General features: G+C 43.0%; 3 protein-coding genes and 1 pseudogene across 10 annotated transcripts; 2 read left to right on the top strand and 2 right to left on the bottom strand.

The window, feature by feature from the left end:
* The first annotated feature begins 13,439 nt into the window (after nucleotides 1-13,439).
* CCL5 (C-C motif chemokine ligand 5) lies at nucleotides 13,440-20,081 on the top strand. The gene is made up of 3 exons (XM_042915343.1): nucleotides 13,440-13,592; nucleotides 14,799-14,910; nucleotides 19,909-20,081. The coding sequence occupies exons 1-3, from the start codon at nucleotides 13,517-13,519 to the stop codon at nucleotides 19,994-19,996; spliced, it is 276 nt and encodes a 91-aa protein (XP_042771277.1). The 5' UTR covers nucleotides 13,440-13,516; the 3' UTR covers nucleotides 19,997-20,081.
* Nucleotides 20,082-21,486: 1,405 nt separating this feature from the next.
* On the top strand, nucleotides 21,487-34,660 carry HEATR9 (HEAT repeat containing 9). Of its 5 annotated transcripts, none has more exons than XM_042916720.1 (15): nucleotides 21,487-21,711; nucleotides 22,847-22,896; nucleotides 24,606-24,787; nucleotides 25,047-25,173; nucleotides 25,381-25,437; nucleotides 25,630-25,686; nucleotides 26,352-26,409; nucleotides 26,755-26,885; nucleotides 30,320-30,502; nucleotides 31,133-31,225; nucleotides 31,335-31,454; nucleotides 32,526-32,599; nucleotides 33,290-33,341; nucleotides 33,784-33,870; nucleotides 34,114-34,660. In XM_042916720.1, the coding sequence occupies exons 1-15, from the start codon at nucleotides 21,624-21,626 to the stop codon at nucleotides 34,492-34,494; spliced, it is 1,740 nt and encodes a 579-aa protein (XP_042772654.1). In that variant the 5' UTR covers nucleotides 21,487-21,623; the 3' UTR covers nucleotides 34,495-34,660. The 5 variants fall into 5 exon arrangements, with proteins under 5 accessions (XP_042772654.1, XP_042772653.1, XP_042772655.1 ...); XM_042916719.1 differs by having other exon boundaries at nucleotides 26,755-26,918; XM_042916721.1 differs by lacking the exon at nucleotides 31,133-31,225 and having other exon boundaries at nucleotides 26,755-26,918.
* Nucleotides 34,661-41,672: 7,012 nt separating this feature from the next.
* On the bottom strand, nucleotides 41,673-70,262 carry TAF15 (TATA-box binding protein associated factor 15). 4 transcript variants are annotated; one of them, XM_042914967.1, is made up of 17 exons: nucleotides 70,152-70,262; nucleotides 63,930-63,969; nucleotides 62,382-62,433; nucleotides 62,211-62,295; nucleotides 62,026-62,128; nucleotides 59,680-59,873; nucleotides 58,548-58,668; nucleotides 57,261-57,305; nucleotides 51,199-51,233; nucleotides 50,547-50,579; nucleotides 49,221-49,330; nucleotides 48,075-48,204; nucleotides 45,319-45,411; nucleotides 44,119-44,200; nucleotides 43,914-44,002; nucleotides 43,289-43,805; nucleotides 41,673-42,002 (listed from the first exon to the last, which is right to left on the bottom strand). In XM_042914967.1, the coding sequence occupies exons 1-17, from the start codon at nucleotides 70,156-70,158 to the stop codon at nucleotides 41,963-41,965; spliced, it is 1,776 nt and encodes a 591-aa protein (XP_042770901.1). In that variant the 5' UTR covers nucleotides 70,159-70,262; the 3' UTR covers nucleotides 41,673-41,962. The 4 variants fall into 4 exon arrangements, with proteins under 4 accessions (XP_042770901.1, XP_042770903.1, XP_042770902.1 ...); XM_042914969.1 differs by having other exon boundaries at nucleotides 58,647-58,668; XM_042914968.1 differs by lacking the exon at nucleotides 57,261-57,305.
* Nucleotides 60,178-60,341, bottom strand: LOC122207510 (annotated as a pseudogene).
* Nucleotides 70,263-71,125: the final 863 nt, after the last annotated feature.

Raw genomic sequence — 71,125 nt, 5'->3', positions numbered from 1 at the left:
CTTTTCCTCTCCAGAAATCCCCCACTGAGTGACAAACTCTGAGCTTGTCTGCCTACAGCTCACAATGGCAGGGAACTCTCCTCTCAACCCTGCCTTGGACCCTGAAAGTGGAAGTTCTGAGTCATGAAAGGGCTTCCGCTTCCCCTTTTCTAGCTGGAGTTCTCCCTGTCACTTCCTGAGGAACATCTGTTCCCAAACTCATTTCTGACCCTGCAACCCTGTCACTGTCCAGCTCCAAGCAGCAAGAGGTGGGGGCAGATAGAAATGCCCCCTGTGTGAGGGGGAAAACACTCACTGGCTATATTTTATGTATCAGTGGCACTCTACACATGCCACCTTGATCCTACTTTCCACCTTGCAGGCCAGGTGCATCTTACAGCCATATGAGAAAACCACGCGGAGTTCAGGGAGTATAAGCAACTTGCTCTGGCTCACACAACTAGCAAGTGAACAAGCCAGAATCCAAATCTGTGTCTGAGTCCAGGCCCCCAGATGGGACCTGTCCGTGCCTGACCCAGCCCTCCCTGTGGGCCCTGTGGGCTATCTTTCTAAAATCTACACTCCGGGCTCAGCTTCTAGGGGTACCATGCCCCCCACTGCCCAGTCTCTCTGATTCCTGACTGCCAAGGCCCCAACAGAGGAATCTTACTGGCGCAGCTCATCTTTTTTAATCTAGGCCATGCAACACCTGGCCAACCCCTCTATTGCAAGCACGTGCCACTCTGCCTGAGAGTCCTCCCTGGCTATCATTTTTCCTACTGGAACTTCCTGGGATCACCTCCCAATAAAGTACGTGCACTAAAACCCTTATTTCATGGTCACTTCTGGGGAATCCTAACCTAAGAAAGGTGCAAGAGAAAGAAAAGTCAAGAGTGACTCCCAGGCTGCTGGCCTGACCAGTCAAGCTTCAATACTGATTTTAGCTGAAGCAGCTACACGTATTGAGCGCTTGCCATGTCCAGGCATTCTGCAGGGCCCATTACACAGAGCTTGCCAATTAATTATCCCAGCCACAGTTTGTAGTACAGAACCATCCCCATAATACCCACAAGGAAACAGGCTCAGAAAAGTTAAGCCATCTTCCCGGGATCAGAAAAGTTAAGCCATCTTCCCGGGATCAGACAGGTCGAGCTGGTTTCCAAGGAGCAGAGGAGGTGAGGGAGGTAGAAAGCCCACGATGCTTTGACTTGGCTGCCCCTGATGTGTTACTCACGAGGCTCTCTACCTCCAATACCAGCCCCTCACTTCCAACTGGAGAGTTCCCCTTTCCTCACAAACAGCACTCATAGAAAATGGCACTCATAGAGAAAGTGGAGGGCAGAGGGGAAAAGAATGGACCAAAAGGACAAAGGTGGGAGGGAATAATCAAAATAATCACAATAGTTGTATGGAGTGCTTCCAGTGTGCAGGGCACTGTTAAATTCTTTGTCAACTCACTTAAACCTCCCAAAGAGCCTTGTGGGAAGAATCATCTAATATTATGCCCACTTACCAGAAGTATAGAAGGACCAGTACTACAGAACAATAAAGAGCAAACGCCGGGCTCCAGCCCTTCCTCACTGCGACTCAGCCTCAGCCTCAGCCTCCATGTTTGCCATTTCTCTTCTTTCTCTTCTTGAGAAAACAGTTCCACACCCTACTTTCTGGGTATTTCCTGCCTGGTCCCTGGGGGGAAATCAAGTCTCCTCAAGGGGTTTGAGGCAACCTAAGGACAGCTGCAGGACACAAAAAGGAGAGTCCCCCTTGTTTTCAGAAGTGTTAACTGGGGCTTTGAAGAGAGACCCTAGTGGTCTGAATGTCTGCAGTGCTGAGGCTAGAAAGCAGCCAGAGCCTGTAAGATGAAAGAGTGGTTTCTCGCTGGGCGGTGTGGGTCTATGTGGCAGCAGGGGGTGCTTCTTCAGCATCAATCACATGGCCGTGTCAAAATGTGCGGGTTACAACTTACATACATTGAAGAAGCTGTTCTCTTTATTTTCAGTAAATGATCACACTGGAATGGTGGACGAAACCAACAATGACAATTAAGGGAAGCCATCTCCCCTGGAATAAAGCAGTGGCACTTCAGGGAAATATTCACAGCCAGTGTGGAGTAGCAGACTTCTCACCGGGGCTGTTGCTTACCTCCCAAGATGGCTTCAGAGTGCACTTAAGCTGCCTCGTGGCCCTGGCTGAGGGTGAGGAACGTGGTTCCCGTCCTGCCGGCTTCAGTTGATGTTGTGCTGAGGTATGGCTCATGTTGCCTTGCCCCTGAGCCCTCCTGACTGCCACAGTGCCACAGCTGGGGGAACCTGTGGTCTGTTCTCTGGGTGTGGCAGGGCCTGTGGCTCCTCCCTTGCTGCCTCGGCCCCATCTAGCCCACATGTGCCTGCATCCCAGCATGTCCTCCACCTTCTTGAAGCATCCATTTGGCAGCCTCTACTATGGGACCATCCGGAGCCTCACCAGAATATCAGAAACCTTTGTTCCATCCCCCACCTCAGATGCTGCAAGCAGTCATGAGTCAGACCCCATCCACACTCCAAGGAGAACCGAAGTCTCACGTTCTAACCTGGCACCCCTTTCTCCAACTTCCACCTCCACTGACCCTCCATTTCCTCACCTGCTGTTTCTCCCCACATGGGCCGGCGCCCTCATTCCTTCATTCTCCCAGAACAGCACTGATGTAAGGCTATTGGATATCAAAAGATGTTTACTGGACATTTGGAAATAGGATGGGTTCAAAATATGATGTAGCATGAATGTAGCACAGAATAATTTAGGTGAGAACTTGAACTAGGATATTAGCCATAAAGATCCCTGCCTTAAAATTCCTTGGCCATTCCCTGCCAGAAGGACTTCCTCTCCCCCGGCCTGATTTTTCTTCCCAAGGCTGGGGCCCTGCACATCTCCCCTCTTCTCCCTCAAAACCCCACAACGGCTCTCACACTGACCAGGAGCAACTCCCAATCCTATTTCCTTCTTGTGCAGAACAATTTAGCCCTCTCTAAGCAATGCAGGGGAGGGTGGGGTGAAGTAGGGGGTCTCCCGCATCTCTCCTTTTATAATGAAACATGCATCTGAACATTCTTCCCCCGAAGCCAAAGAGTCATACCCTCACTAAGATTTTTGCCCTCATTTTAGACCAGCCAGCTCTACTAAAACAGCATCGTTGTGACACCTCACGTTTCTTTGAATCCTCACAGTGAAGTGGGTAATATTATTATCCCCATTTCACAAACAAGGAAACCAAGGCCTAGCAAAGTTCAATAACAGTCACTGAGTGAATCAACAACCAGGCGAGAATTCAGCTCCCCACCACTGCTCATCCTGGGAGAAGGAACTGTGTTTCCATAGCTAAGGAGGCGAATCCATTTCTCGGACAACTCCTATGTGGCAGGAGAGAACGATCCCAACACTGTGAGGTCATCTCTGGAGACAGAAGATAAGAACCCCTGCTTCCAGGGTCCCTACTGGTCCCAGATCCCATCCTCCAGGACCTTTGCTCCTTCCCAAGTCGGCCTCTTCTCTGACAAGAGAGCCTCCACAGAGAACCCCAGTGCCAAATCCATCCTGCAAAACAGTCACCTTGGGGCTACCCTCACTGTCTCCAGACCACAGACCTGCAGAGAGGCTCGCTCTCTCTCATTCTCTCTCTCTCTCTCTCTCTCTCTCTCTCTAACTGCAAACTTGAGGCCCTCCCAGACCATCTGATTGACAGGCACCCCTGGCACAGTGCCTTTTCCACCATTACTGGGCAAGGGGCCAAGCCCAGAGGGGCCATCAGTGTTTGCCCAGCTGGGTGCGGTTCCAATCACTACTATTTCTTCCCTCCTTCATGGTAAGGGGCCCAGCTGGCTGAAATGACCTCAGTGACAGTGAGACACAACTGCTACCATTTCCTGAGCACTCATAACGTGCCAGACATTGTATACAATGACTTCATCTCATGGTGCCCCCTGCCCCACCTTGAGTTCAGTAGCAGAGGAGGGAACCATCTAGCAAGATCGTGGCAATCTCTTGAACTTTCACAGTGTAAGCAGCAGAAGCTAGAATTTGGACCGAAGCTTGAGCAACTCCAAGGCTCGTGAGTTTCCACTATGAAACACCCTCTGTCAGAGGAGATAATGATCAAATGTCACTCTTCTTTGGGGAAGGCACCTAAGTGTCAAAATGTGTGATTCTAAAACCCACTTCCCTGATGGGATGAAGGGTGTCATTAGGGGTGGGGTAAGAGAGGTGCCAAGATGAGCCCCTGGGTGAGTCAACCCATCTCAGAGAACCCCACGGACTGGTTCTCTCACTGGACTGAGGGATAAAAGAGACTACGACTGGGAAGGACACTCCATGGTAATTCTCCCCCAGACATCTGGGCACAGCCTGCCAGATGACTCTCTATAAATACATTAGAAATGAACGTGATATAAAATTCTAAAGATACAAAAAAATATACAATGAAAATAAGGTCTCCCTCCTACTCCTGTCCCTCCTCCCACTACCCTTCCTAGCCAGGAAGGAAAGTAACTGTTACCAATTTCTTAGGAGCCTCCAAAAGAGAATCTATGCATTTATAAGCATAGTTGACTCTATTTTTTTTTTTTATATGTGTAACACACTACACAAGCCATTCTGTCCCTTGTTTCTTAGTGTATCTTACAGATCATTCCATAGCTGCATGTAGGGACCAGCTTCACTCTTTTTAGTAGCTGCCTGATACTCCATTATACGGAAGTGCCAGGATTACTTAATCAGTCCCTTAAACATGTGAGTATATGTGTAAGATAAATTCCTAGATGTAGGATTGCTAGGGCTTATTAAATACAATATGTTTTTAGGTTTTTAATAGATTTTGCCAAACTGCCCTCCCTCCATTGAGGTTGCAGCAACGTGTCATCCACCACCAATGAAATGCAGCACAGGGAGTGCTTTTTAAATGAGGAAAGTTCTTTAGCTGGAGGAGATTGGCTGAGGGGCAGACAGGCAGGCCCGCCCAACAGGCGGCTCCCTGAGGGCAAGCCACCCATTTCACAGATGAGAAAACAGGCTCAGAGAGCTGACATGCCTCACCCAGGGTCACGGCCTGGAACCCTGTCAGTCTGGAGCCAATTCCCTCAGACCATGCATGCTTCACCCTCTGGTTTCAGCTGTAGCCTCCTGCACTGACTCCGCCACACTTGGAGAACCCAGTTCCTTCCTATTGTGGGCCGAAAATAATTGGGCCACCCACATGGTTTGGGCTTCCACTTGTCATTTCATTCCCACCCACAGGAAACCAGGACCTGTTCCCACACATACACACTCACCAGCTGCTCTTTCCAGCCTACTTGGGGCCCATGGAGCCTTGATCTTCCACTTCTCTGGGGTGGACATTCATCCACCAGCCTAAGGAACTGAAAACTCAACAGACCCTCTCCATGGTTACCGCTCGGTGGTGGACAGTGAGGGCGTGAACACAGTGAGGGTAACACATGAGCCGTGGGTGTTATCATCAGCCACTCTGGAAATAGAAGCAAGCATGGTGAAAACAGTTCTCTGTCTTTGTACTTAGAAAGTGCTTTCACATCCATTAATTCATTTTACCTCCACAGCAGTGCTCTGAGTTAGGCAAGGTAGGGACTCTTACATTAATTCCTCCCACTTCATAGATAAGGAAAGGGAGGTATGACTTGCCCACTGCTCCAGAGGAGCAAGGACTAGAGGTTGATCCAGGTTCTCTAGTGTCTAATCTGGCCACAGTCTGTTCTGCCCCCATGATAAGCAATCTCCTGGCAGGATGAGGCACCCACAAAAACCATCCCTTATCTGCCCACATCTAGACTGAGTCACCCTGTCCCTAGCAATGTTGTTTGGGACCCTGTGATACATGGATATACATAAATTCCTTTCCCTAGATCCTTAGCTTTGTTTCAGCTCCACAGAGAAGTCTTTTTAAGGAGACTCTTGGGGTGTTTCAGATGGGTGGCTTTGTAGTATATCTAAGTGCCTGGCATGACCTCAGGAATGCTCAATAAAGGTGGCTGAAAGGATGGATGGGTGGATGGATGGGGAGTTGGGAGAAGGGTGATGGATAGGTAGGTGGATGGATGAGTAGATGGATGAATGAATAGTGGGTGAATGGGTAGGTGGAGTATCGGTTTAGTTTGTTTCTTTGATTATTTGTTTTATGTTTTAATTTTTCTACACAGCATCCATTACGCCTTCCAAATATCACCTTTAGCAGAACTGCTTCTCCCCCACGGTATACAGTCTCAGTGGTACTGAAGACCAGGTGCCCTATCCTCCCCCAGCCAAAAAGCAAGCAAATGACACAAGCCTGGCTGGTCATCTGCCTCCCCAGGACTGTGAAGGTTGAGAAGTGGGTAGGAAGAATGGCTGGAGTACGATGATTTCAACAGTGGTACCCTGATGAGACTGGCAGGTATTACCTGCTGCCCCAACACCCAGAGCTTCTCTGGTTTCTTACCACTCTTGTTCTAAGTCAGGTTCTCCAATGTCTTATCCACTCCACAAGCTACTCAACTTCCCCCCCACCCGGTACATTACCTTCCTGCTTATGTTAGCCAAAGTTGTTTTCTGTATTTATAAACAATGAATCTTAAATGGCACAGACACCAAGATGAATGAGTGGATGAACAACAGATGGATGGTGGAGGAACGGTAGGGTGGAACAGAAGTGGATAAATGCAGCTCTGCCTCAGGAAGGACTTTATGAACTAAGTATTGAGTCCCGGGCCTTGGAAGGATGGGAGGGAGAGAAGGCACGATAACCCTTCAGCTTCACCGCAAGAGGAGTGATGTGAACTGAATTAGGGGCAACAGGACACCCACCCCCAAATCTCCTCCGGTACACTAGAATTCCTTTAGCCTTGTATCTTTTAACTGAGAAAGCCTTCCATTTCCTACATGAGGAAACCAAGGCCCACAAAGGGAAAATGATTCCCAAAAATCTCACTAGGTTTCAAGTGAGCTAGGACTAAAACTCGAGGTCCTAATTCCCAGTCCCTTCTGTTTTCACTGCTGAAAACTGCCTCTACAAGGAATGACTAAGGTGCAGAATTTCCAAATTCCATTTCAAGGAAATTCCCCAAGGGAACTTCCTCACCCAGGCTGGAGGTCCTCAAAAATGCCAATGCCTCAGGAAGTTCTCAGGTCCCTATGGTAACCTGAATGTTGTACAGGCATCTGTTCTGAGGGGGGCCGGTGGAGGGACTGAGGGAAGTGGCACTCAGGAGAAGCAAGAGACTGGGGACCCCCATCCCTGAGAATGGATGCAGCAGGCAAGAAGGGGCTTCCCAAGGCCAGCTCAAAAAAGGGGCAAAATTCAGACCACAACCACAAGAGTCCTGTAAGATTCTGAAACTTGTGTCACTTCCTTTGTAAGCCTGTCTGTGACATTCTTTGAAAAAAGGGTCTGCATGATGGCTGCGGACACAGCCAGCAAGGGAAAAGGAGGGGAGTGGGGCGTATCTCACTCCACAGCCAAGCCCGGCGCAAGACAGAGTTCCAGTGAGGGACAGACTGTGGAGGCGAAGTCTCTGAAGTCCAATGCACAGAAGGTGGGAAAGCTTAGGGCAGGCCTGAGTCATCACCGATTTCTACACGTTTTCTTCCTAATAAGTGAAATAATGCCTACAGTGTCCAGCACGGTGCCTAATGACTAACGGAAAACACCGCCAACTCCCCCTCACCCACCCCCATGTCCCTTAACGCTGAACTGAGCTGAACACCCCTACTGGGAGGGGGAGACGTGGAGGGGAGAAGCACTGGAGCCTGGACATTTGGAGGAAGAAACGGAAGGAACGGTTACCCCCGTTCTTCTTGTGCCAGGAACGGTGCTGGACAGTTAACTGATTGGCACGTTTAATCCTCTGAGGTGTCCCTGTAGCTGGGCATTCTTTGCCCCACTTCCAGAGAGGAAACCGAGGTTGTAGAACAGTTAATAGCTTGTCCAAAGCCATACAGAGAGGAGGTGATCTGTCTGACTTCTACCCCAGGTTTGTCCTTCTCCACCAGGCTTTCCCCTGGAGGTGGGGACAGTGGAAAGGAGGAGGCAGTTATACTCTGGGAGTAGGTGCAAAGAAAGGGGCCCCTTCTGACAAATGAGCAGAGGAAGACAAAAACAAAAAGCCGACTTGAAAGCATCAGGAGGATTAGGACTTGAGATCACCTGTCACTCAGCAACTCTGTAAGAACCAGTGTTTCTCCCTGGGCCCCACTCCCCGGGCTGCCCCATCCCCGAGGCATCTTGCGGTGGGCTCTTCCAGTGACCTGAGGTGATGAGCACATCAACGATCACACCACACGCGGTCTCCGGCTCGCAGAAAACAAGCGGGTGCACACAGACACTGTTCTGTGTGGTGGAGGTGAGAAGCATGGGGGGAGGCCAAGCTGCAGCCCTCCAGCCTGAATGTGGTTGAAACTATAAAACAGTTGTCACGGTTAGTACCCCTGACCTGGTGAAATGCACAGGAGGTGACGGGGAGAGGAGGGGGAGGTGTAGAATAGAATCACACAGAACCAACCAGAGCCAGACCCAAAGCAAGGGCAAGGTGCAGCAGAAAGAGTCCTGGATAGGGGCTGGAATCCAGCCTCCAGCTGGGCAGGTCCTCCATGTTGCCCTACAGACCCTCCAATAGCACTGCCGGAGCAGCTCCCCCAGGCAGCGCCCTGTGGAGACAGGGCTGAGGGAGCAGCTACCTGGCTCCTGTGAGGAAACTGGGATTTGTATTTGTAAACAAGGACACAGGAGGGATGCAGCCAGGGAGCAACTCTCCAATTTGCAGATGGAAATAATCAAAGGAAATGACTTGGCCTCAGGCTTCCCTGGGATTCCCTGCTTTGGACATTTTTTTTTTTTTTAAAGCAGCCAGAAAAACCAGAGCTGCGCCCCGCACCACCCCCCCCCCCCCACAAACACACACACATGGTTGTGTTGTGAGGGGAATTCCAGGTCTGAGAAAAACTTTGGAATCCAGAGGGAATGAGGTTTCACTTTCTTTGCCTGCCTTTGGTTTCCTAACGTCACCGTCACCGTCACCGTGTGAAGCTGGGCAAGCAGCCAGCTGAGCTCAGGGAAAGAGGGAATGAAAGAGGAAAAGGGAGACTGGGCCAGGAGGGGGAGGGAGGGCTGTGCTAGGCAGAAGACAGCGTGTGTCTAACTGTAGCGAGGAATGTGCTCACATGCAGGAGGAGTGGGGGCTGATGACAACCAGCTCCGTGGACTCGAGAGGCCCGTCAATGAGCCTGTTGGGTCTGTGAACCTCATTCATGCAAAATCAGGTGTGTGTGTCTGCGTAGGCCTCCACATGTTTATGGAAAGCATTCACAGCTCTCACCAGATTCTTTGAACATTTTTTTAAATGTTGATTCATTTTTTTTAAATGTTTGTTTATTTTTAAGAGAGAGACAGAGCGCGAGCTGGGGAGGGGCAGAGAGAGGGAGGGAGACAGAATCCAAAGCAGACTCCAGGCTCTGAGCTGTCAGCACAGAGCCCAATGCGGGGCTCAAACCCATGAACCGTGAGATCATGACCTGAGCCGAAGTCGGACACAACCGACTGAGCCACCCAGGCACCCCTAATGTTTATGTTTATTCATTTTTCAGAGAGAGAGAGAGAGAGCACCCGCACACACATACACACACATACACACGAGTGGGGGAGGGGCAGAGAGCGAGGGAAACAGAATATGAAGCAGGCTCCAGACTCTGAGCCGTCAGCACAGAGCCTGAGGCAGGGCTCCAACCCATGAACCATGAGATCATGACCTGAGCTGAAGTCGGACACTTAACCGACTGAGCCACCCCGGCGCCCCACTCACCAGATTCTTAAAGGGCCCCATCGCCCAACACAGGTTGGAACCAATCTTTCACTTCACACATGAAGAAACTGAGGCCCAGAGAAGGTAAGCAATCTGCTCGAGGTCGGCCCTGATTAGCAATAGCACTGTGTGTGAATCTAGCAATCCGACTCTAAAGAGCACAGGTACTCACTTAAGATGCTACAAGAGGTTATTAAGACTAAACCAGCATGAATTCAGCGTCTATCACGTCCTAGAGTTTGGTGGAAAGCAGGGGGAGAATACAAAAATGACTAGAAATCAAAAATCGTAAGATGTTACTGTGTCCAGGGAGTTAAGAAAAGACCAGTGCCAAGGTGACTTACAATAAAGGAGGATATTTTTACTTGTTATTTTCACACACAGACACACACACACACAGACACACACACACACACACACACACACTCCAGAAGGCAGGTGTTTGACTTGCTCACCATGCTGTCTGCAGCATCTACAACAGTGCCTGGCTCACAGCAGTTCACAGGAACAGTTTACAGGTGAAGAAGGACTGACTGAGCAGGTGTAGACCAGACATACCGGCGGAAGGTGGGGGAAGGGCAGAGAGGGCTTCGTGATGTTTGTATCTCACCTTACAGTCTCCTAAGCACGTCCACAGTCATTACTCTCCTTGATCCTCTCAACTACCCGTGTGTGGGTTACACAGACAGGCGTCCCTAGTTTTCAGGAACATAAAATGCTGGGTGAATCATAAGGATAGTTGCCATTCGTTGAATACGCACCCTGCACCAGGTAACACACCATTTACTTTCCGTAGGCACTTTGATTTCCTCATGGAATCAGTACCTCAGAACCAAAGAATATACTGATTCCATGAGTCCAGATGTGATTTTGCACAGGAGGTAGTGAGGGGTAGAAATAGAATTGTAATTAAGGTCTTCCCCCTCTCTGGTCCCCACAATCCACTGGAACCACCAAAAGGAAAGAAACATACTCCTGACATACACATTGCCTATTCCTGCTCAGCAACACAACACCCTACCCACCCACCCACCCATTCCCACTACCTTTTACACACAAACACACACACACACACACACACACACACACACACACACCACCAGAAAGGGTCATCAGGATATAAAGATGAGGATCATATTAGTCCATCTCTGGTTTCCCCTCACTTCTTACCTCAGCTAGTGTCCCAACTCAGCATATTTGGTATCCAGGAAAATACTTTGCTTTCTTCCTCAAAAAGGGAAACTGAGATCAGAAAAAGGAAACAGAAATGGAACTCACATGGAAAAACTGAACCTTAGCAGAAGTTTTAGGATTTCTCTAGAAATAGTGCAGTGTGATAGAAAGTCTAAGACTTGGGTTCAATGTCGAGTTCTACCACTTCAGACTATGTGACCTTAAGCACGTCACTTAACCTCTCTAAGCCTCCATTGACCCATCTGCTTCAAAATACACAGTTTCTGTGATAAAGCTCACTAATCATATCACTTGGGAGCCTGATCTACACTTTAAAAAGCCTGAAGTATAGAATATCCCAAAGGGACTGCCATTTTCTTACTCTTAATAATAACCTCATAATAATAGCTAATGTTATTAAGTACTTAATGTGTCAGGCATTGTACTAAGAGCTTTACAAGCATGAACACATTTATGGGAACTTAACTGTCTCAACAGCTGTGGAAGGGACCATAATTATCATCCCTGGTTTATAGATGAGGAAACTAAAACCAGAGAGATAACGTAATTTGCCAAAGACTGTCTAAAAAATGGGAAAAATACCAAAGCCCCTGCTCTTGGCCACCAGGCTACACAGCCCCCCCCCCCCCCCCACCACATGTTTGGTAACTAAGGGAACTATGTGAGGGGAACAATTAAAACAGGCAGACCAGGGGCGCCTGGGTGGCTTGGTCGGTTAAGCGTCCGACTTTGGCTCAGGTCATGATCTCACATGATCTCACGGTCCGTGAGTTCGAGCCCCGCGTCGGGCTCTGTGCTGACAGCTCAGAGCCTGGAGCCTGTTTCAGATTCTGTGTCTCCCTCTCTCTCTGCTCCTCCCCTGTTCATGCTCTCTCTCTGTCTCAAAAATAAATAAACATTAAAAAAATTTAAAAAAAACAAACAAACAAGCAGACCATTTGTATGTAGATAGATGAATGTTTCCAAAGTACTTGCAATGGGTTTCTTTAAATGAGATGGCCACATTTTTCAAAACTGTGTTTCTATTATAACCTAGTTCATGAGTCATGAGGAAGGAAGGAGAGGCTTCCTATGACAAGCTTAGAGTAGCACCTGGCACCAACTTGGGATGCAGTAACTGTTAGTGGCCTGATATGAGGCAGTGGAAAAGACTGGAGTCTGGTCATCAGAAGCACCCAGGTTCAATCCCACTAATCAGCCATGTGACTTTGAGGACCTTAATGACCTCTTCTATAAAATGAGAATAACCACCCTTCCTCAAAGTCACTGTGAGGAAGAAATGAGGTAAGGTCGTTCCCTTTTGGGTGATTCAGTCACCCTCAGATACCAAGTTACATATGTCACAAGAGCTAGCAAGAAAACATTCTAGAAGGTTGCATTTCTTAAGTTACACTTTTTTAAAATGTGTTTGCTTTTGTCATTGTTTATAGACAATTTTCTCTTAGATAATTCAGATGTCAACTTGTCACTATTCTGAATTATCCAAATTAGGAATTGATGAAGATTTGATCTACCCAAGTCTTTGGAATGGAGTAAGGACCCTATCTCTAATCAAGACCACTTCATGGATTCAGTTCAAGAATGCCCCCCCCCCCCCAACCACTAAGATTTTCACGTAAGCAGTACTGAGTAGGCAGAGCACTGACGCAGGAACCAGGGCACCCAGGTTCTGATCCCATCGTTCATTGGCTGTGTGTTCTTAGCAAGTTACTTCTCCTCCCCTCTGCAATTGAAGAACATGTTAGAAATAATCCCTAGGGTCCTCTGCAGCTTTCAAATTCTGTAACTTTTGTACCGAAGAAGACCTTAGGAACGAGATGGGATCCCAGAATTTACAGATGAATGTCTTCATCTGTAAAATGGGGGAAATGGGCACAATGAGAGTAAATGAATTGACACCTGTAAAGCCTTTAGAATAGTGGCTAGCTTCCTTTGGGGCTATATGTCAGAGAACCCTCCCCTTCCCAATCAAGCACTTTATAAATAACACCCTTCCATGGATGAGAGGGGAAATACAGATCTGTAATGCAAGAGCAATTAACTTTGAAAGCAACCAAATAAACACCCAGTTGTTTCAAATCCGTCCTAACTGCCCTCTTCTGACCCCAAGGAAGCAGTGTCCTGACCTCTGATGAGGATCCCTACCCTAGAAGAGGAAGCTGAGGATGCCATCAAAGAAAGAGGTTTTCCACCACAAATGCCTATACTAGCTCTTCTGGACAGCAAATGGAGGTTTGCCCTGGAGGGCGGTTCTGGAGGAACCGATGAGCTCACTCTGGATCAGAGACAGTGAGGAGAAGAGAGAGCGAGCCTCAAATTTCCGGAGCCTATTTCAGTTTTCTTTTCCGTTTTGTGCAATTTCACTTATGATATCAACCAGTGTGTGGCTACTGTTTTGGAAACTCCCCTTGGGGTGGTGCCCCCTCTACTGGCCTGACTATAAAGGGCCAGTCTGAGCTGCAGAGAATCCCTGCAGAGGATTCTGAGACAGCGGGTGGATCTCCCGCAGCCTCCACCCAGAAAGAACCATGAAGGTCTCCCCAGCTGCCTTTGCAGTCCTCCTCACTGCTGCCGCTTTCTGCGCTCCTGCCTCTGCATCCCCATGTAAGTCAAGTCCTGACCACTGCAGCCCCTGGGGCTAGACCTTTAGATTGGCCCAGACTTTGCCCTCTTTTCAACTGCAGTATTTATGCTGTCTGAACCCTATGATTTACATTCCTATATACTGCTTTACACAGTAAAGGATCTATTGTCCCTGATAGATCTCTAAGCCACTTCATGGCAGGGACCCTCTGCTCAACTTTTCCGTCCTCAAGGTCTACATCCAAGACCTTCGAGTGCTGAGTGTGGACTGATGCCAGAGGTATAAGCAGTCAGAGGTAGCCTAAACTGACCTCAAAACACAGCTAACTCATGCCTATCACCAGCAGGGTTTCTAAGAAACTTCTAAGCATTAGTAAAACCTTCCTGGGACAGTCATATTGTCCCCATTTCATAGATGGAAAAAGTGGGACTTGGGAGAGGATTTTTTAAAAATCTGGTACGGATCAATTATTAGGCTGATTGTTCTATATACCACATAATTTAATATTTGAGGCTACTATTTGAGTGGCTGAGCTTGACTTACAGATGGGGAAACAGAGGCCCAGAGGAGTTAAGTAACTTGACTGAGGTCACACAGCTACGAAGTGGGGAAACTGGTGTTCAAATCCAGTTCTACCTGGCCCTTAAACACTCCTACTCTACTGGGAAATGGCAACTGACCCTTTCCAGGGTCATCCTGAATTAACGGACCAAGAAAAAGTCCTCCTTCTCTGTTCAGAGCCCTTTTTACCATGCCTCAGCCAGAAGCTCCCAGGATGCAATACATATGTTCAGGCCCCTCTTAGGGGGTGAGGCTGAGCCATGAAGTGTGAGTTTTGGAAACCTCCCTCTACCCCACCGTAGCTCTCAAAGAAAGCAACTTGTGAATCCATTGAGGATCCCAGGAGGGCAAGAATAAGGGCAAAGTTCCCAAGACAAGCCAGGAGGAAGCCCAGCATGTCCGCAGAACTGAAGGCAGGGGGTTATGGTGCAGAGGGAGGGGTCCAAGCAAGACTCAAGGATTAGATAAGGGATTGCAGAGATCTTCTCAGTTCTCTGTTGGAATCCCCACTCTGCTACTATGTGCCCATGGCCAAGTGACCGTAGCTCTCCGAGCCTCAGTTTCAACCAAAGGAGGGTAAAAGTCTACCCAAGATAACGTACCCAGCACAATACCCCATGTGCAACAGCAATGAACACAAGGGTCTCCTTTCTTTCTCCTCCCAGATGCCTCGGACACCACCCCCTGTTGCTTTGCCTACCTCTCCCACCCACTGCCGCTCACCCACCTCCAGGAGTATTTCTACACCAGCAGCAAGTGTTCCATGCCAGCAGTCGTGTGAGTCTCAGCCCTGTAGACCCTTTGGGGGGGTGGGGGGTGAGGAAGGGACACCTTTTGTCCCACAGCCAGTCCCCCACAGGAGCCCTCTAAGAGGATGCCCTATCCACTCCCACCCATCCTCCAGCTGCCCAAATAGCCATAGCTCCTCCCTCTGAGGCTTCAGACCCCCCCTTGCTATCACACAGAATTAGACAAGGGGTCCCCAGGGGGTCCTCCCCACTCTGATGCCCTGGATCAGGTCTCTGATCCTTAGAGACGTGACTTTTACTTTAACGTGATCTACAATGTTCCTGCGTGGAGAAAAGATCAATGTGGCCATCCCTCTCCAATTAAGAACCCCACATTCCCCCATATCTCACACCCAATCAAGTCCACCTACAACCTCAGAGGATCTAGGGAGGAGAGGTCAGAGGTCAGGATCCTAGTTAGAGTGTATTTAAAAAAAAATTATCAGTTGGTGAAGAAATAATGACATGAGATTCTCCTTTTTTTTTTAATTTTTTTAAAAAAAATTTTTTTAATGTTTATTTATTTTTGAGACAGAGAGAGACAGAGCATGAACAGGGGAGGGTCAGAGAAAGAGGGAGACACAGAATCTGAAACAGGCTCTGGGCTCCGAGCTGTCAGCACAGAGCCCGATGCGGGGCTCGAACTCACGGACCGCGAGATCATGACCTGGGCTGAAGTCAGACGCTCAACTGACTGAGCCACCCAGGCGCCCCGAGATTTTCCTTTAAATGAAAACTAATACATTAAAAAAAAATTAATCCCTACTACCTAGAAGTGCCTGCTGTGTATCAAATGTCTTTGTGTGTTCTCTATTTCATGGTAACAACTCTGTTAGGTATGCATAATTTTCTCCATGTTTCAGACAATGAAACTGAGACCCAGGGAGGTTTGGGGACTTGCCCAAGGTTGCAAAGTAAGTGAGGGATAGAGACTGTCTTTGGAGCCTCCTCTTTCTACTATAGAAAGGTCAATAGTTGCTTTTGAAATTTAAGATGAGGGGCGCCTGGGTGGCTCAGTCAGTTAAGTGTCTGACTCTTGATTTCGGCTCCAGTTCGGCTCCAGTTCCAGTTATCACAGTTCGTAAGTTCGAGCCCCACATCAGGCTCTGTGCTGACCGTGCAAAGCCTGCTTGGGATTCTCTCTCTCCCTCTCTCTCTGCCCCTCCCCCACTTGTACCTTCTCTCTCTCTCTCTCAACATAAATACATAAAGTAAAAAAAAAAAGAGACTTAAGATAATAGAGACTTAAAGAACGCAAATGGGGCAATCATGAACTTTCCTATATAACGGTGAAGTTTTTTAATCCAAAAACTCCTGGGACACTTGCAAAACTATAGGTATTCAGCATTGCCTTTAGTTCTGGTGCATCCTTTGAAGTCAGTGGTAATATTTAGCACTACTAATTTTATTTCTGAAGGCAAATATTTTTCAAAAGAAAACAATCCTTCTTTGAGCACCTGTTATGGGCAGCTAGAGATTAATAAAGCATCATCGCTGCCCTCATGGGACTCAGTCTAATCCGAGGCAAAGACAGATGCAAAATGACTAGAGCAACCCTGAATAAAAACATTACAAAAGGAGAGCAGGAGCACATCCAACCTTGGGGTTGGAAGAAGGGACAAGTTTGCTGCAGAAGGTGCTGTTTGAGAAAAGCCTGAGGGACTGGGTACACTAGGCAGAGCGAATGTCGCCAAGACTCTCCTTTGGTTGACGCAGCATCCCTGTGTAGGAAAGCACTGGGACCTTGAGTGTCAGCACAATTATGCCAAAGCATCAGATCGAGTGTGAAGTGAGCTGGAAAGTCAGGTCCAGATAAGAAGCTGTTATGCTCATCCACACGAGCGGTACTGAGGCTGAACGGGACATGAAGGGAAGGGAAGGAGACAAGGGCTGAGTCGGCAAGCCCCGCCAGGTGATGTAAGGTCAGGAGCAAGGATGACGGGGGGTTAAGGGTGACATGAAGGTTTTGACCCAGATGGCTGGAGAAGTGTGGAGCCCCCTGAAGTCTCAAGGAAGAGCTGTTTAAAGAGGAAAGAGCCAAGGTGGCAGCACAAAAACCCTGTGGCGATGTCCAGCACGGAGTGTGAGAAGGGGGGTTGGGAGCTAGGAAACAGTGCTGGCGCTAGAGATAGGGCTTTTTTTTTTTTTAATGTTTATTTTTGAGAGAGAGAGACAGAGTGCAAGTGGGGGAGGGGCAGAGAAAGATGGAGACACATGGGGCCTGAACCCATGAACCTTGAAATCATGACCTGAGCTGAAGTCGGACACTCAACCGACTGAGCCACCCAGTCACCCCGGAATTTTTTTATATAGGAGGAAAGGGTCTCTTGATACTAGAGTGGCAATCTATAGCAGAGTCTTGGTGAGCACTGGCTCCAGAGCTAGTCAGTCTTTGTTAGAGTCCCAGCTCTGCCCCTAGGCAGTTGCAGGAGCTTGCATCCATCAGTTAACCTCTCTGAGCCTACATTTCTTCATCTGCAAAGTGGAGTGAAATAGGAGTTCTTCCCTCACTGGGTCAAAGTGAGAATAATGAAATGAAAAACGATATTAGAATATTCCCTGGCACACAGTTGTACCTGATATGTGTTAACTGCTCTTCCTCCTCCAAATATATGATTATATACATAGAAGTGACAAGTAAAACTTGATGAGTGAATGCAATTCGTTCACTAACTCATTCAATAAACATCCATTAAGCCCTAGGCCCAGCGACTTGGGGCAGAAAAAACATAGAGGGGCGCCAGGGTGGCTCAGTTGGTTAAGCGTCTGACTCTTGACTTCAACTCAGGTCATGATCTCAAGGTTTGTGGCGTTCAGGGCCCATATTGGACTCTGTGATGATGGTGCAGAGCCTGCTTTGGGATTCCCTCTCTCTCCCTCCCTCTCTGCCCCTCCCCTACTCATGTTTGCTCTCTCTCTCTCAAAATAAATAAACATTAAAAAAAAAAAACAACAGGGCACCTGGGTGGCTCAGTCAGTTAAGTGTCAGATGCCAGCTCAGGTCATGAGCTCACAGTTCATGAGTTTGAGCCCTGCATTGGGCTCTCCACTGTCAGCACAGAGACCACCTCAGATCCTCTGTCTCCCTCTCTCTCTGTCCTTCCCCCACTCTCTCTCAAAAATAAATAAAAACATTAAACACACACACAGAAAAGGGCAGCAATTTTGAGAACACCTGTTCTCAATGGGCAGGTGAAGGTGGTTGCTCCCAAGAGAACAAGCAGAAAGGCAGGAGGGAAATCAGGCAAGTAGGGGGTCCCCAAAATGGGGGCAGGGAGAGAAACTTGGCCAGGAGGAGTTGTTCTTCAGTCTCACATTCTTTAGGAGGAAACGGAGGCCTGAGAAACAAACCCTCACCCCAGATATTTGTTTCCTGCCCTTTTGATTTCCTGGCCACAGGCTAAGGGGGCTGAGGCCAGAGGATAGCAAGTCTACAGGATTTCCTGTCTGACTTCTGGCTGAACAACGGCAGGGTCTTGGTCTGGCTCCCTCAGCACCCAAATCAGAAAACAAACACTAGGAGGCACGAGAGCCCACAATATTCTGTTCCCCACCCCGCCTCTGCACACTAGAGCAGAAGAAAGAGAGATGGTCAAGGGGCTCTGAGTCTCAGAAAAGGAGAGGCAGCTTCCTTGAGAGCAAGCACTATCCAGGACAGAACCTAAAAAGAAACCAAGAAATCCTCGTTCCCACCAGACAACCTAAGCCTTCACTTTGAAAACATTTGGCCTCATAATGTTTGGAGAAAGGTCCAAGTAGACAGGGCTGGCCCAAAAGGAACATGTTAATTGGCACAGCACCGCTATCCAGGCCATGGTTTCCACCCCTGCACCCCTCCCCTGCTCCCCATAGAACCAGTATCCCAGCAAACAGATGAGACAGGCAGCTGGACCAAGCCCCAGCCCCACAGGCTTTGATACCTCCAACGCATGCTGTCAATACCTGTAGAGATAAGGCCTCTCACATGCTATCAACACCTGCAGAGATAAGGCCTCTCGCTCTCAGAGGCCTCTGCATTCTGGCCAGTTAACTGGTAGAAGTGCTTTGACTCTGGCAATATCTGGGGACCTTCAACCTCTGTGAGCACGATGCCCAGTACAAGGACCTTTGGTGTCATGTTGGTCTGATCCATCCTAAAGAAGAGGTCCCATAACATTCCAATAATAATACATGTGTGGTATTCCAAAACTCCCACACACTAAGTTTCATGACAACAGTGCAAAGTAGGAATTATCTCTACTTATATATTTTTAAGTTTATTTATTTATTTGGCGGCGGGGAGGGAGAGAGAGAATCCCAAGCAGGCTCTGCGCTATCAGCATAGAACCCAACTCAGGGTTCAATCTCATAAACTGTGAGATCATGACCTGAGCCAATATCAAGAGTCTGACGCTTAACTGACTGTGCCACCCAGGTGCCCCTCTCTATGTATTTTAGAGGTAAACAAATAGATTCAGAGGCCTTAAGTTATTTGCCAGGTTAAGTGGTAAAATCCAGACTCAGGTTCATGTCCTTTCATTCACCCCCACATGCGGAGATGTACTCATTTGTTGAGTATCTACCCTGTGCCACACACTGTGTTATCTAAAGAAAAATCACGTTTACCACTTCTTATGTCTCACCTACTCAACCGTCACTCAGTTCCTAGAAGACACCTCTTTGCTCTACATCTAGAGCACCCAGCACAGGGTCTGAGACAAAGAAGTTCAGAGAAAAGGCTAGTGGTTGACCAGCTCAACCCTGGACCCCTCAGACTCCATATCCCCTTAGCTCTCCAGGCTGCATATGTTTGTGTGGGAGTTAAAATGCACACAGATATGCTTCTGGCTTGGAGCCATATGACCCAAGAGAAAAGGAAACATCCTTTCCTTAAAAGCTACAAATCCAATCTCATGGAGCTTCAAGAATGTTCCACCCCAGTACCATTATCCCCAAACCTGGCTGTCCGGGTGCTGACCAGGTTTCATCCTGTTCTCTTCTCCCACAGCTTTGTCACCCGGAGGAAGCGCCAGGTGTGTGCCAACCCACAGAAGAAATGGGTGCGGGACTACATCAACTCTTTGGAGATGAACTAGGATGGAGGGCGCCAGAACCTGAACTTGTGCAAAGTTTCCTGCTGCTTCTTGTTTATGTCCTAACTAGCTTGGGAAAGTCCCCACCCACCCCTACTCCCACTCCCTCCTGGGAGGGTGCATACTCCACCACTAAGCAGCAATTATAAAAGCCTCCTCCATCTAAAGCTTCCAAGAGTTCCTGAGACTCTGCCTTATGCGCAGAAAGTCTCTTGGCTCTGAGCTTCAGGCTGCAGCTCTGCCATCAGAAAGGAAGTCAGCATGTCTCTGGAGGCAAAGAAGGGAGAAAGACTGGGCTTCCTGTGGCCAAATCTCCCCTCGCAGCCCCTTCGCTGCGAAGGGCTGACTGGCAAATGTGAGAAATCAGCTTTCCATTAAAATTCTCGTCGCAAGTTACCAAGCAGGCTCCTGGTTTGATTTTCAACATTTGACACTGAATTTAGTGGCCATGTCTTTTAGTGACTTTTAACACACTTTTTTTGTTTTCAAGTATTTCTTTCTTAGGAGTTCAGATCAAATCTTTGTAGAATATTTCATAGTTTGGATCTGCCTGATCGTTTCCTCATAATTAGATCCAGGTTAAATATTTTGAGCAGGGACACCGCATGGGTGCCGCTGTCTTAGTGCAGCACATCAGGGTACATGTCAGCTTACTGGTGGTCATGTGGAGTCTCATGGGCTTACTGGTGGTGATGTTGAGTCTGATGGCCTGGCGGCTCATGTTTTCTTGCCATAGCCAGCTCCCTGCTGTGTGCCAGGCACTATGCCAGGCATGGGGGGGGGGGGTTGCGGAGGGGTGGAGAGTGGAGAGGTGAATGAGCCACAAGCCACAATCTTTACCTTTAGGCAGATTAAATGTATGATACACACCTAAAAGGAAGCAATTGTTCAAAAGGCTGTGGTCACACTGGGGTGGCGGTGGTGGAGGGGAAGGATACCACTGAAGGAGGTGAGGAGGGGGGCCCAGGCAGACAAAAGAGACTTCAGAGATGAGATAACCTTTAAATGAAATGGGAAAGATTGGAGGAACAGTTTAGCAGGTAGGAAAGGAAAGGACTTGCAGGTAGAGCGAACAACATATGCAAAAGTAGGAGGTCTGGAAGGTAGCTCGTCATGACACAGACAAAAGCCCAGTCTCTTGCTGCCAAGGAGGGAGGTGCGTATATAAAAGGGGCTTTCCCGTTCCTGCCATTTTCCTGGTGACTAGTCCTAAGAACCACCCCTGCCCCTCACATGGGCTGATATGAGCTTGACAGTTCACCAAATGCTTTGACTCTCCTTCGCATTTATGCCTCACCTCAGCCCCTCTGACTCCCAGATAGACATGACTTTCCAGCTTTTCAGATGAGGAAACTGAAGCTCCTAGAGGTAAAGTGACTGGCTCAAGGCTACAGCCGTTAGATGCCAAGGGTTGGGGGTGGAGCTGGAGAATGGAACCGGAGTCTTCCATTTACCTAGGAGACCTGGTTGCTCAAAACATTCAGAAGCTTCTACCCACAGAAGCCCCGACTCCTCACCAATCCCTCTTGTGCCACAGAGGACAGGTCTCCCCCAGCTGTTCCCCCACATTCTCAACAGCCCTGTACTGCCCTGTCTGGGCTCCCTCTGGCCCCGCCAGGAGAAGAAGACGATGGCCTACGAAATATCAGCTGACATCCTTGACATCGCCACGTTGATGTTCAAGTACCCATGGCTGGAGTACCCAGAGAGGACCAAAGGTGAGGCTGGAATACAGACAGGAACAGAGTCAAGGTGGGGCCTGAAAAGAAAAGCTCTCTGGCTCCCTCTCCCAGACACAGGTCTGGTGAGTTCAACAAATCCACAGGAAGGGTCAGAGCAGGGCATTGGACACTTTGATGGCTCCCCACAGCCTTCAAAGTAAGTCACCAGGGCCCTCGAAGATGGGACATCTGTGTGTCCCCCCAGCTTCTGCTCACCTCTCTGTGCCCTGCTGTCTGCCCAGTTCCCCACCTCCCAGTCTTTGAAAGAATTTGTTCCCTGAACCGAACACTCTTCCCCCTTATCTATCTGGCTACCCCCTATGTGGATTAAAGACTGAGCCTGTGTATGATCGCCTCTGGAAAACCTTCCCTGATCCCCACAGCCAGAGTAGGGGGGCCTTCATCTGTACCACCTGTGCCTGTATCTTCACATTTTTCTCCCTTTGTTAGTTACTAGTAAACAGTTGTCTCACCAGCTAGACCAGTGATTCTCAAAGTGTGTTCCCAGGACAAACAGCATCAGTATCTTGTTAGAAATGCAAATTCCCAGCCCCCACTCCAGATCTACTGAATCTATACTCAGACTGAGTGCCAGAAATTGATTTTAACAAGCTCCCCAGATGATTCTATGGCACACTCAAGGTTGAGAACCACTGAACAAGACCGCTGTTTTTCACCATCAGCTGTACATTAGAATCCTCTGGGGAGGGGTACCTGGGTGGCTCAGTCGGTTAAGCTCCAACTCTTGGTTTCGGCTCAGTTCATGATCTCACAGTTCGTGAGTTTGAGCCCTGCATCAGGCTCTGCACTGTTGGGATTCTCTCTCTCTCTCTCTCTCTCTCTCTCTCTCTCTCCCTCCCTCCCTCCCTCCCTCCCTTTCTCTCTGCCCCTCTGCAACTTGTGCTCTCTCCCTCTCAAAATAAATAAATAAATATTAAAGGAAAAAACAATCCTCTGGGGAACTCTCTAAAATACCTAAGCCCTATCCCCAGAGAATCAAATTCAATTAGTCTAGCATAGGGCCGAAGCAGGTTAAAAGTTCCCCCCAATAATTCTAATACACAGTGTTCACTAAATGCTGAATAAGTGAATGCCTAAAAGGGTGATTCCTAGCCCACCATTTGTACCACAGAACTCAGAAAAGCCATGGCTCCTGTTCGCCTGCCCTTGTCCCGCTACCAGGTAAGACCCCTAACTTTTGCCACCCTGGGAACTTTGTTGAAGTAGGAGGGTCAGCAGATGGTCCCTTTTCATTAAGGCCAGTTCACAGAACCCTTACACACTCACCCCTGGGTCTTCCACTAACTCTGTGTGACATTGGACAAGTCACTTTCCTTCCCTGAGTCTCAGGAGCTTCCTCTGTCACAGGCTCCCTGTCCTGCTCCATTTGTAGAGTTGCTACAACATATTATCTGTAAGGCCTGGGCTATGCAGGCAGTGCTTAATAATGAGTCATCATTATTCATTAACACAGGGATCCTCATAGTTAGAGTTGCCAAATAAAATACAGGATGCCCAACTAAATTTGAATTTCAGATAAACAATGAATACTTTTTTAGTATAAATATGTCCCAAATAGGGTATCCAATACCTAAAATCTAAATTTAACTGGACGTCCTGTTTTTCATTTGCTTGGTTTTCACTAAATCTGACAACCCTGCTCATTGTGAATCAATACTACACTTTCTGAAAAAATGGCAAAGATTTGACAATCTTCACTATGATCTTCTCAATCACCAAACTGAAAACCACTGGCTGAAGCCCCTCTTCTTTGTTGCTCAAAGAACTGACTCTGAGGAAGACTGGAGAAGAAATAGGAATGAATCCAAGACAAATCTGCAGAGAAAGCCCCTGACCTACACACAACCCTTCACTACAATCAGAGCTACAGTTTCACAACCATTTAAGAGATAGATTTTTTTTTAAGTTTATTTATTTTGTGAGAGAACATGTGCATGAGTGGGGGAAGGGCATAGAGAGGGAGAAAGAGAGAGAATCCCAAGCAGGCTCCATGCTGTCAGCGTTGGAGTCCAACACGGGGCTCGATCTCATGAACCCTAACATCGTGACCTGAGCCAAAACTAAGAATCGGGCACTTAACTGAGCCACCCAGGTGCCCCTAAGAGATAGAGTATTTAAAGAAATTCTGCTTTTCCAATGACACTGTTAAATTCCATGAGAGCAGGGTAGCACCTGCTTCCCCAGCACCTAGGACAATGCTTGGCACTTAGCAGGTGCTCAGTAAGTACCTGCTGCATGCCTGAATGAAGGAGCAGTAGCCTGTCTTTTCCCCTCTTAACTCCACATCTGCCTCGCCCCTTGCCTTTCCCATCTCCTTGTCCTGATGGCCTTCTCAAAGTGCTCTGAGATCCTCAAATAACCAAACTGTGTACTAAGACTGGTTTACAGATCAACAATGGCTTCACAATCTTTATCCCATTTGTCCTTTGCAACAACGGGTACAGAGAGAACAAGGATTATTAGCTCCACTCTGCAGATGAGAAGACTGAGATCTTGGTGGGTGAAGTAACCTGCCCAAGTCACACAGGGTAGGGGTAGGAAGTCCCGGACTCTAGCTCAGATGAGAGACTGAAGGGTGTCTCTCTTACCTAGTCCCTTTTTTTTTAATGTTTATATATTTTAAGAGAACGAGAAGGGGAGGGGCAATGAGAGAGGGAGAGAATCCCAAGCAGACCCCTGACTGTCAGCACAGAGGCCTACATGCGGCTTGATCCCATGAACCATGAGATCATGACCTGAGCCGAAATCAAGAGTCGGGATGCTTAACTGACTGAGCCACCCAGGCATCCCACCTAGTCCCTTCTTATCCTGGTCCTTTTCCTGGCTGAGGAACATCCCCCTGCCACTGTTGTGCCACTCACACCCCCCAGATGCCAAAGGAGGAGTTTCCCCCTAGCCCAGAGTGCTGGAGGCAGCACCCAAGCAAGCCACTTTCAGTGCCTTACTGCTACTTCAAGAAGCCTGAGGTCTACACACACTGGCACACCCTATATGATAAGCGACAAGAACGGGAGGCCGAGAAGATGCTGCGGAAAATGAGAGATCACCCTAGGTGTGTTTTGACCTTTCCTATTCTCCACACCCTCCACACTTTCTGGAAAAGAGAAGAAGGAGAAGGTAGGAGTGGGAGAGGGGGTGGGGCAAGCCCAGCTTATAGATCCCAGAGAGGACCCTGGGATAGGAGGAGGCTCATCCGTCTTCCTCTGGTCCCATCTCTGAGCTGGGCTGAGGATCAAGGGCAGAGGAGAGTTTGTGAAGTAGGAGGGAGGGAACAAGGGGTCCAAGGCCAGCCTGTGCAATTTCTCACACAGGCAACTCAAAGAGGGCACCCCCATCCAAAAATTCCATCTCCCTATGAGCAAGCTGACTATACAATCTCAGATGGGATCCAAGCCCTCAGACCCTGCTGGGGACCCCCTGAAGTGGCAAAGATTAAAGGTCAGGGACCACGGTGGGAGGGAGAATGGGGAGACTCCCTTTGTGGGTGTCCTTACCTTGGGCTCACATTATCCTTCAGCCCTCAGTCCCTGCCTGCAAAATGGAGGGAGGAAAGGAAAAGGGACTGGATTGGATGAGCACCTGTTTGAAGTTCTACAACTATATTTATCCCTTTCTTCCTTTCCACTGGCTCCCTTGGATGGGCAGGAACTCACAAAAAGCCTGGAATCTCCCAGAGAGCCTGAGCAATTCTATGCAGCACAGGTGAGAGGTGGCAAGGGTGGTGGAGCATAGTCACAGGAGCTAGCTGAGCTGGGGAGGAGAAAGATGCTTGGGGGAAGAAGTGAGGGAGGGAGGAAGTATTCCAAGGCAAAACTCCAGCTGTATCCAAAGGACAGTAACTCATAGGGGTGCTGCCTGAGGGCTCTTCCCTTTTCTCCACCCCTGTTCCTGCAGGCTCTGGGGTGCCTGGGCGTCAGTGAGCAGTTTGTCATGGAGGCACTATGGCAGGTGGTGAGTCTGAGGACACATGAAGCTCATGAGAGGAGGAACAGGGTCTGAGGTGTGTAGAGCATGGGCACATGGGCACAGACAAGGCTTGCCAGGGTGCAACGATGCTGGGTCAGATGCAGTGAGGAGAGCTGCCAGTGCGCAGCATGCACTATCTCATGCCCTTGGCTTCTCTGAAGGACAGCTTGATGGGGATGGAAGAATGTGAAGGTCCCCTTTGTCTAACAGAAAGACCCTCAACTGAAAAGCCAGGAAAGAACTTGGACTGAGTTCATTCTCTACCTTAACTGATTTAATCCCCCGTGTTTATATGCCAATTTATAATGGGGAACATGCTTTCTTGTCCATATTCTCATTTAAATCTTACAAACTAGGAATAGGTGGTAGTATCTGCACTTTTCTAAAGATAAATGGAAGCTCTGAGAGTCCAGGTGACTTGCCCAAGGCCACATGGCTACTAGATACCGGATAGGGATTTGAACGAAAGTCTTACTCCCAAGTTGTGTTCCTTCCATTGCACCGCCCTGCCTGTACTCTATGTTTGAGCATAGACAGGTCACCCTCTAGACTTGGTCTCCTCATTTGTAAATGAAAAGTTGAGATGATTCTGAAAGCTCTGACATTCCATCAACTTATGGCATGTTTCCACCACCTGCCTCTTAAATCAGGCCCAAACCGGTTCAGAGAAAGTGAAGTCTGAGGCCTGTCGAAGCCTGGCCCTCCTGGGTGAGTATGTCCTCTCCCTGGGGCAGGTGAGGGGGGTGGGGAGAAGTAGGGAAAGGTGAGAAAGGAAGCAGAGGAGCTCCTTTCCCCTTTGAGTAAGGAAAGTCACTTCAGCCTAGCACTGTGGGCAGAGAGAGGAAAGCGGGGTGAAAAGAGAGAAGAGACTGGAGGGAGAGAGAGAGCCCCTGGAACTGCAGCCATGCATGAGTGTCCTGAGAAGATGGGTAACACCTCAGGACCTAGTACTTAGAACTTCTGTCTTGAGGGCACAGTCGAGTCAAATGAATCCTGGCAGAGAAGAACAGTCCCTGAGGCTCTGCCCTGACCTGAGGACCCTCCCTGTCCAAGGTTGCCTGAATAAGCACGTGATCCAGGTTCTCATCACACAGTTGAAGGGGCAAAATGAGGAGGAAAGGATGGATTCTCTGACACGGCTACGAGTGGCTCTCAACTCCCAGGCTGCTGTCCCCAAAGACAAGGTGACTGGGAGGAGAGTCAGTAACTGGGGCAAGGTAATTGATGGTGTTGGCTGGGGTTAGGTCAGGGAGAAGGTAACCCGGCTCCTAGCCTTGATGGGAGAAGACACTGTCTTTGTGGAGTTCCCTGTGGAATAGCTTCCCTGCACAGAAGCACTGGCATAGCCACTTCGTGGTCACACGAGCTCTGACAAGCCAGCTTTCAGAGCCGCAGTTTGTCCATTTCTAAACTCTTGACAGTAACTACACTCATCGTGGTGAGCACTGAGTAATGTACAGAATTGCTGAATCACTATATTGTACACCTGAAACCAACATAAAAATTAATGGATTAGGGGTGCCTGGGTGGCTCAGTCAGTTGAGCATCTGACTCTTGATTTTGGCTCAGATCATGATCCCGGGGTCGTGGGATGGAGACCTGTGTCCTGCGCTGTGCTGAGTGTGGAGCCTGCTTGGGATTCTCCCTCTCTCCCTCTGCCCCTCTCCCTAGCTTGCACTCTCACCCTCTTTCTAAAACTAAAAACCAATAATGGATTAAACCAATAAATAAAATGAAGATAGTAATTATAACAATGTTGGGAAGACTAAATGCAATGTAGGTGAAGCATCTAGTTCAACGCCTGTGCTTTTTAAGTGGTAATCATTATCCTTAAAAACCTACTAAAGAAAAAACCTCTCTCAAGAGGGGAAAGGGATCAAGAGTCTGCTGACACTAATCAAATTTTTTCCCCTTTTAGGATCCTCTTACTTTGATCCCATCACTGTTCCACGTGAAGTAGAATTCATCATCCATCCATTTACTCAACAAATATATATTAAACAGCTATCACATGCCAGGCACTGTCCTAGGCCCTTGAGATACATCAGTGAACTAAACAGGCTAAGATCCCCTGCTCTTGTGGAGCTTACCTTCTAGTCGAGGAGATATTTAATAACCAATAAACTTAATTATATAGTATGTTACAGGTAACCAGTGCAGTGGAAAAATTATATAGCAGGGTGAGGATGATCAGGAATGCCAAATGGGGACAGGAACAGGTCGTAGTTTTAAACCCAGAAGGGAGGGAAGGCCTCATTTAGAAGGGGTCATCTGAGCAAAGACATAAAGAGGGTCAAGGCGTTAGCCTTGCAGGTTATCTGAAAGAAGGCATTCCTGGCAGAAGGACCAATCAATCAATGCAGAGACCCTGAGGCAGGAGCATGCTCGGATGGTTAAGGGACAGCAAGCAGGCCAGTGTGGCTGAAGCGGAGTGGGAATAAAGAAAGCAGTAGGAAATGAAGATATGTCAAAGTAGTAAACAGGAGACTCAATTATACTAGATCTAGATCTACTAGATCCACTAGACTAGATCATACTAGGTCATTGCTTTCTGGACGACTTTAGTATTTCGGCTTTTTACTCTGAGTGCAGTAAGAAGCCATTACACATTTTGAGCAAAGCAGTGACATGATCTAGCTTACATTTCAAAAGGTTCACTATGACTGCTGTTCTGAGAAATATGGGGAGGTGGGGGTGGAGTGTCAGGTGTAAGCAGAAAGACCAATTAGGGGCTACTAAAGCAATCCTGGTGAGATATAATGGTGGCATGGACCACGGTGGTTGCAGTGGGGCTGGTAAAATTCTGACAGGTAGAATGTGAACTATAAAAGACAGTGAGGAAACAAGGATGAAGCCAAGGTTTTGGGCCTAGCAGCTGAAGGATGGAGTTGTTATCGACTAAGATGGAGAAAGCTGCAGGTGGAACAGGTTTGAAGGTAATATCGGAAGTCCTATTTTGGACAAGTTATGTTTGAGATGTCTATTGGACCTCCAAGGGAGACAGCAGGTAAACAGTTGTATGTACAATTTGGAGTTTAGAAGTCTGAACTAGAGAAAGGAATTTATAAGTTGTTGGCATACAGACAGCATTTAATGTCATTCAATTAGATGAGGTCAGTAGAACCAAGAATCAAGTCTAGGGGCATCCCAACATTAAGAGCTCAGGGAGAAGAGGAAGAACCAGCAAATAATGATAGGTGGCCAATAGGTAGGAAGACAACTCAAGAGTCTTGAGATTCTGAAAATCGAGTGAAAAACATATATCAAGGAAACAAATCAACTGTATCAAATAATATAAGGACTGAGAATCAATACACAGATTAACTATGCAGGAATCCTTGAATATCTAAACAAGAACAATTTTGGTGGGGGTGGGTATAGGTCTGACATAATGAGTTTAAGAGTGAACGGGAGGAAAGAAATTAGAGATGGCAAGAATGGACAATTTTCCAAGTGTTGTTGGAAAGGGCTGTAGTTGGTACTGGGGGTGGATTTTAGAAAAAAGAAAAATAACAGCATGTTTCTATTCTAAGGGATAATGATCCAGTAGTCAGAAAAATGATAATTTTGAAGGGAGAAGAAAGAGTTGTGCACAAATGTTCTTGATTTGGTGAGAAGAGATGAAATCTAACGCACAAGTAGAGAGACTGACTTTAGATAGATGGTCAGAGTACCCAGTAGTAAGAGAAAGGGAAGAACATATAGGTGCAGGTGTTGAAGGTTGGATAGAAATGGTGGTTAGGTGTCTTTGGAACTTCTTTTCTAGTTGCTTTTATTTGCTCAATAAAGAAGCAAGGTCATCAGCTGAGAATAAGAACAGAGGAAGAAGTGTTAGAGGTTCCAAAAGGACAGGGTGTGAATCAGGAGAGGGAAAAAGACTTGCCCAAGGAAAAACAGTATGGTTACTAGGTAGGACTAAGGGTCTACGTGAGGTTTGTGTTCATATGTTTAAAGCAAGATCAGCCATCATGACTGTGGGCTTTTCTCCAGAAAGTACAGGCACAAAGTGGGAAGTTGACTACAATGAAGCAAGAAGAGGTAAAGGAGTTGAGTGAGGCAGAGAAGTGACTATAATAGGACCATGAAGTTTAAGCTGGGTAGAGAGTGAAGAAAATGAGCAATAAAAAGGTGCTCAGTGAATTGTTAATCCTTGTGGAGTCCAACAATTACTGGCATCAGGAAGTTAGCTGGAAAGATAAGCGGTGATGGTCAGAGAATGGGATCCATAAAATGGAGATCATGGAGAAGCCGTAGTAATGGGTAATGATAAAAACCTGAGAATTAGGGGCTGACACAGAATGAAGGACAAGGTTATTGGATAGCAGGAGTAGGATTAATGGCATGTATATTTTTTAAATGTCAGGAATTAAGACAGCAGAAGTGTTAAAGAGAATGACATCCATCCATCCAGGATGGATGTCATAGAGAAATGAAGGGATATGACCTAGGAGCATGTGGATGACAGCAAAAATAAGGGGACATGGGTAAATTAATCTGATGACATGAGATTCATTTTAGAGGAAAAAGAATGCTCTGGAAGTAAGAGTGAACTGCCCTCTTAACAATGTCTGGATGAAGATATAGTTCCCCTGCCTATTTCACTTCTTGTCTCCCTCAGAGAACTCAAGTCGGGGATGAAGAGAAGTTGGTGCCTGTTCTGCAGATGCTGATAAAGAAGTCATCGAATGAAGCAGCTGTGGAGGCAGCCTTGTGCTTGGGTTTCCTGAGGCCCTGCAGCAAAATAGCCCAAGAGTTCTTGCTGCAATGCCTAAGCCAAGGGTCCAAAACCCAGCGGATGAAGGTATGAGGGGCAGAAGGCTGGACTCCCTGGGGAGTGCTGGGGAACCAAAGGCCAGTGCTGACTTTGGTACAGTTTGGACCCCGTCATACTCAACCAAAGAAGCTTCAGCAGGGAACACTGTGGGGTCCTCTGTGTGTCTGTGAATATGTATATACATGAGTATGGGGTCACGTAGACATGAGCATACATGCATATGTCTGTGTATGTTTGATTTGAAATAGTGTTCATTTTAAATGTGCACATATGTGGGGCTCCTGGGTGGCTCAGTCGGTTAAGCGTCCGACTTCGGCTCAGGTCATGATCTCACGGTTCATGAGTTCGAGCCCTGTGTCGGGCTCTGTGCTGACAGCTTGGAGCCTGGAGCCTGCTTCACATTCTGTGTCTCCCTCTCTCTCTGCCCCTTCCCTGCTCATGCTCTGTCTCTGTCTCAAAAATAAATAAAAACATTAAAAAAAAAAATGTGCACATATGTGCACACATGAACTCATGCTCTCATTCAAGAGGCCAAGAGGCAGGAAAATGGACCCCAACTGTTCCCTGTGAGTTTTAGGCTCAGCCCTCAAGCCTACCTGGCCATCCAGATGCCTCTTAGCCCCTGTACACCCCATCCCACCTGCCTGCCCCCCACAGGCACTTAGGATGCTGGTCAAGATGATGCATGTACACTCAGCCACAGTCATCAGGGCCATCCTAGACCAGCTGTGCTCTTCTAGTGTCCTGGAGGTAAGGTCTAAGGCTACCTAGCACCCTTCCTTCTCCAGCAATAGGATGGGAATGATGAAGAGGGATGATGAAGAGTCTATCCTTCATACTTCCCCACCTCTGCCCTTAGCACCGCTTTGAAGCCACCCAGATGCTCAAGACCATTGGACTGGAAAAGATCCAGGCACAAGGGCTGGAGGGATTCACATTTGACCTGCTCTGGAGGAAGACTTACAATGAACCTTTCCTTGTGAGACCAAAGCTCCCAAGCCCAGGCAACCCAAACCCGTCTCCTCTCCCTTCTCTGAAGACCTCCCTGACTTGGCTCCCATCACACTGCCCCAAAACGTATCACATTCACTCTAACGCATTCCCTGTTCCCCTAATGCAGCCCATGTTTTCAAGCCACCTTGCCTTTGCAAGGGAGGCAGTTCTCTCAGCACAATGACAAGTCAACCCTCCCTCCCTCCGCAAGGTGAAAACTATCTCATGCTATTATTCACTCCCTCCCTCCTCCTGCCTGTTATAATACCATTGCTGCTGCAAGGCCAGTCCAAACACCTCCTATGGAAAGCTTTCCCAAATCACCTCCACCAGAATCAACCCTGCATTCCTCTGTGTTCCTTTGCTTTTATCTCTATTGTACCTTGTTACAGAACCAGCCACAGAACTTCCAAAGCCATTTTTCTGAAATGTAAATCAGATTGTGTCTCACCTCTGCATAAAATTTTTCAGTAGCTCCCCAGTGCCCTCAGAATGGCTTACACTGCCCTTCACCACCCAAGGCCTGCTCACCTCTCTAGCTTCAGCTTTCCCCACTCCCACTCACGGCCACACACCAGCTATGCTTAAGATCACCCTGTCCTGGTTTATACCTGCTATCTCAGTGTAACTCCTCAGAGTGCCCCACTCTGAAGAGTCTCGGTGTGGTCACCTAGCTACGCTGAACTCCTTTTTGTTTCCTAACCTCTCTGTGCTCTCTTGCCTCTAAGCTTTTGTACATGCCTTCCTCTCTGCCCCAAAATCTCCCACCCCCACCCTTCTACTGGTTAACTCCCATCCACCTTTCAGGCTGCAGCTGAGGCATTGCTTCCTCCAGAACATCTTGCTGGTACCCAGACTGAGGAGGCCCTATTTTCACCCTATACTTAGCTCATTTGTAACACTTACCACAGTAGTGTACATGTCTACTCACCCGCATGCTTCCCCTACCAGACCTCAAGGCAAGGACCATACATAGCACAAGGTAAAGGTTTGTGAGCACTTAAAGGCACACTCCTGCATTCCTTTTCTCTACTGTCCCACCTTAATCCTTCTTCAGGCTATGAGAAAGGCTGTGGCTGAAACTGTGGAGGAGCTGAAGATGAAGCCTACGATGATGAACCTGGTGGAGGCGTGAGTGGCTCAGGCTGGCAGAAAGGGGCACAGGGTCAGAGAGAGCTGAGAATCTGATCCCAGTTCTCTTGCCTGTGCCCCTGGCCAAGTTACTTTGACCCCTGGGATTTTCATTGGCAAAAGGGTACTGCTAACACCTATCACTCAGGGCTGCTATAAAATATAAAACATAAAAGCTCGTATTAAGATGAGGACATGAAAGGGACCTGTAAAAGGTAGAGTTCTGGGGGCACCTGGGTGGCTCAGTCAGCTGAGCTTCCGACTTCGGCTCAGGTCATGATGTCATGGTCTGTGAGTTTGAGCCCTGCGTCGGGCTCTGTGCTGACAGCTCAGAGCCTGGAGCCTGCTTCAGATTCTGTGTCTCCCTCTCTCTCTGACCCTCCCCCACTCATGCTCTGTCTCTGTCTCAAAAATAAATAAACATTAAAAAATAAAAATAAAAAAAATAAAAAGGTAGAATTCTGGACAGATGCAAGTCCCAATTGTCATTTGGTACCTCTTGGCAAATTGTAGTATCTGCCTTTCCCTTCCCAGCCCCTTTCCTAACCCAAGAAACAAGAGGGAGAAATTGATGTAATCAGCATCACTCTCTCGCCTTGTGCTCGATTCACTCTGGGCTGTCAGAAGAAACAACCAGCCCTCCTCCTCCTACCCTCTAACTGGATAACACATTCACTTCCTTCCACACAGGCAACTAATGAACTCAAATGCCACTGCACGCCAGGAAGCAGTCATCTCTTTGGTAAGGCCAGCCCTGCTTCTCTGACCAGATGTATTGATGGCAAGGGGAGTAGGCAATTGAGGGCAATTACTTCAGGGAAGAAAGGACTGTAAAGTTTGGGGAGGTTTGGTGGTTTATATTAGAATTCCAGCCCTACCACGAATTCAGCAATGACCTTTTCTTCAGGATTGGAAGTAGGTGGGATAAGGGACAGGAGATGGGTATGAGAGGCATTGCTTAGGTATTGCAGAAATTGTCTTGACTCTTTCTGGTGAACAGTATGTACTGGAACCCAATGCGGTGGCCCCAAAAGGGAAGGAAAGGGATACACCTCAGCTGGGAAGCCACAGCTCCCACTCTCTCCAGGCCAGATGACAGGGTCATCATGGAGACTAGAATGGAAAAGAGCACAGATGGGGCATCTTCCTAGGCTGACTACTTAGGCACATTCTGCCTCTGCCAGGGCGTCCTGGGGATCCACAAACCACAAGTGTTCCACTTGCTGTTGGACATGCTAGATGCGGAAAAGAGCCAGGCTGTGAAGAACAGTGTAAGGCATTCCTGCCCACCTCTTCCTCTTCTCTACCCTTCCTCCAAGCCTCTCCCATCCATCCTTACCACTTGCTCTTTGTCAGGAGGGAGGAAAGGGAATAAGCCCTCACACACTATACCTTGACTTCATTCCGTGGGACCCCAGTGGCCTGTGGCCAGAGCACCCCCTCACTGGGACACCCCCTCCCCTCCCAGCCTTAGCCTGAAGTAAACCAGCCATAGGACCTTTGTTTCAATGCAGCTACAAGAAACATTAACTCTCCTGGCCTCAACTGATCCTTGGATCCAAAACAAGCTAAAGAACAAGGTTATCTTTGTATATGAAGCACCTAAGACCAATGAGGAGGCAGAGCCTACAAGGTTCCGGAAAGACCCTGAGAACCCAGAAGAGTTAAATATCCAAGACTTTCAACTAGCACAGCTGAACCCCTTGTTTATTGCAAAGTCCAGAGCCACATCAGACCAACAGAAAAAGCCGAGTGCCCAGAGAGAGTCTGCCTTCTATCTCACTTCTACCTTCCCAACATGTTTCTCTAAACCAAAACACAAGGCACAGGCCACAGGGCCCTGGGTGCCAGGGATCAAGAAGCAGCTCCAGATCCTTGCTAAAACCTCTAAATAGGTCAGTTCTTTGGGCCTAGCCCCCATTCTCTTCCTGAGGTTACTTCTCAGGTTCCCCTGGGAAAACAACCTATACTTATCTTCCATGAATAAATGAGTGTCACTCTACCTACCACTGCTGTTCCTTTTGTCAGAGGCTACACTGAAACTCCTGTCTCCACACTCTTGGTTATGTGTTATTTTTCATTTGTTTCAACCGCTTATTTATTTTTGAGACAGAGCATCAGCCGGGGAGGGGCAGAGAGAGGAGAGACAGAATCCAAAGCAGGCTCCAGGCTCTGAGCTGTCAGCACAGAGCCCGACCCAGAGCTCGAACCCATGAACCGTGAGATCATGATCTGAGCCAAATGATCTCAGATGCTCAACCGACTGAGCCACCCAGGCGCCCTGAGTATTAATTCACTCAGTCACATGTCCTTCTCAAAAAGGCAAAGAGAAGACAGAGACAGAGCTGTTCCAATGGCCAGTCTGCCTCTCTAAATCAAGCCCTTGTCTATACCCAGAATTTGATGAGCTTCTGCCCAGAATGGGCTGCAAACAGGAAAAATAGAAAATCTTGCAAAGCTGGACTCTTGGGCCATTTCCTCTTACTAAATTGCCCCTAACCATTTCCCAGTGGTTAGGAGATAATGAGGCTATAATCAAGACCAGCCATCTTCTCTGTCTCTTCTCTTACACTTGCTTTCTGCCTTCCTCAGAGCCATTCCCTGTGACAGACTCTCTCTACTCTTGAAAACTGCTTCAGTTTCTCCCTTATTTGTACTAAAGGCTTCAGTTTCCCTTTACCAAAAGGACCTGCCACACCAATCCCAACAACCTACAAAAGGAAAAGCCCAGGAGTGAGTGGGTGGCTCAGTTGGTTAAGCATCCGACTTGATTTCAGTTCACGTCATGATCCCGGGATCTGTCAGCGCAGAACCTGCTTGGGATTCTTTCTCCCTCTCCCTCAAAATAAATAAATTAACGTTAAAAAAAAAACAAAAAAAGGAAAAGTTCAGACTTTGGAGTCAGACAAATCTGAAATTGAATCCTAGGGTCCAGGGTCCATCACTTACTTGATCTTTGACTTTGGACAAGTTAATCTATTTCTTCGCCTATAATAAAATGAGAATAATCCATACTACTTGAGAGCTCCTATTAGGAGCAAACAATAATATAAAGCCCAATAGAGTGCCTAGCATCACACAGTAAGCCCTCAAATTGAGCGTTTCTCTCTTCTCCTCTCTTCAGTGTTACCATGTGTGCCTGTGACCACTGGAGGTTAAAAATGTCCTGCCACCCCTATATCCTCCCCAATCTTATTGAAGTGACCTAATGTGAGGTCAAGTTCTTCCCATCAAGCAGAGAAAGGTCGAAGTAAAACAGATGCTCCTTTCCATTCCCCACACTCCAGGTTCTAGAGTGGTCTGGTTATTCTGAATCCAACATGGTATGTTTCATTCAGATGTTATCTCCCTACCTACCCCAGTACTTTCAGATGCACGTTTTGCCTTACAGAGTTGTAAGTAAAAACACACAGACCAAAGATGGCAAAAATGGATCTTCCTTTCTCTTACCCACTCTGCACCTTTGGGCCAATGAGTAACCTAACACAAATTTCCGTGCACCTTAACAGCCTGTGGGTACAAACAAGCACTTATTACCTAATTTAGGCTCTCAACTACTATAAAATCCTGCCCACAGATCTCTAACCCCTCCTCCTACTCCTCCATATTTCTGGCTTTCTAGAGGATATCTTGTTACTCAACCAGGTAATAGTCTCTGCTCAGCAGTACCTCAATCCTAATTTCACCAATCCTCATCAGAAGACTTAAGACAGCCTTGAGCATAAAGCCCTGCAGGGAGGACCCACCATCCAGTACACCACGAATGTAGCAAAGCCTTCCCAATAAGTACCAAAACTACCTAGATGCAATACTCTGACAAACACACTTAATCCTAGCTGTGGCCAGTTTCTCTCTGAGGCCTGAAATGCCCACTTCTCTCAGTCGCCAGGATCTGTTGCTATTGCTCTTTGGACACCATCCAAAATGTATGTTCCCTCCTCTTTTCCCTCTTTCTAATGAAACCTCTGAATATACCCTCTAATTCTGAAGGCAGAAAAAAAAAAAAAAAAAAAAGCAATAAACACGCTCCACCTCTTCTTCCAACATTCTCATCCATCTCTGTGCCATAACTGAAATCTAGCTCTCTCTCCTGAATGCCATGACCTCTTCCCAAAATCCTAGGTGTTGCTCATCCTTCTCCATTCCTTCCAATGTCATCGTTGTCCTGTGCCTTTATATAAAACTCAAGTGTCTTGGCTCTCTAGTTATACCATCCTCTGGTTCACTTCTCTGTTTTCTTATTCGTTGCCTGAACCTCGGTCTTGCTATCACCATGATGTAACAACCACCCAACAGCCAGCTCCTCAGTTCTTGATCTCAAATACAAAGGCCTTTCCCTTCCACTCACTTTAGCCATCCACTTCCATGGCCACACCCAGCCCTTATCATCCCCAGGAATTGCTCCATCTCCGAAATCCTGAATATCTACTTTCTGACCCAAACCTTCTATCTATCCAGCTTATCCTCAATAACAGTTCTCTGAATCTCATCAGTAACACCACTCTTGACATCCCTACATTCTCCATTAACTTGTTTTTCCTTCCTACTCAGCCTAGACTCCATCCATCAACCCCTATCTCTACTCTTCTCATACCTCCAACAGGTATGAAACAAATCTGAAATTTTTATTCAGATTACTAGTATCTGACTAGTAAAATCTCTAACCCTGAATCAAACTGCCTCTGTTCTATAACCAGGTTGCTAATTAAATATGGGGAAAAATCTGGGGCACCTGGGCGGCTCAGTTAAGCACCCGACTTTGGCTCAGTTTTGTGAGTTCGAGCCTGCTGTTGGCCTCAGATCCTCTGCCTCCCTCTCTCTGCCCCTCCCCTGTTACGTCCTCTCTCTCTCCCATCCAAGTACTAACAAGGCCCGACTCTGCTTAGCTTCCAAGATCAGACAAGATCAGGTGCATTCAGGGTGGTATGGCTATAGACACGCTCTCTCTCAAAAATAAATGAAAACACCTAAAATAAATAAATAAAAATATATTTAAAAATTTTTAAGATAGAGAAAAATCACACATCCATAGACTGTACCCATAAAACACTTGCCTCCTATGTTAACTGGGCTCTCATCATTGTCTGGCAACTTTACGGGTTCCTAGTCACAATACTTTCCTATTTCCTACAATGGTTATCTTAAGTCTTCTCTGCTATCTCTATCCTCACATTTACTACAGTTTCTTCAAACTATCATATTCCCCAACTCTCAGCAGACTATTATATTTTACTATACTCAGGGGATAAAAAGACATCACATGGAATTACTTCAACTTCCTGCCACCTCTGTTACAAGCATCCTTGTGCACAGTAAAGAGCACAGGCTCTAAGGCTAAATCCCTGGATTAGAATCCAGACTCTGCCACTTACTAGAGATGTGATCCTGGGCAAGTTGCTTAGCCTCTCAGTGCCTCTGTTCCTCACTGTACCCTCTGAAGCCCCTTTCAAGCAGCAATCAAAATCACACCATTTATCTCTTCTCTGAAGTGTTTCCTATACCTCCTTGGTTCACAGCATTGTTGTGAGAATTAGTTCACACAGAGTGCTTGTTAACAGTGCCTGGCACATAGGAAGCCCCCAATATATGTTAATCATCTGTTACCATCATTATCATCTGCATCTGCAACTATCCTTACCTCCAGAAATAACACAAGAGGCATTCTCCTGTTCTACTATAAATCCTTCACCAGCTTTCTGGTCACCATTCCTTCAAGGGATTTGAACATCAATCATCCCCATTTCCTTGCACGTAGTGTATAAACATGCTTATTTCTCACCCATCTTAAAAAATAACCTCCCACAAACCCATATCCCTGTCCAGATACTTCTTCTTACCTCAACCCTATCTCTAACCACCCTTTGTAATCAAGATTTTTAGTTGTCCACATTACCTGTCTCCATTTCTCTAATATCTATTAGTCATCATCCCACTTCAGTTTGGGTTCAGAATTCAATGCCCTACCAAAATGGCTTTTGCTAAGGCAGTGGTCCTCAAAAGGGGCAATCATGCACCCCAAACTGTGTCCCCAAAGGACATTTGGCAGTGTCAGACATTCTGATTGTCACAACTGGGGGCTGCTCCTGGAGTCTCGTGGTAGAAGCCAGGGATGCTGCTAAACATCCTGCAACAAAAAGGGCAACCCTCCATACCAATGACTTCTCCAACCCAAATGTCAGTAGTCCCAAGGTTGAGACACCCTGTGCTAAGGTAATTTAGAGCCTCCATACTGCTAAATACGAGTGCTTTCTATATGCACTCTGTATGACTTGGCCTGGCTTGAGCACTTGACACCACTAGCTTCTCCCTCTTTAAAATCCATGCTTCCTTTGGGTTCCACCAACACCTCACTGGCCATTTCTAGTCTCTATTTCAGGATCCTCTTCTATGATCTCTTAAGTATTAGTATTTCTCAGGGTCCTATCCTAGGCTCTTCTCTCTATATATACTGTCTCCCCAAACCATTAAAATCAACTGAGGCTCTTATTAAATGGCCACGCCGAACAGATTTCACTGTTTTGGAATAGAACCCAGCATCCTTGTGTTTGAAAAAAAATCCTTGCTAATTCTAATATAGAGCTTGGATGGTGAAGAACTACTCTAGACAGTCTTACTATATCCACTCAGCACTTTAATTACCATTTAAATATTAGTGGCTCATTAATCTCAAATCTGTACCTATAATAGATTCATTCACTTAGCCAATATTCATTGAGTTACCTACTCTGTGCCTGACACTGTTCTAAGCACTGGGGTAGAACAGTCAACAACAGACAAGGTTCCCTACTCTCCTGGAGCTTATATTCTAATGAAGAGAGAAACTGACAACCACAAAAAGATCATTTCAAATAATGATAGATACTGTGATGACATTATAAGAGGTGATAGGAGTCACTGAGGAGAGGCAGTATTTTAGATAGAAGGCCAGGGAGGAGGGTGGAATCTGACCCAACATTGCAATGAAAAGGAATCAGCCATCTGAATATTTGAGGAAGGTGAATCCGAAACAAAGCATATAAAGATACTACAGCAAAAGCATATTGGTACCATGAAGAATTAACACCAATGTGGTTAAAGCAAGGTTAGTATGGATAAATGTTACACAATAAGGTTGGAGAGGGAGACAGAGGCCAGTTCATAAGCATTCCGCAAGTCAGGGTAAGGAATTTATAGCCTACATGTAACAAAAGTCAATGAGGCACCTGGCTGGCTCAGTCATTAGAGCACGTGACTCTCAATCTCAGGGTCATAAGTTTAAGCCCCACGTTGGGTATGCAGCTTCCCTAAAATAAAAGTCATTTAAAGCCTTTAAAAAGGCATGACATAGTCTGATTCACATCTTTACGGTATCATTTGGCTACTATGGGAAAAATAGACTTTACAGGAAAAAGAATGTATAGGAGAGAAAGTGATTTGGAAAGGGAATCAAAAGTTCTGTTTAGTCCCATCAGAGTTACGAAAACAGAAAAGAAAGGAAAAGAAAAAAGTTCTGTTCAGTACATCTTAATAAAAAGGTCAAGTTAGGAAGCTGACTATAATCCAGAGTGAAGGAAGGCAAGAGGTCAAGACTAGAGGCTTAAATTTGGTAACCATCAGTGTATTAGACGGTATTTAAAGCCACAGCCTGAATGAGTTCTTCCAGGATGAAAATGAGTGTAAGTTGAAAAGGAAAAGGTGATTCAGAACAAGCTCTGAGAAACCTCCTACATCTGAAGGTCAGGCAGAGAAGCAGCAAAGGAAGCAGAAGTCAGTACAGAAAAAAAAAAATCAGCATGCATAATGCTGAATGCCAACTTTCTAAGCTGCAGATTTGCACAACCCAGCTACCTACTCATTTCCCCTTATCTTGCTCCCAAACCTGTTCCTTTCCCAGTGTTTTCTATTTAAATGAATAGCACATCTACCCAATCACCAGGCTAGAAACCTGACTTCTCTCCCCATAATTTCTGACATCCAGCCAAATCCTGTTCAGTGTCCCTCCCTCATTTCTCAAATCAATTTAGTTATCTCCTCCTTGTCCAGTCACTATCTGAGCTCAGACCAATATCATCTCTCACCTGGCTTACCATTCTGTCTCCAGTCCAGCCTCTCCACAAGGCAGCCATCATCATCTTTCAGTTGATGCCACTCAGGTCAGGCTACTGCCCTGGTTAAAATCTTTTAATGACTCCCTATTTGGAGGCAGGGGAAAAATGAAATGCAAGAAGGACCTTCTCACCAAGCATGTTTACCTCTCCAGTCTTACCTTTTGCAGGGTCATCCTTGAACTCCTCCCTCTAACCACAATGTACTATATACAATTCTCAAATGCAGAGCCTGTTCTTCACTCTCTTAACTCCTGATTTGTTCATGTCATTAGTTTTCTGCTGGCAATACCTTTCCTCACCCAGCCTTCTTACATAGCCAACTCCTACTCTTCCCTCAAGACTTACCAAGCCTTCTCGACTGTACATGACTGGATCATGTCCTTCCAACCAGCCTTCAAAGTACCTTGTACTTAATTCTTATTGGAGTACTTGTCAGACTGTATATTGTCTGTTTGCTTGAGGGGCAACATATCTAGCATCTGGTGCAATGCCTTACCCTTGATAAGTGTAGGAGAAATAGTTCTTTAATGAATGCCAAGTAACATACCCAGCACACTGGTATCTTCACACTGGCTTGTCATCAAATCCTTACTCTTCCTACATAACCCTTAGACTTCCACATTCCCAGCATCTAGAACGCTGCCCTAAATAAATGGCTCACAGCTGTAAACTGCCATTAAAGTGACTGTATCAAAACCATCTGGTGAGCCTGATATAGATTCCTAGGTCTAGCTCCCCACACTTAACAAGTTTTGACCAAGTAGACCTGGGGTGAGGCCTAGAAATCTAATCTTGATAACCTCCTCGGGTAATTCTGACATGCAGTCATTCTTGCAAATTACTACTCTAAACAGAGCAGGAGCTCAGTATTGTTAAAAGTAACGTTTTAAGTTAATGAAACAGAATGAATTTCCTAATTCTTTAGGGTTACAGTCTGCTGTAACTGAATCCTGAGTGTGATAGAACAATGCACTAATGTACAAAAGTCCACAAAACAAGCAGCCTTTATTGCAGTAATACAAAACACTTTCCATTTTGGCAATATTTTACAACGCACTTAGCTTCAAGGGTTGGAAAGGAGAGGTGGAAAACTAAATGGGGAAATTTCAATGGACATTTCTAAAAGAAAAACTGTCCCAGCCCTCCCACCCAAATAAAAATCCAAATGTCACTTAATTTCACTACCCAAGAAGAGGCCACGAGGAAAGCAGCAGGCAAAACTCTGGCAATTTCACTATGGATCATGTCAGAGACAAAGGAACATTCAAAACAGTCATCAGTATGGTCGGTTGCGCTGATCATTTCTGTAGTCGTTTCTAGGAATGAAAAATAAAGAGCCAGACTAAATTCTAATTTTCTACCAAGGGGGAGCATCAGACACTTCCTCAGGGTGCTGGTGACTGGCATCAGCTTGACAATTTCTGTAAGAATGACACCATACCTAATTTATTTCTCCACTCCTAGAAGTGCTTAATAAATATCTAATTTATCAGCTTTAAGACCCACAAAGTTCCTGGAAGATTTTGCTATCACTGAGTCTTAAAAACTTTCCATCTACAGTAAGGACTCTAAACCGCTGTCAAGCACTCTTAACAGACGAGTGGCATAACAGAAAAAGGAAAGCACACATTTTCATGTAAGAATTCTGGGTCTGCCACTTACTATGTGACCTTGGAAAAGTTACACAACGTTTCCTACTTCACAAAATGGGAAATACATCTACCTCATGGAGCTGAGGACTAAACTAAAGAATAGAAAGACGCTTCCACAGGATTTGCTATACAGTAAGACATGTTCAATAGATAATTACTAGTATCTAACAATTATATAGCACTTACTGTGGGCCAGGAACTGTCATTACATGATCTAATACAACTCCATGAAGGAGGTATTACTGGCTCCATTTTATAGATGGGAATGCTAATGCTCCAAAGGGTTAAGTAACTTGCCTAACATCACACAGCTAGTAAGTGGTGAAGCCAGAATTCGAAACCAGAGACTTCTTATCTCTGAACTTCATGCTCTTAACCATATGCTATACTAATTCTCACTACCCTATACTGCATCTGGCATACAGATGCTTAGTATAATAATTGAAGTTGTTTTTCATCAACTTTTCTGCCTCTACACCATTCATGTGCACAACACACTCCCATCAGTACCATCAGGAATTTTCATCTGGAAAAGGGATTACCAGACTCTCCAGAGAGACAACTACAGGGTGGCAGGTGTCACATGTGATCTCAGAAAATGTCCCTATGAAAGGTGTGCTCCCCTCACTTAACATTAAGAACCTCTGATTTACATAGTTTCAAATTACCTCTCAATCTCAATTAACTTTAGCCATGAGAAAGAATACCACAGCCATATACACACTCTCATACAAATATAGATTTATGAAACAATTTCCAAAACAAAATGAGTTTTAGAAATTTCTAAGCAGGAAAACTAAATGAATCTTCTCCATCCTAATTGAGAGTTTCCAATGAAAAATTCAAGTTCCAAACAACTGGACATTAAGAAAATGTGACAAAAAGGGCTCGGATCCTAAACCCTAGGAGCAGTAAAATAAAAAGATTAACAAGTACATTGTAATACTCACCTTCCTCCCATTTTGCCTCCATAGCCACCTCGGTCTCCTCCATAGCCACCACCACTCCTGTCTCCTCCATAGCCTCCACTTCGGTCTCCACCATAGCCACCGCCGCCACGGTCTCCTCCATAGCCCCCCCCACTTCGATCTCCTCCATAGCCGCCTCGGTCTCCACCATAGCCGCCTCGGTCTCCACCATAGCCACCTCGGTCTCCGCCGTAGCCACCTCCTCGGTCTCCTCCATAGCCTCCGCCTCGGTCTCCCCCATAGCCTCCGCCTCGGTCTCCTCCATAGCCGCCGCCTCGGTCCCCACCATAACCGCCGCCTCGGTCCCCACCATAGCCGCCCCCACTTCTGTCTCCACCATAGCCACCCCTACTTCTATCTCCTCCGTAGCCGCCGCCACCACTTCTGTCTCCTCCATAGCCACCTCCACTTCTGTCTGCACCATAGCCGCCTCGGTCTCCACCTCTTCCCCCACGACCTCTATAGCCCCTCTCTCCACCATAGCCTCTTCCTCGGAAATCTGCAAGGTAAAAATGCAAATCAGCAAGGCCAGCAGAATAATGTAAAGCACGCTTAATGCTAGTCAGAAGATAAATGCCATGGAATTGCTGTTAAAAAGCTGACCCACCTCCTCCTGAGGGACGAGAATCCTCTGGTCTGGGCTCATTACACTGGTTGCAGGAATTCCTTCGAGCAAAGTTCATATTTCCACATGATCTGAGAAAGGAGGAAAATAAAAATGTTCAATAGTTTCCAATTGATTCAGAACCCCCTCTTGCATCCTCTGACCCCAATCCCAACCCTATTACTGACAAAATAAATGAGATACTTACGGATTAGGGCAAACCCAGTCCCCACTTTTGGGGTCTCCACCTCTCCCCTGAAAGCCTCCACGACCTCTGTATCCTCCACGGCCTGGGGGAAAGAGGAGTAGGGGAGAAAAACTAGCAGTAAACATTAATGAAACAGAGGAAAAGCCAGAGCAAGTACCCATCAATAACTGGGCGGCCACCCCCAAAATGAACCCCTTATGGTAGGACCCTGATTCTTTTCATTTGAGGCTTTACTTAGTAAATCCAAGAAATGTGGGAAAAGACCGCAAGCACATAATACAGTGCATTATTTAATGCACTAAAAAACTTCAAAGTCCACTTTCTATAATACCCTCCTTAGTCTGAGAATCTCAGTGATAAAGGCAGAGAAAACATATTCCAAATTTAAGAAATTAAACACAATAGAAATGAATTAAGATGACGGCAACTGTATCAGGGAATTTATAAACTGGTCAGATTACCTAATTAAGTATCATTTAAGCAACTGTCTCCTGATCTCCAGGTGAATAAAAAACTGCTACACAGCTTTCCAAAGGGATTTCTAGAACCTTCTTTCAACTACTTTCTTAGCTATTATGACACCTTATTTACCCAATCTCCTTTCAGTACCCACTCTCACTTTAAGATATAAGGAAAAAGATGGAGTGCCTGGGTGGCTCAGTTGGAGTGTCCAAGTACTCATTTCAGCTCAGGTCATGATCCCAGGGTCGTGGGATTGAGCCCTGTGCTGAGCATGAAGCGAGCCTGTTTGGGATTCTCTCTCTCTCTCCCCTTCTCCCGTGTGCCTGCGCCCTCTCTAATAAATAAAAATTTCTTTTAAAAGAATTAAAAACTAAGGGGTGCCTGGGTGGCTCAGTTGGCTAAATGTCCGACTTGGGCTCAGATCATGATCTCACAGCTCATGGGTTCAAACCTCACGACGGGCTCTGTGCTGGGAGCTTGGAGGCTGAAGCTGTGTCTCCCTCTCTCTCTGCCCCTCCCCCGCTTGTGCGCGCTCTCTCTCTCTCTCAAAAATAAATATTTAAAAAAATAATAATTAAAAACTAAAATAAAATTTTTAAAAATTTAAAAAAAAAAAAGATTTAAGTAAAAAAACCTAGGGAGAGAAAGAAGTAGTAATTCACACAATAGAGACAGACCATGGACTCAAATTCAAACCCTCTGTACAATATCCAGGCCTATGAGCAACAAGTATCTTACCTCGCCGCCCACCTCCACTTCCACCTCCTCTCATGAATTCAGGTCTTCTGGTAGCAAAGGACACTTTAATGATGTTGCCATGGAATTCTTTTCCTAAGAAAAAAGAATATAATTTTAAAGAAGTGCTACTCCACATCTTACCTCTCAACAAAAATATAAAACTGTCTTGGAAACTTTTAGTTTCAGAGTAATAACAGACATATCCTCACAGAAATTCAAACACACTAGTATTCCAAAGAATCAAGGTAACAGTGTTAAAACATGATTATCATCTACTGAATAGAGCAGATCTATCACTGGGACCCAGTTACTTTTTACTGAGTAAAAAACCCACATCTAATATTTTTTTTATGGAAAGAGCCAAATGCAAAACCATGTGTGTAGTATGCTACCACTTCTTTTTTTTTTAATTTTTTTTTTACATTTATTCATTTTTGAGAGACAGAGACAGAGCACAAGTGGGGGAGGGGCAGAGAGAGAGGGAGACACAGAATCTGAAGCAGGCTCCAGGCTCTGAGCTATCAGCACAGAGCCCGATGCAGGGCTCGAACTCACAAATCATGGGATCATGACCTGAGCCGAAGTCAGACGCTCAACCGACTGAGCCACACAGGCGTCCCAACTACCACTTCTACTTTTTAAAGGGAATTAGTGTGTGGGTGTGCACATATACATGTGTACACATACCTTTACAAGTACACATACGCTATATATTCACTGCCTATTATGCTTCACTCTCAGCAGGGGAAAGATCACTGGGGATCAAAGGTGGAAAGAAAGCTCATTTTTCACTATACACTTCTGGTACAGTTTGAAACTTTTTTACCATATGCAAGAATTAGCTTTAAAAATAATACATGCAAAAAACTGCATACATATGTAATTACATACATGCACACATACATATATTCTGCAGCCTCACAGCCTTAGAGACAGGAATTAATCTTTTTATTTTGTATTAAACAAGAGAACTGACATATAAGGAAAAGGTACCCAAGGATTTTATAAAATGGTCAGAATTGCAGGAGCCTTAGCTCCCTGACCAAAGCACTCATCATTGTGGCTGGCAACTTTTCACAGTACCAGACAGTATAACATAAGAAGCCACTCACAGATCAGTATTTTCAAAGCTGTAGAATGAATGACCTGAACTATGGAGTTAGGTTTAAGAGGCTCATATGCCCTGTGGGCAACAGGCACAATAATTTTTGAATATGTATGAGCAAAAGAGATTGCTTTTTAATTCACCAAAACTATGGCAAACACAGAAAAGTGAGGAAAAATGGACCTAGCCTTCAATAGCAAGGTGCTAGTCCTGACAGATTAATGCAAAAAGGTAAACAATATTAAGGTGAGGACAGATAGAGAATCCAATCTCATTTTTGAAGAGGAAATGCAATTATGTTTTTGAAAGACACAGGTACAATAATCTCAGAAGTGGAAGGGACCTCAGGTGTCTGTCAATCTAATTAGCACGGTTAAGTCCTTTAGAGACAGTGGAGCCAGACTGCCTCAGTTTGAATCCTGACTCTGTCAATTATGCTATGATCCTGGAAATTATAGAGCTTCTTTGTGCTTTAGTTTCCACATCTATAAAATAACAATAGAGGGTTTGTCTCATAGGGTTACTGTGAGGATCAAACTGAGGATCATGTAAAGCTTTTAGAATTATGCCTAGACTATAAACCACAGTTAACATGCAGTGTTACTTCTTATTAGGGTACAAAACAATGAATTTCTAATAACATGGGGAAATGACTATTAAAATGTTAAGTGAAAGAAGCATGAAACAAAACTACATTTGGAATATAATGATAAACTATTTTTAAAATACATTTTAAGAGTGGAAGGAAATGTAAGTAAAAAATATTAGCCGGGGGTGCCTGGGTGGCTCAGTTGGTTAACCGTCCGATTTCGGCTGAGGTCACCATCTCGCAGTTTGTGAGTTTGAGTCCCGTGTCAGGGGGGTGCTGACATCTGACATCTGACATCTCAGAGTCTGGAGCCTGCTTTGGATTCTGTGTCTCCCTCTCTCTCTGCCCCTCCCCTGCTCATGCTCTATCTCTGTCTCTCAAAAATAAATAAATGTTTTTAAAAATTTAAAAAAATATATACTATCAGGGCACCTGAGCATCTGACTTTGGCTCAGGTCATGTTCTCACATTTCATGAGTTCCAGCCCTGTGTCAGGCTCTGTGCTGACAGCTCAGAGCCTAGAGCTTGCTTTGGATTCTGTGTCTCTCTCTCTCTCTCTCTGTCCCTCTCCTGTTTGCTCTCTGTCCGCCCCCTCTAAAAAATAAACAAACATTAAAAAAAAAAAATTCTTTTTTAAATATTATCAACGGTTATCTCTGAGTAGAAAGGACTGGATGCTTTACTGCTTTCTTCTACTTTCCCATAGTTTATTTTCAGGGGAAAAATGTCTTACCATTTCTTCCAAATATGTATTAACTTTATATTTGAAGGGAAATTAATCTAAATTTACAAAGAACAGATTTAAGCAGGCCAACCCTCTAAATCTCCATCAGAGTGGCTTCAAGCACGAGGCATGATAATAAGGAAATATTTGAGACAAACAAGGAGAGAGCTCATCTGTCTCATTTCTAAAGGTATATAAAAACTCTGGCCTGTTTTTTTAATAGAATACCCACAAAAGTAAACATGAAAATAACCAGTCTACCAGAATATAGTTTGACTTCAAGACTGGACAACATTTATCCAAACTGCATATTGAAACTGTATGAATGAGGTATATACCATCGAACCAGTCAATGGCTGCCTTAGCTGAAGGAGGGTCATCGAATGACACTGTTGCCTCTCCTTTGGGCTTCCCTGTGTCCTTGTCTGTATACAGATTTATCATTGGTTTTCCAGTCTTCTTATTTGTCTGAGAAACAAACAAGTTGGTATTAGTGTTTTAAGAAAAAGTGATCATAAACCAGATAAAGATTTTTTAAAAAGAAATTCACATATACATACTACAAATACTATGTACCTAATATAAAAATGAGGTTATCTATAGGTTCTGAAAAGGAAAATTCTCTTAAGATACATTAAGTAAAACCCAAGCTATGAAAACAATACATAATACACTGTTTTATCTATGTATAATTTCTTTAAACCCACACAAAAAAATGTAGATAATGCTTCAGGTAAATATATACCTTATAAAACATTTAAAAAAAGGTCAGAAAGAATGTACACCAGGCAAATTTAACAGACTGCCACTAATGTATACACACTGAAGCTGGCTGGGATGGGAGTGGAAGACAAAGAATGTTTACTCTTCAGAACTGTGTGAATGTTTTACATGTCATGAGTAAAAAATTTCTTAAGAAATTTTAACTCCCAAAGAAAGAAAAAACATGAGTATTACACAGAAACCAAACAAGAACAATTGCAAACTGATTTCAGGCAATTGCTACAATCTACTAACACTATTCTAACTGCTGCTTTCTAGTTGAAAACATGAAAATTACATGCATGAAACAAACAGTACACAAGACACAAGTAAACAATGAATAACATAGTTATGGAATAAAGCATTATATATTGGGCTAATGTACAGCTCAGTTCGCATATATTGGCATTTCAGAATCCATAAAATGTTCTCACAATCTCATTTCGTTCTCACAATTTTAGGACCTAGGCAGAGACTATTTTTAGAGCCCAAGATTGAAAGCTAAAGCTGTGGCAGGCTGTGGAAAGACAAACACAAGGAATAAAATTTTCATGTATTTAGCAAATTTAGCAAAAGGCCTACAGACATGGGTGATCATGTGTATAAGGGAATTTTAAGAAACAAACCTTACTGGATATGGGCTTACAACGTAATCTATGTATCTTAACTAGAATTTGTTAATAATTATGAGATTTTCAACATAAGCTATACTTTCTACTCACCTTAATAATTCCTATTTGCTTAAAGAACTCCCCTACTTGATCTGTAGACACACCCTCCCCAAGTCCTTGCACAAAGATTGTGTTGTTATCTGAATTATCAGATTCTGAATCTAAGGGGAAAAAAATTATGGTTAATTTTACATATCCTTGGTTTTACTGCATCCTGTTTAGTAATCAAGAGCAATAACTAATTGTCCAATATTCAACTGTTTCTATGACCAAAAGGAAAAAGAACCAATATACAAAAAAATCTTGTATCAACAGGCAAAGTGGTCACCAGTTTTTTGGTAGCAGGCCAATTCTTACAACTAAACTGCAGTTAAAGTGGATCAAGTCCACACTATGTGAAATACAGACCAATTAAGCAGATCTTAGAAATCTTGCTCTTTAGATTCAGATACAGGGCTAAAGTTCATGAAGAGATGAAGAAAATTAGTATAAATCAGCATTCCTTTCTTTGGAGAGCTTTAACTCTTTATAGCTAATCAATACTTGTAAGGCTCTCTAGTAGAAAATTCTCCAAATCTGACACTTTGGAGTTCCAAGCAAGGCAACCACAAGTGCTGGTTTCTTGTCCATTGCAATAAACTTTGTAGATACCAGACCGTAAGGGCACCTTGACACACACCTTACCTTACACGCACACTTTTGGATTAATACAACAAAGTAAGAAAGGAGTACAAAAATTCATCCATCAAGGGATAATTCAGAAATTGCCTTCCATATAAAATACTTTGGCATCTTAATAAAAATAAAAGTTCTGATTTCAATATGTATTAGAAGTTTTTGCCTCCAATATATTTTTAATAACTAAATCATAACTCCCAAAAGGCTGCAGGTGGCCTTGAATTTCATTCAAAAATAAAAGCTACATGAAATGAGTGACTTCTGCCTAGAGTAAGACAATTCTCTCAGGTAGGAACTTCGGTTTCTTAAGCCCACTAGGCAGACTACCAATCCAATGCAGTATTTTCTTAAACATAGTTTTTCTACTTCTAATTCCCCAATGATACCAACTCTCTCGTCTGACATGTAGTATTTAAATAAATAATGTTAATTAGCAATAAAAAATCAAGTTTTTTCTTCACAAAAGAAAAAGCAGAATATGGGAAACCACAAACACAGCAATTTTCCCCAGCAAACTTTCCAATCAATTTCCCTGAAGTTTTCTTTCTGATGTATTTTTAGAAGTGAAGCTCCCCAATTCCGGAAGCACTGTCAAATTAAATCTTCCTCCTGTCTTAACTCCTCCAACTTTTTTTCCTTGAAAAATTGGAAAACTAATAGTCTCTTAATGGCAAAGTCACAAACTACCATAAACCTTACCAGCATCTGGTCTGGGTCCATAATCCCTGTGACCTAAGGGAAAAGAAAAGAAAAAGAAAAAAAAAGCTATTTAAAGCAACTCATTAGAAATCATGAAAAAATAGTAATAAAAACCAAGGCATGAAAAGTCAAAACTTCCAAAATCCTTGAAAGTCAACCATCACAGATTTACAAAGTAAATATATAAATTAAGTTTTATTAAGTTTAAGAAATCAAGATGAAAGTCACTATTTCCTTAAACTTGTCCCAGACAGTACCCGCCACTTTGGCATTATGCTAGTTATCACTTTTGTTAAGCTCTGGTTGTGAAGGCTGATTGGAAAACCCTAATAATTTAAAAACACCATGTCAGCTACCTTTATTAAAAAATGTATTGTCAAAATCCACTGAAAGTCTCATTCATTGGTCACCACAGACTCTTTCATGCAAATTCACTGCGTAGAAACCCACTGGACTGTTTGAGATCAACTCTGACTTTTTAATGTTTTCTTTGACATATATATATGTATATATATTTAATTTTTTTAAAGCACACAACACACACCAGCCTCAACAGAGTAAGAAAGGGCTTAGACTGCGTCTGCGGGATATTGGTGGCTTTTAGATTTATATAGCATTTCCACTGAAACATTTTGGGATACTCAGCACTTACCACCAAAATTTTTGAAGCCACCGCGGTCACCACCACTGCAGAGGAAAAATTGAAGAAATGATTTCTTCCTTAAGTCTCTAATGTGCTGAGCCCTGGGCTCAATCTACACTTAACTGTCATAAGTAGAGCGCCTAGGGAAACAGTAGCACCTCTAACTTTCCAGTAAATTCTATTTCATAGACTCCAAAATGTTTTCACCTAAGTGTTTTCCCAAGAATCTATTTCCACAAGGGTTCCTTTTCAAGTTTACTACAGAATGTATCTAAACTACTTTTAAAATCTTCCCAACCCCACGCCAAAGGGATTCTATTCATATCATAATTTAAATGCTGGAGGCACAGAATGAAGAATGATAAACTAGAGCAAACATTCTTTCCAAGGGGATATTTTTTAAAATATGAGAATAAAGGAAAAAGACTGAAGAACAATATAAAGCTAGGTTAAGATTTTGATAGCAGAATAGGTGAGGTAAAAACTTTAGTATGTTCTACTGTGAAACCAAATTATGGGTTTTATGAGATTAAAAAAAGGTATAAATATACACAAAAGTGAGCCTGAAAGTAGTCTTAAAAAATCTCAAATCATTCAGAAATATGATAAAATGAGCACTAAAAGAAAGCATAACTTAAAACAGCCCTCCTATACCCAATATAATATACTAGATCTCCTCATATCAGAGCTACTGAGATTCATGCTGCCAAATGCTCTGTAACACCAATCAGTAGACCAGATCAGAGACAGAATGCAACATACTCCAATATCCCAGCTACCTACAAGAAAATGACTCTATCTGGCATATTTCCACTACCAGATAAGTCAATAGTCCTTGTGTGTATAAATTTATATAAAAAAATCAAGACACTGTCTAAATACTCATACATTAAAAGCTTTTCTCTTGACTGAAGTAACCCTCTAGAATTCATGTGCTGTCATGGAAATAAAAACACCCAGTTTTCAGATGGTGATATCTAATATTCTACTACCATTAATCTTCTACTATAATCCAAAAAATTAACCCAATACACTAACGTCTCTTCACTGCTTAAAGCCTCTCCTATAATACCAACACAGCCCCTTCTAGTCTCTAGATAGATGGCTTTTCTGAGCCATCCTGAAAAAATCACCTCAACTAAATGAGAAAGCATTCTTCTTTTATAAATCTCTTCTGCTACCTTGATGTAAAAAATATCCCCTTGCAACCAGCTTAGTATAGACACATGCATCTTGATCTGCTATTAATTTTACTTGTTTTCCAGCAAAACTATAAAAAAAAATAAGGCTATTTCAAGGCTATAGAGACAATATAAAGCTCAAGTCTTTTATATACATATAGTTTCCCATTGAGTCTCTAAAGACCCGTCTTTCAGAACAGTACCCAAGCTCTCCCTACACTTCCAAATGACCTGTGTATCACCACTTAACTCTTTTAAGAAAGGAGAGCCAACAGAGAATAAACTGCCAAAAATCTTATTATTAGAAACCAAAATATCTCTGGTTTCTTCAAAGATGATCATGAGAACTCAAAAAAAATTTTTTAAAGTGAGGAATGAACTAGTGAAAATATCAAGCCCATATTCCTGTCAGGAGGTTAAAGTCCCCAAGATAAAGTAGATTCTTTAAATAGGAAATTTTCAAGTAAGTGCTAGAAGAGACCCCTTTTAATTATTTTGCGGTCATGTTAACCAAATACCAAACTGTTCATCTGGCCACAGTGGAAAGAAATTTTGAAACTGTATACATCAGCTAATTCCTGTCATTTCTATTCTGGCCAGCAACATAACTTTGAACAATAAAAAAAGCAATATCACTGCAAAATAGAAGTGCTATAAAACAAATGACATTTGGGCACCTGGGTGGCCCGGTCAGTCAAGCAACTGACTTCAACTCAGGTCATGATCTCATGGTTTGTGAGTTTGAGCCCCGCATCAGGCTCTCTGCTGTCAACAGAGCCTGCTTCAGATCCTCTGACCTCCTCTCTCTCAAAACTAAATAAAAACATTAAAAAAGTGATATTTGAATAGGTTTATTATTTCCTGTTTCTCCAGAGAATGACATTTTAACTTAAGTCACATATACTGAGCATTTCCTTTGAAAATACAGCAGCTGCTTAAGATTTCAACACAATGGCCATAAATATGAAAACACCATAGTCCGTTTGAGAAAGTACTAGTCTTCAAACTAAGAGACTCAGGATATAGTCTTTACTATCACTGATCAATCTTGAAAAATTAGACAAATCCGTAATTCTCCTAGGCTTCAGTATCCTCCTTCACAAAATAAGAGTTTTTACATCCTTGCTGCTACTCAAAGGGTGTTCCAGGGAAGAACAGTATAGGCAGAGCCTGGGAACATCTTAGAAGAGCAGCATCTCAGGCCTCACCTCATACCTACTGAATTATAATCTGCATTTTAATAAGATCCCCAAGGAATCCCCACATGTAAAGTTTGAGAAGCACCAGTCTAGATGATGTAGAACTCTAGGTGAAGCTTTCTTTCAAGTTCAAATGTTTCAATCATTTTTCTCTTCACTTATTAAGAAATTCCATATTAACATATTCTATTACAATCCCTTATAAAGAAATTAATTATATTAAATATACTAAATAAACCTCAAATAGCACTAGAAGATGGGCCTGTGGTTAAGAATCTTTCAAACCTGTAGTCAAGTTTCAAGTCCCTTTTCCATATACTAAGTTAAAGCTTCACTAACCAATTAGGCCAATGAAGTTATGTGAAAATCTAAGCCAAGATGTTACCACAACAATTTTTCTTCCCAGAAAAAGCAGCAAACTTGTACACATAAAGAATTCCTAAAGTAAATATATATTAAGGTGAAGTAGTAGAGGTATTTAATGTAGAGTTTAGACACTCAGATTTATGGCTGAGCCCCCTGCATAAGAACCCCAACTGTATATTCTTGACTCAACTACAGAAATTGTCCCCCAAGTTCAAAACCACAATGAGCAGCCTACCCTAAGGTAGACTCTGAGGGTTCTTCCACTGTTACGGTATTACGTATTTAGAGAAAATGGTCATTCAATTTCAGATATTAGTCGAGAAAAAGTTCTTTAACAGAATCTCTACTACAAATCTTTAATTTAAAAAAAATCTAGGGGCGCCCGGGTGGCTCAGTCAGTTAAACGTCCGACTTTGACTCAGATCATGATCTCGCAGTCCATGAGTTCAAGCCCCACCTCAGGCTCTGTGCTGACAGCTCAGAGCCTGAAGCCTACTTCAGATTCTGTGTTTCCCTTTCTGTCTGCCCCTCCCCCACTCACACTCTGTGTGTGTCTCTCTCTCAAAAATAAACATTAAAAAAAAAATCTAAATATGTCTATTCAAAGACTTAAACAGCCAAAAAGTAAAAGGACAATACAGAAAATTCTGTTCCCAGAAAATCCATTATCTAGAGAGAAAAAGGAACTTAGCTAAAATTTTTAAAAGACCAGTTAAAAACAAACAAACAAAAAAAACAACCACTGTGCTTATACTTTCATAGTAGTAAATCCAAAATACAATTTTTTAGGTGTGAAGAAGACTAACACTAATTCCAAATGTAAATGATTGGATGGATTTAAATACCATTCTCAACACTAGATATATTTATGTTTTATTTCCTCCCATATCTTGTATTATGTGGTAAAAAGGCTCTCTGGATTCAACATTTACCCACATTTCAGAAAGCCAATATATCTATCATTCTAGAGCTACACTGTCCAATACAGTATTCAATAGCCACCTGCGGCTAATAATCATTTGAAATGTGGACAGTCTAAACTGAAATGTAAATATAAAAAAAATATACATTTAGATGCACTCTAAATACAAAAATACAAAATGGATTTCAAAGTCTTAGTATGAAAAAAGCAATGTATAACCTCCAAAATTTTTGTACTGATTACATGATAAAATATTTTGGGTATATTAGATTAAGTAAAATATATTATTAAAATTAATTACACCTGCTTACATTCTTTTAACATGCCTACTAAAAAATTTTAAATTACACAGGGCACCTGGATGGCTCAGTCAGTTAAGCGTCCAACTCCTGATTTCAGGTCATGATATCATGATCCGTGAGATCAAGCCCCATGCCAGGCTCTGCGCTGATAGTGCAGAGCTGGCTTGAGATTCTCTCTCTCTCAAAATAAATAAAGTTAAAAAAATTACATATGTGGCTCACATTTGTGACCCATATTACATTTCTATTGGGCAGTGCTATTCTAGACTATCACCTGAACATTTTAAAGGGAACTAATCAAAAATTCCTGTAAGACACTCAAAATTCAAGATGACTTTTTTTTAAGCTTAAGATATTAAAGCCTGGGGGCACCTGGGTGGCTCAGTCAGTTAAGCGTCCGACTTCGGCTCAGGTCACGATCTCGCGGTATGTGAGTTCAAGCCCCGCGTCGGGCTCTGTGCTGACTGCTCAGAGCCTGGAGCCTGTTTCAGATTCTGTGTCTCCCTCTCTCTCTGACCCTCCCCCATTCATGCTCTGTCTCTCTCTGTCTCAAAAATAAATAAACGTTAAAAAAAAAAAATTAAAAAAAAAAAAAGATATTAAAGCCTGAAAAGAGTTACTTAATTTGATGACTTAATCATGAAAAATGGCAATCTATAAAGTTCTGGCAATTTTGCAATGCATTCATCACAATGCTGAAGTTAAAAACACATAAAGATCTTACAGCCTTAAGCTTCTAGTCCACTAAGTGATCAATTTTAAATGACAATTAGATATTCATTCTTTTTTGCTGCAACTGCTTTTTCAAGAAAAACACTGTTTCCTATAGTCCCTATAATTTTCACACATTTTCTTTCATATTTGGAAAGCTGACAGCTTTTTTGGTTTGTATTCTTCCTCTAGCCAAGCAATCATACAACCTGAGTCTAAGAATACCCCATCCTTTACAACATATCCCACCCTCACCCACAAACCATGCTCCTTCTTCTTTAAATATAAACCTAACTAATGCCAGATATTCTTTAAACAGCCCTGAAAGGATTGTATTTTCAACCTTGATGTAATTTTTTAAGTAAGATGATTAGAAACACAAATGGGAGTGTTGATGACGACTAACAAAAAATGTTTGGATATTTTTGGTACTTAAATGTAAAACCAAGTGTGAAAAAAAAATCCTGAAACTGGGCATTTTTACTCTAATTCAAAATACTTTATCCCTATAAATAAGCTAAAAAGCACATCTTGAGCAAGATATTGTAACACATGAAAATCACATGAACTTCAAATTTCCATATCCGTACATGAAGTTTTACTGGAACACAACCATGTTTATTTATATATTGTCTATGGCAGCTTTGGTGCTACAAGGGCAGAGGTAAGCAGTTACAACAGAAACCATATGGCCCAAAAAGCCTAAAATATTTACTACGTGGCCTTTCATATAAAAAATTTACCAACCCAATACAAAGAATAATCATTATCCACGTGGATTTCTAAAAAAGGCCCTTCATGAACATGCCATCTACTGGCTTGGCGGGGGGGGGGGGGGGGGGGGGGGGGGGGGGGGGGGAAGGGTATAGGTAACAACTGGACAAGACCCCCTCCCCCAATCCTACCATGAACTAGATCAGTATCATTTTACTTAAGATATAGTGGGCTTCTACATAAGATACTGTGTGAAGAGATTCTAAGCCTAAATACAATTTGAAAATCAAAAACTTAGTTCATGATCAAGTCTGGACCAAAAATTATACTGAAATATGTTGCCAAGGAAATTATAAAAGTGATTAAAAATAGGACTCTCAAGTTGGTTATGGTATGGAGCTTCCCTCTTCTATTAAGAGGTTCATTCAAGGCCCTTTCAAATCTCTGATTCTAAGATGAGTCATCTCTCAAAGATGAAAATGTATTTTTAAAGATTTCCCTACCTGCCTCCTCCTGAAAAGTGGGATTCTACCATTTTCAGACACTGTCATAGTTTAATAATTTATAGCATACAGCTTCCTTATGAAGAAAATTAAACCTATGATATCCTGCAAAACATGTAGCATTCCAAAGAAGCCAATTATCTAAAACATATTAGCTGGAAAATTAAATATACCTGTTGGTTATCTTGTTTGGGATTCTGTTTGAGGTGAAAGGGAGGCTATTAGGTAGAAAGTAAGCACCATGTCACTTAACACTGTTCACTTACATCCACATGATGGCAGGCTGCTCACTTTGATAATGAAGAGCACACAATAACATATTTGTATATTGTAAACTGACTTTGGTTATCAATCAAAAGACTTAATGTTCAGTCTTATAAACATTTACCAAGTAAGTTTAGGCTTTAGTTTTTCCATAATATCAATATACTGAATACTGAACACAGAGAAATATAAGCCAGTGACCAAACTCCTGGCTCACTTGAAGAAATAACAGTGCTGTATGTCTCTCAGGTCAGCTGAGGGGACAGACAGTCCCTAAGATGCAAAAGAGTGAACTGGTACTGATATATTATTAAGTGTCAGTTAACAGGCTACTAACAATTTCAATTCCCAAGGAACACCGTTATCTTTTAAGGCCTGTGTACTTTACACATGAATTTGCAACCTGAAAACCTCACCTGAGTGTCCTCAACAGATGTCAGTTATTTTTTCATTCTTGTTTTTAGGGCCAAAGTGCCAAATTTACAGATATATTTAAAAGTAATTTAAAAACCAACTTCATAACATATACCAAAATTAAATACCAAAACCTGATAATACTAGCAATAGGGAAAAGGGAAGCTGGAAAAGAAAAGCTGAATTTAAAAGTCTTCTTTTCCACAGCTTAGTCTGAACAAAATACATAGTGACAGGGAATGCTGCACTAATTATTCCAATAATTATTTGCTAAAGAAGGGAGACCAAATAGTTTAATTACAAAAATCTTTCTCATTTGCCAACCCCACATTTATATTCTATCACCTAATATTTTCTCTTCCCAAGGGGATTCAAGATTAAGGAATAGCTTCTCTGCACTCCAATCTAAAATTAACTTACCTTTTATTTTTTACATATATTATACTTGGATTTCCCAGAGTCATCATTTAAAGGAGTTTAGACTCTATAGCTCTGGCAGGAAAAACATATTAAGTGGTTTAATCACAACCAAAATGGGAATGTTCTCCACTGGTGTTTAATATACACCACAAAAACGAACTACTAACACAGCCTATCCTCAGGTAATTTATGTGACATCTGAAGACTGAAAATCAATTTTGAATTTCTGCCTTCTTCTCTAAAACATAATCTACTTAAGCCTCTTAAATCAGATGCTGGAATCAAACCAGCTAAGTAAAGCCACAAAAATTTTAAAAAATTAAAGAGAGAAGAAATGTAGGCACCTATACCTAAATACTTACCTTGATCCTGTCATAGGACCTCTTCCATCCTTGTCATATCCCCCACGCCCTCTACCTCCTCCCTGTGACCCGCCATATCCTCTATTATCTTCTCCATACCTACTCACATCACGACGGTCATCTACAAAAAAATAATAATAATAATATACACATGAATAAATAACCATGGGTCATTTCTGACAAAGGCTTCCCATAACATGATCTTGAATGGCTCTTTAGGTTATACATTATATTCTTTGGAATATGGCACATATATACAGAATTCAAATGCAAGCCATCAAAAAAACATCTGGAATTAAATGTGTTTGGGAATTGTATCTGTGTCAAATTCCGTCCTGCTACGTAGTCAGATAACAAAATGGTGACATGGATATCACCATTTTGATGTGATGGTGAGGAGGAATAGCTAAAGTGCAACATTAGGTACAGAATCTTAATAAATTAGATGAAAAGCATAACCCTAATCTTAAAAAGTTATTTCTTCACCTCAAAAATACTTAAATGTAAATCAAGCAGGGACAAGAAATAACAATTTTAAAACTGAGACATATTCAGTGAATATGTTCACTGAAGATATTCAGTGAATAAGCTTCCACTTTTACTCATTCGCTTATTTATTCAACAAATATTTATTAAGCACTTACTATGAACCAGGCTCTATAGTAGGTAATGAAGGTACAAATGAGTAAGACAGGACTTGTGCCCTTGAAACATGGACAAATTCCTAAATATCAGTGGTACAGTCTAAGTGCTACAGGAAAACAAGTGAAAGAAGGGCTGGTCCTTCTTAGATGAGGTGAGAGAAGGTTAATTACTGGTGATTAGTTTCTCTATATCAGGTATACCACCACTACCAAAACAATGGTAGCAGCAACATTGTCAAATGATCAAAGTTAACTGACACAACAAAGGAAATTCAGGTAATCAATCATCAAAAAGTCATATGACCATTTGGGAGTTTCTGAGAAATTCAGAAATGGAAATCAAATAAACTAGTTTTAATGGCCATAAGAAAGAAGAACATATATTCAAGGTCACTCTGAATTTATACAAACAACTAAAATCCTGTAGGTCTTTTAATCCAGAACTCAATGTAATTCTAAGAGGAAAAAAGAAAAATAATATATCATACCTTGTGTGTGGTGGCTGTAATTCTCTCTTTGTGAATGATAGGACTGCTGGTTTTGATTATAGGAATCATGCTGCTGACCATAATTTGACTGCTCATCATATGAACCTTGATGTTGATCATAGCCTGACTGCTGGTCATACGAATCTTGTTGACCATAGTCTGACTGGTCATACGGAGGTGCTCTTCCACCTTGGCTAAACAGAAATCAAGAATTGGAAATTTATAGAAGGATTATGTTCACTGTAGCAAGTTGACTGAGACTGACAGAAGGGGCCTGACCAGCTAGACCTCAACCATATTTAATACTACTTTCTGATGCAAAGGATTTAGTTCTTTTATCTACAAAATCTCCTTATCACCAGTGGAATGGCCTTCAAACCAATTGCACTATCACTGAAGAAATCCCACATTATGAGGAAAACCACATGCACCTCTGAAAACACTGGTAAAGCAAAAAATCACTATGCCTCTTACCATCTCCTTGAATTTAAAAAAATTAAAGGTGCCACAAAGTACAGTAATATGTCTCTAACAAATATATCACAAGTGTTGAGTCCTTTTAACAGTTACACTAAAAAGCTCTGTCATTTAACAACGTTATCTCATAATATTTGGGGGACTATTCTCTTCACTTGATCTTAGCCAAAAGGCTGAGAAGCGATTGGGGGGGGGGTACTATTCTCTTATAATTATCTTTACAACCTATATTACATTCTCCTAAATATCTTCAATGATAGCTTTCAGATTTTTAGAGGAAGGAACTTGCTTTGTGATGCCATTTTTTTTTTTTTTACACCTGAAAATAGTCTACCAAATAATGAGACTACTTTCTTATTATCTCTGGCAATTCAAAAAGAAATTTCTAGGTATGTTCTGAGCAACAGTACTATTAATTACCTGTTCTCAGGATGGGGATGTTAAAAGGAACGTTTAAATTGGATTTGAGTTCTAATGTTTACTTTTACAAAAAGGGAACAAAAAATCTCATAACTTAATAGTCACATCTTATTCTGCATCAGATGAGAAGAATCTAATAAAGATCAGTATGTTCCCCCAACTCTGTACCCAAAGCACATCACATCAACAGTCAGAACCCTAGTGCTTCATCTTTTTTTTTAATTTATTGATTTTGAGAGAGAGAGTGAACGGGAAAGGCAGAGAGGAGAGAGAGAATCCCAAGCAGCCTCCATGCTGTCAGCAAAGCACCCGACGTGGGGCTTGACCCCCCAAACCGTGAGATCATGAACTGAGCCAAATTCAAGATACTTATCTTACTGAGCCACCCCGGTGCACCTAGCACTTCCCATTAAAATGGTGGTCAGACCAAATCTAACACGTTTCTTTGGTTTACATTTACATGTTATGCTTCCAAAAACGCATCCTTATAAAAGGATTCTTCTAAATTTAAAACTAACCAACAAGGGTTGAAGACATCTTCCTTCTACTCTATTTTTCTACTTTTCAAAACACTTTCATATCTATAACACTGACAATGCAACCTCATAAATCTTTCCCCAATGTTTTTATTTAACTGAATTTCACTTAGAATAATTTTTTTCACTGCAGAGAGAATACTAGTAAGCTCAGTTTTTGCCTCATTTTTCAGCTATGTAACTTAACAGGTTACATAATCTTAATAACTTCTCTTTACCTCTGCAAAATGGGGATAATTACTGACACTATGTCATAGTGGTTAAGGATAAATTAAGGAATGCAAAAGCATTTTAGAAAATGTAAAGCACAATAAAAAAAAATTAAGTTGCTATCACTAAAATTAGTAATAAGAACAGCCTCCTCTCATCTGAAACTTAAAAACTATAAAACCAAACCCCCCCCCCCCCAAAAAAAATACTTAAACCTGTAAACTTGCTGGTATGTATTTACCTACCTATATTAATAAAATATATTTAGAGTATCTGAAATATGTGGATAGGTTTTGGCACTTTTTAAATATTTTTGTCCCTAAAAAGGTAATAAAGGTAATACATTAAAATTGCTAAAAAATAAAATGGAAATAAAAGTAAGCACTGAGAAGTGTCCTTTTATAGCTAGGTTTTTATTTAATCTCAGGTATAAAGCAGAGGTCAAAATTTTCCTTTTTAACATTTAAATCATGTGCATTTACATACACCTCAACAGTAATTTTACAAATAACCACATCATAAGAATCAAATGACATTGGTGACAATTTCCACATTTATAACACAAAACTATGAAATTCATACTTCATCAAAACTTTTCTGAAAAAATGTTTAAAGCTAGGAATTTGATGGCGAAGTCTATTTAATACCCGAAGTGTTATTTCCACTGCCCGACATAATCTCAGTGCCTTTACTGTTTCCTTACCCTCCTGATGATTCCGTGTTTTGCTGTCCCTGGTTATTATAAGACTGCTGGCCATATGAGCTCTGCTTTTGATTCTCATAACCACTGTAGGACTGTGAATAACCTAAGGTTGGATGGATATACCATTTAGTAAATGATCTGATTTTTAAATTTCTAAAACAGCAAATTTAACAAACAAGTCTAACCTGATTGGCTTTGTCCATAGCTAGAGTAGCCGCCATAGTTCTGTCCATATGAGGTATCAGTAGTTTGTCCATAGCCAGAATAGCTCTGAAATTTAGGTAAATACAAGTTTCATCACCTACTTAAGATAAGAATAATTATTTATGAAACACATAATTTATATTTTAACCTACTTGTGGTGCTTGTCCATAACCTTGGTTGCCTTGATTTCCATAGGAAGAATAACTGTAAAAGAAAAATGTACTATTTGAAAGAGATGTGCTAGAATTTTAAAAGCTTAAAAACAAAACCAAAAAAAGCCCTATCTTCATTTTCAACTTTCAACTCCATACAAGCTTTTCTTCTGAGAAATTGTCAATCTGCCTCCTAGAGTCTAAATTTAAAGGTGGTGACCAAAGAGTGTAAAGACATAAATGAAGTCACTCCCAGACCTCCTGAATGCCAAACAAGCACCAAAAGTTTCACTCTAACAATATCCCACAAATAAAACTTCACTAGAGCTAGAAAATCTCAAGAGAATTATACCTGCGTGTGGGAGTGACTACATGGAAGCAAAACCCATAATATCTGAAGCAGAAAAATGAGGACTTTTTAAGTTAGTGCTTTCATCAAATTAGCTGTTTTTACAGGTTAATTTCTTCCTACCATCTGCCTTAAATCTGCCTTTATCTTCCTAGAAAAGGCACCATAGGCACTAAAAGTCCAATTTTTGTGCCTCGGTAGAGACATGTGTATCTTCTGAGTCTTATCACTGAATGAAATTATATTGTGTCATTGCACAGCCTAGCATATAGTTCGTTGACTGAATAAATGTACCTTCCTCAGAACTGAATTTTCTTCAATTTTATAGCATGTAAACCCTAACAAGTCAGAAACAAACTTTCTGAATATATGCCTGCCAAAATAAGATAAAATATCTGCAAAAAAAAAAACAAAAAAAACAAAAAAAAAACACCTTATTATTCTAGAACTATCAAGTACTAACACAATTTTACTTTATAAAATACATTTCAGTGAATAAACATTTGCTAGTTGCCTATTATAAGGTTAGCACTATCTTAGGAAAATAAAAAAGTCAAACTAGTTTTGTTTTCATGGAGCTTAAAACCTGATGACAGAAGATACCTGAGATGCTATTCTGAGTATCTCACATTGAGCTGCAAAACATTTATAGTGCAAGATGAAGACTGTGTTCCTGGCAAGTAAAAGAACCCTACTGCATGTATATGGTCACACAAAAACAGACTTTTCTTTTTACTGTGAGCATGGTAAGAAGTCTTTTTAAAATGCTAAGCGTTTCTATTATAGTGCTTCAAGAAAATCTGCTCTGAAAAAAATATTAGCATTTTATACAACCAAAAACTGAAATGCTTTCTCTAAAAACTTGTAATATTGGTTGAATTGTTTAAATCCTTTTAAGGACTTAAGAAACTACTTTTTAAAAATTTCCTAAAGAAAACAATCTTTAAAATACTTATGAGATTTCTCTTAATTTCTAGGGGGTATCTGAATTTACTGATTCAAACAGGCTTTTTTTTAAAAAAAAGGAAAAATTGTTTTAGTATGTATGTACACAGTCCGACTCTTTTCCTTGACAAGCTAATATTTAACTCTTTTAGAAATCCAGATACCAAATCTCAAAAGGAAACCCTAACTAAATTTATCTTTTTTTCCTCAGTTCTACTCTTACATGGTATTATTAAAATATACGTATACTTTACCTTTGCTGCTCACCCCCAGACTGCCCGTAACTTCCAGAATCTAAAACACATAAAAAGAATTTTAAATCTTATTTAAAATTATTCTTCCCTCAAAGGCTGAGTTTAGCTCTTATAGATGAAATGTGATAAGAAAATGTCATAAATATTAACTACAGAAGGAAAACTAGTTAAAAATACTGTGGAAAGATTTGTTTACATCTTTGAAAACAACTACTCTACAAATGTGTCCTGACGGTCACAAGAACCAAGCAAACAAATGTAAATCAGTGAAAAATCCATCCTTTTAACAAAAACTCAAAGCTCAAGCTATCTTTGTGTACAAAAAGACATCTACTGAAACTAACCAAGACCAAATGGGGGCAGGGGAAGACATACACTCTGACGAGATAAATCCCCAGGATTACACCGACTTGCATATCCTCACCAGCCCAACATATATACCTTTCCCCTGTATTAGACCGCTCTGGCTGTCAGCAGCAACAAACAGATCTCCGACAAAAGCAGCTAAGTTAGTTGTTTATCCTCAACTTTACCAAGCTTTCAGGGACTTGGCCAATCAGTATACCAACTCAGCAATACCTACTTCCAGCTTCCTTTTTGGCAACAAAAGATACCAAGGAAGGCATGAATTAAGTACGGCAAAAAAAATTTTTTTGAACTATGAGCTTTTTCTTCATACTTCAAAATGTCAATTATATCATAAACTTTTGAAGAGGCTCTCCCCTTTAGGTTTCTACTCAGTGTCAAATTAATGACCTAAGTTTATTAGCGATGAATAAGAGTAATATTATATGAAATACTCTTTCAGCTGCAAAAAATGACTGTCTGAAACTGCTGACCATTAGGCACAACCTCATCTGATATGAAACAAAATCATTTGCTGTCAAACAGTTCTGAAAACCACCAGAAATCAAATCAGTGACTTTTTCATTCAATTCACATTAAGCTACAATATGAAAATATTGCCAATGGCAGTTTAAGGTGACATCAGATCTGCCACTTTTCTGTAGTAGAGATCTGCAATCAGGCTGAACAAATTACTTTTAAAATATTTATTGCTTTTAAATATTAATAGTTAATATTTTCATTTCAAGAATATTGAATGAAATCTTAACTATTTCTATGAATGTAAAAGACAGAAGGCTGAGATGAAAAAGAAAAAAACTGCATCACTACCACACCCATAATAAAATTATCAGACTTCTAGCTAATGACCAAATAAAATGCGAAAAGGACACAGAATCTAAATTGACCATAAAGAGATTAGATGCATCTACCAAATGAGAAATTAGCTTCAACCAAGTCAGAAACTGTAAAGGATTATGAAGGTGGTGGAATATATGAGTAAAACTGAAGTTACTCCAGGCATAAATGAAGCTTTAGCTTCAATTATATCCTAAGGCATGGATGTGGGTTCTCTCAATGACAGACCTGTTTATTAGCCTTTGGCTCAAGCAAAATTATAGAAGTACACAGCATATAGGTCATGTGACCCTGGTTCAAATCTAATGAGTCTATAATTTTAACCCAATCATTTCATTCCTCTGAAACTACAAATCTGACTTCTTTAGCTGGCTGACTTTAAAACTCTGAAAGATACAACATATTGACCAATAAACACAGCCTTTAGTATAAATACTTGAGTGAGAAAGTACAGATGTTTTACACTCATCAGAGAAAAGGAGTTTCTTTGTAGCATTTCAAACCACTACTCACTGAGTACTTGACACTTGAGCCCTGTGTCTAAATCCATGAATTATTTAGAAATGCTTTCATTTCCAAATGTATAGGGTTTTGATTCTGTTTTTGTCTAATATATTCCATTGCGGCTAAAAAAGTATTTTCTGTATTATTCTTGGTACTCATTAGGATTTGCTGTTTGTTTTTCCCCTTGGTAAATACTTTACTTGCATAAATGGCCCTCATGTGCTTGAAAAGAACTGTGTATTAGCTAAATGTTGAATAAATTCTCTAAGTCTAGATATTTGTTGATTGTATCATTCATACCCTTCTTAACATTTGGTCTGCCTAATCTATTACACAGAAAGGTATGCTAGAAAACTTCCATCTGACCATAGATTTGTTAGGGGTTTTTTTGCTTTCTATATTTTGAGGTTATATTGTTAGCCACATAAAAGTACAGATTTATATATTCCTGATAAATTCCATTTTAACACTGCATGAAGAGCATAATTAAAAATGTCCAAACTTTATTTTGACTGGTAACATACCTAAACAGCATCTTGCTTTTGGTGGGTGTTTGCCTGGTTAATCTTTTTCTGTTTCTATACCTCCAACATTCGTGTTTTAGGTGTATCATTTCTGAACATAACAGGTCTTTTTTCCCCCAATGTGAAATCTTTCTTTCGACTGGTGTTTTCATACTTTTACTATTTATTCCTACACACCTATATTGGATTTTTCTACCTACTAGGGTTTTCTTTCTCCTTTAACTCTTTTCCTGCCTCCTACTGGATTTTCTTTACTCCTTTTTCCCCTACTGCTTTAAAAGTTAAACATTCAATTTGTTCTCAATAAGTTACCGTTCATAATTTAATGTTCAATTTTTAACATGCATTCTGGACAAAATTCACAATCTCCAACCTCTACTAGAATCTTAACACTATAATGGCAATCAGACTTCACTTTTGCTTCCATTCTTTAATGTCCAAATGTAATCATTTTAATCTTTGATGTTCCATACCATCAATATTTGCTTTTTATTTACTGTGTTTGCTTCTTGTATACTGTTTTTTGCATCCTGTTTCCCTTTTCTGGATTCACTAGTCCTTGAATCAGTTCATTTCCTGGCTTCTTAAAACTTTTAAGTCTACTACCATTTTCCTATTTATTGATATTTCATAATCTGCAATTTCACATCAACATATATATCGTTATTAATTGGTTTTATGTTCCATGCTTGGGACTACTGCTTTTTGACCCCAAATATTCACCAATCTTGGAAAATTCCCAACTATAATAGTGATTCCTCGCCATGTTCTTAGCAGACACATTATACGCATATTAAATGACAGGACTTCTCAATCTGTTTCTTAATATTGTTTTTCATCTCTTCCTTCTGAACTGAATTGTGGGTAATTAGAGGTCTTCCACTTCACTAGTTATTTCTTCTGCTAGATCTGCAATTCAACTTATGCATTATTTCTATTTCTAGAAGATATACTTGGTTCTTTTCATATCAGCATGGCCTTTCTTCAGAACGTCTTGGTCTTAAAGTTGACTCCTGTAGGTTTTTAATAATTTTAAGCATATTTGCTTTCAGATTACCTAGTAGGGGTTCTAATTCCATTTGTCACAAACCATCACTTTGGTGAACTGTTTCAAGTTCTACAATTTTTTACTGTGAATTCATCTTTTGCAAGGCTTATTTTTTATAGAAGATTCCTGTGACCTATGCTGTGAAGTTTCCACCAAAAAAAGCTTTTCGTTTGTTTCTACGAGGACCCCCAAAGTTATTACCAGCCCAGAACCAATTTTTGTTAATTTCTTGGCTTAAGTTTTCCTGGAGTCCCATACCTAGCTTAAACGTACACCCAAATTGTATGAAGCAGTTCCCAGGTTACAAACTATCAGGACAGACTTTTTTTCATTCAGGGCCCAAACTTTGTTATCCGTTATGCTGATAAAAAGTTTTCTAGTTAATCCTTTCACTGAAGTCTTTCAAACATATACATTATATGTAAGGTCTCAGTTCCCATTACTTGGCTCTAATAGTCTCAAGGCTCCATCTCCTACCCTTAGTCAGTTGGGTAATAAAACCTAAGTCTCTAAATGATGAGACCTACACCCTCCTCTTCAGGGCAACCATCAAGTTAGCCATATCTGGCTGCTACTTCATTTCTGGCAGCTAGGTCTTGCCCTTTCTTTTTTTGTAAACTCTTGCATCTTTAAGTGTTTGTAGATAGAGGATTTTCAATTTATTTTGGTCTGCCGTATACCAAAATAAGTACACTAACTTTGTAATTTTTGTATAAGTGATATTAGATTCGATTCTAACTTCAAGATGTCAGATAATTCACACTTGTAAACAATATCCGAATGTCTGAGAGTCAGACTTACAGTATTTACAATTTTGACTCATTTATTAACTATGTAAGCACTTTTATTTAATTTATAGGTCTGTCCTGTCAGGCATCTGGAGTGGTTGAGTTTGAAATGTTTAAAGGATTTAACTAAACTTAAAACAATTAGCTGGTTAGGGGGAATTTACTGTTAAATTTATTAACTGAAACATTCACCAAAAAACAAGTCAAAAGCATTATTCTCATTTTTATACAAAGTCAAAAGTATTTTTGTACATGTTTTACAAAATGTATAAACAGCATAGAACACTAAGTAGAACTTAAAGATTCTAGCTTTAATGGACTTAACTTAAAAACAACTATTATAAAGTTTTCACATGTGAAAGCCAATCTTGTATTTAAAAAAACTTAAATTACACAGTGACAAATGTCTAGTGTCTTGGTACTCTGAAGATCAGTACTAATGGATAAACTAGCTCACACGCTAATATGACACACTTAAATCCTGGATTTTACAGATGGTAAGTAACCTCTAAAATTTAATTTTCCACAAAAGCTACCCAGTCCTATAAAAATGTCATTGTTTTATACCAATAAAAATGTTAAAAATCAAGACACACCATTAGTTTTTAATGTCCATTGAAATGGTAAATTTCCCCATGAGGGTAGGAGAATCTTTTATTTTTTAATCATACATGGGTTACACATCTCCTAAGGGTATACTTCTACATACTTCTGTGGAGCTTTACCAGATTTCATCCCAAATTCTGCACCTGGTAAAAGACATACTTACTTTGGAGTAAGAAATTCTTGTTTGAGCAAGGATTAAATAGAAATTCAAAGAGGCAAGAATCCTGTGCAGTTAACAGCCTCTTCCATCAGGTAGGTGCCCCTTTCCACAAAAGCTCAATATTCAGGCTTAATGTCAATGTCAATCTAAGGAATGTTTCTTATCCTGTCCAACCATTCTTGCAAATTTGGTCTCATCTCCACCTACTCGCTTTTTGTCACACGTTTCCATCCTTTTGCAAAACTGTGTTACTGGGGGATTTCGTGTATGTTTTAAGGTTCTCCCTTAGACAATGTAAAAGACTGCGCCAGCAGTCACTTTCATCCCAATCAGATGGCTTCAAAGAAATGTTCTGCTTTTCCATGTGAAACGTGAGCTCTCCTGATGGTTTCTAGCAAGTGGATGGCTGGGTGTTTGCAGCCTGAAAGGTACCCTAACAGAGGACCTTGTGTGGTGAGCCAAGACTGCTACATCTAGAGAACATTCGTGTTCCAGACTTTATAGCAGGATCTCAACGGACTATCCCGAAGAGATCAGTGCCTTTTTCTTTCTCTTCCACACAACGATGGGGGGGGGGGGGGGGGGGGGGGGGGGAGGCGGGGTGCTCTATCAATTTAAATGCTTCGTGTAAGACTGCCTTTCCTCTGGTCTGCATGTGTTAAGGTAAATGCCACATGTACCCATAGGAGTCTATCCAGAATAGAAAAGGCTCACTTTCAGGCTCTTGCAGGAGATAAACAACTGGAGAAGGGAGAAGAACGACAGCAGGGTGAGGAGGAAGCTGAATTATATGCAAACACCCCCGTTCGAATCCGGGTGGTTACGGTAGAGGGAATGACGAGAAGGAGGATTTCGTGCAAGGCAACGTCCTTTGAAAGGGCTCCCAGAGCGTCAAGACCCCCACCTGATGAATGGGTGAGTCAGGAAGGCCCAGCTCCACTTCACAGATGGGGAAACTGAGGTACGAGGCGGCGAGACGACTGGCCCGAGGCCTCGCTGAAAGATCTGAGGCGGAGCGGAGAACCAGAAGCACCGATTCTCTCAGGCGGATGCTCTAATCACGGGCTCCCCCCGCCCCTGTGATGGCGTAGACGGCCTCCGCCCCCCCAACTCATACACCCTCCCCGGGAGGGGCACGTCTCCTCAGCTTCCAAGGACAGGGTCAAAAAAGAGGGGCCCGAAGCGCTCCCGCAGTGATTTGCAGACGGAGAGCGTTGGGAGCGTGCGTCCCTTCAGTCCAACATGGCGGCGGCCGCGGCCGCCCCCCCACCCCAAGCCTCCCTCAGGGCCGGAGGCTCTCCCTCGGGGCCCTCCGGTGGGCGGGAAGACGGCCCAACCCCGCCAGGCCCCTTCTCGCCGCTGCCGCTGCTCGCTGAAGGAGTCACCTACCCGACATGACTAACGGCCGCAGCGCGGAGCCCCCAGAGCCCGCCGAGAACAAGGAATACGAGAGCCAGGCGGCGCGGCGGCCGGAGCTGTACTGAGGGCGGCGCGGCGGGCTGAGCCCGACTGCGGGGCCTCGGCAGCCAATCAGAGGGCAGTGGGCGGTACCACAGCGCCAGGGCGCGAGGGGTGGTTCTCTACCAGTACCAGCCTCCTAGCCCTGAGGACTTCACAATGCCTCTCCGTCCTCCCCTCCGCGAACGGTACCATTATTGAGAGGGAATTGAGAAGAGAAAGTACCAATGCCGCGAATAGCATGGGGGAGGAAGTTGGACCTGGTCTCTCCCTCCCACCTATAGTGCCGTTTCTCACTTTGATTGCACCCGACAGAATTCGAGGTTAGGAAGCGAAAGAGGGGAGACTTTATAAACACAGACTATTTGGTCAGAGAAAGCCTTTCTTCCCCTAAGATTTCGAATGGTATGCCCTAGTTCTCTCCTCTTTGGTTGCAGGCAGCTGGAGGCACCTCGGGGCGTTCTGTGTCGCCGAGCTCGGGGACGGAAAGTCGTGTGCGCCTCCAGGTCTAACTACCTTGTCAAGTAAAACACGGACTACAAGGCTGATACTGGAACAAACGTGTGCATTAAAACGAAAGCACACACACACCTGGTCCTGAGAATGTGGCGGGGTGGGAGGTAGAACCTTACTATTCGGGGCTGTTATAATTGGCTAACTCTATCAGGCACCTCCTTACATCATCTCATTTAATTCTCACAACACACTGATGAAATAGTATCCTGACGTTACAGACGTGATTATTCACTTGCCCTAGGTCGCACAACTAGTAAATGGCCAACGTGGAATTCGAATCCTAGTAACCAGACACCAATGCCTGTGGGTTTAACCATTACGCTGTACTGCCTAGTAGGGATTTGAGTTCTAGAGTATTAAAGGTGAAAGAACATTTTCCCTGCGGGCTA

Source organism: Panthera leo, chromosome E1, assembly GCF_018350215.1.
Source record: "Panthera leo isolate Ple1 chromosome E1, P.leo_Ple1_pat1.1, whole genome shotgun sequence".
In the NCBI taxonomy this organism is placed as follows: domain Eukaryota; kingdom Metazoa; phylum Chordata; class Mammalia; order Carnivora; family Felidae; genus Panthera; species Panthera leo.
This window is presented reverse-complemented; position numbering and strand designations above follow the sequence as displayed.

Coding starts and splice junctions, on each gene's coding strand:
- CCL5 (XM_042915343.1), top strand. CDS start 13,517: ATGAAGGTCTCCCCAGCTGCCTTTGCAGTCCTCCTCACTGCTGCCGCT. Junction 13,593..14,798: donor TCCTGCCTCTGCATCCCCAT/GTAAGTCAAGTC, acceptor TTCTCCTCCCAG/ATGCCTCGGACACCACCCCC. Junction 14,911..19,908: donor TGTTCCATGCCAGCAGTCGT/GTGAGTCTCAGC, acceptor CTTCTCCCACAG/CTTTGTCACCCGGAGGAAGC.
- HEATR9 (XM_042916719.1), top strand. CDS start 21,624: ATGGCCTACGAAATATCAGCTGACATCCTTGACATCGCCACGTTGATG. Junction 25,687..26,351: donor TGGAGGCACTATGGCAGGTG/GTGAGTCTGAGG, acceptor CTCTTAAATCAG/GCCCAAACCGGTTCAGAGAA. Junction 26,919..30,319: donor GAGTCAGTAACTGGGGCAAG/GTAATTGATGGT, acceptor TGTCTCCCTCAG/AGAACTCAAGTCGGGGATGA.
- TAF15 (XM_042914967.1), bottom strand. Junction 51,234..57,260: donor CCAAACAAGATAACCAACAG/GTATATTTAATT, acceptor TTTCCTCTGCAG/TGGTGGTGACCGCGGTGGCT. Junction 44,003..44,118: donor GACTGGGTTTGCCCTAATCC/GTAAGTATCTCA, acceptor CTCCTTTCTCAG/ATCATGTGGAAATATGAACT.